At 38.5% G+C, this 60948-nt stretch overlaps 1 protein-coding gene across 4 annotated transcripts; it reads right to left on the bottom strand.

Annotated features, from left to right (window-relative positions):
• Positions 1–1887: 1887 nt before the first annotated feature.
• LOC129024843 (membrane-bound transcription factor site-2 protease) lies at positions 1888–47715 on the bottom strand. Of its 4 annotated transcripts, XM_063660428.1 has the most exons (12): positions 47463–47680; positions 43950–44098; positions 41855–42074; positions 35645–35748; positions 33758–33885; positions 18656–18774; positions 17562–17742; positions 9182–9276; positions 8601–8796; positions 7206–7328; positions 6328–6403; positions 1888–4872 (listed from the first exon to the last, which is right to left on the bottom strand). In XM_063660428.1, exons 1-12 carry the CDS (start codon positions 47535–47537, stop codon positions 4650–4652), a joined length of 1689 nt encoding a protein of 562 aa, XP_063516498.1. In that variant the 5' UTR covers positions 47538–47680; the 3' UTR covers positions 1888–4649. The 4 variants fall into 4 exon arrangements, with proteins under 4 accessions (XP_063516498.1, XP_054328071.1, XP_054328069.1 ...); XM_054472096.2 differs by lacking the exon at positions 7206–7328 and having other exon boundaries at positions 47463–47715; XM_054472094.2 differs by lacking the exons at positions 1888–4872; positions 6328–6403; positions 7206–7328; ... (2 more) ...; positions 17562–17742; positions 18656–18774 and adding an exon at positions 27685–30784 and having other exon boundaries at positions 47463–47715.
• Positions 47716–60948: the final 13233 nt, after the last annotated feature.

The following is a 60948-nucleotide window of genomic DNA, read 5'->3' as shown; positions in this document are numbered from 1 at the left end:
AATATACAAGAAATTTCTATGGATCAAACAGAAAAAGTTAGCACACACAATAGAAAACTGGACAAAGGATATCAATAAGCAAGTGGCAGAATGAAAAATCCAAAGGGCTAAACAAGTATATGAATGTGCAACTCTATTAATAATCTAAGAAATGCAAATTAAAATGAAATGCTATTTTTTTTGAAATGTCATTTTAAACCCAACAGATTTGTCCAGAACATGGAGGCAAGGGTGTGGGCAAACATGGAACCCTCATGCCTTGCCAATAAGAGGGTCAGTTACAAAAAGACATTTTTGGAGGGCAATCTAGCAGTGCTAAGGGAAACCAAGTATGTGTTTCCATACTCCAAATAAAGGGGGGCTCTTTGATAAAGGGCAGCAGGAAGCCTTATAACATTACACATACATTGTGTTTACTTTGTAATTAAAGACAATATACACGATCTTTATTTTTCTCATTTCACTTTGGATGGACAAAAATACCACCATAGACTGTCACTAGTCTACAAACCAGAACGTGTTTTAGAAATGAAGAAATTCTTAATATTCTTAGGTCTAATTCTTTTAGAGTTCCATATCTTTAAGAGAATTGGCTTTAGAATGCTTGATTAGATTAATAGGATGCTAAATTTAAGATAAAGTGAGAGTTCAATTTTATGCTGTGGAGAGCCAATTACAGGGTTCTACTCTTAGATCCTTCTAGGTTTTCCCTCCTCTACAGTGTCAGGAGCATGTCAGTAGAAAAGTTTGAGAAGCATTCAGTTAACAAGAAGGGACAATTATTGACTATCCATCAATCTTTAGCTAAATAAAGCTAACATATATGGGTGTTTTTTTCCTCCCTTTAATGGAAAATTAAATTATACAATATAACCTGCTTTGTAATTAGCCATTTTTTTCCTACCTCCACCCCGAGTATAACTTACTGTAGCACTGAGTTCTGAAACAGAGGGGTTTCCTTTCATTGAATTCATATGTCATGGTCTGATAAAATATACAATGGATTATTCAAATTAGTATGACCCCAACAGCAAGAGTAGCTTGCAAATGCACTGATTAAAAAGGCTTATTGTCTCAAAGAAAGTATATTTACATGCTTAAAAATAACTGTTATTCAACTCTATTACGTTGCTGAAAACCATTCCAGAGTTAAAATAGTTGTGAAATAACTAAAACACATTTTCCCCTCCCAGTCTTTTATCACATGCACATTTACTTAAAAAGTTAGATTATACGAAAGCATATGCACACTGTTTGATCGGACATTAAGAGAAAAATAGTTTACATGGAATTAAATACTTCAAAGTTAACACATAAAGAGAGAATTTGATAGTATTTAATTATATCTCAATAAAGCTGTTAAAAAAGTGGCTTAATCAGTCATCTAGTCTTGTGGCTCTTAACTGTAGTATAACGGAATCAGAGGCAAGAAGTAGTGGAATGAGGCTAACCAATCAAAAACTGGGCTATATTCCTAGCCTATTTTATCTGGACCTTATTACCAGAGAGAGAGAGAGAGAGAGAGTATGGGAGGAAGCACTAGGGCAAAGGTCAAGAAGAACCAAATGCCATAGTTAGAACATTCTCTTTCAAGAATTCCTAACTGACAGCAGACTTTTCTGTCAGACACAGTAATGAAAGGAAACATGATAGTCCTCTTTCTTTATCCATAAACCAGCCATTTCCAAGACAGTAGCGAGTGCACAGGAGCCTCATTTAAAAGACTTATTTTCAAGGCCTGCAACGACTTTCAGGTATAGATTATACGAATGAAAACTGAAGGCTGGTTCTAGAATCAAGAATTTAAAAATGATTAAGATCTTGCTTTATGTAATAGGAACAATTTTGATAGAAAAGAGTTCAAAAAAGACAACACATAGACGATGATAAACATAAAATGCTGGTACACATTTATTCTTTTATTGCTAAACATCAAATGCCGGCAATTACGATATCTTCAAGTTAAAGCTTAAGAGTGAATTACAGGACAGTCAGAAGATTTATAGAAAAAAACACCTGTGCACCATTAGTATGTGAACATTCAATAAATACCATAGGACAAAGTGATGACTGAGAGCCACAATATCTATGAAGCACATGTTTACAATTTGCTGTTAGAACAGACAATGACCTGTAAGAGCGATTATCAAAAGGTCAAGTTTAACTGCATGTCTTTTCAAACTGAGATGCTGAAAAGAATATATACATTCTTTACAGATTGTAGGTGATTAAAAAAACTCTCAAAAATGTAAACAATGCAGAGTAGGAACACTGAGAATAAAGTTTTACTGTTGAACAAAGTGACAACACAGAAAGAACACTTTCTTCAATCCTCAAAATAATCCATTTTTCCAATCACTCTACAGAAACCATAGTGGATTCTTTCCATGAAGATGATAATATGCCAGGGACACAAAGACCTTCCAAGTTATTTTTTTATGTGAACATATATTTACAGTAAATATTCAATAATACTTTTTACAGCTTACTTAAATAGAAACATGCTTTTTCTAATCCATAAATAACACTAATCATTATCCATTCAACTGCATTTATTAAGTACTTATGTCTCATGCACTGTGCCAGGGATGCAAAGATGAATATGATATGGTCCTTGCTGTAGAAGTGCCCACAACCAAGCTAAAGAAGAAAACACGTAACATTTTCTTTCTTACATAATGAGGCCAGTTTTATACAATTGGTACTGATCTGCTCTTTCCTAGTAAAGTGGTTCCCAAACCCTGATCCTATGGGTCAACAGATCAAAATGTTTAACAGCTGAAATAAAATGAGATTTGGGTTTCGTTTTTTTACTCAGAAAAATAAATTAATGAGTAAGATTTCCTCTATTAAAATTTGTTCTCGGTTTTTAAAAAACTGACTTGCACATATACAACCTTTTCATTAGTAAATTGCTTAGTTCATGCAATCAAATTAATTATATAAGTATTTCATGGCATTCTCCAAGCTCTACTATTTGAACAAGTCTGAGCATTACTATGCTAATGTACTCTGATCCCAAATGACTGTCTACCTAAAAATAGAACAAATGCTGTATTTTCTGGAATAAACCAATAATTCGTATGGTTTTAGTACTGGTATTAACTGATGACCCAAGTCATTAATAAAATGTTAAAATTATATTCAACATCTAATTTCTGTTAAGGCAAATTTGTAATACAATCTAAAAAGTTTCTTAAAAATGATTAAAAAGTTTTAGTGCTTACAGAGCAACTCAATAATCTGAAAAAGGTAACTCCATGGAATACATCACTCAGTAAAGAAGTTGGATAGATGGCTATTAATGAGTTATTGCCCTTAATCACTTCTGAGTATACGAGAGAAGCATGTATTTTCCATCAAAGAAACAGCAAGCTCATATACTTCTAGGACCAACAGCTTCACACTGGCCTGCTGACTTCCCAAATTTCCCAGGGCTGCATCTCCACTCCAAAAGACCTCGAAGCAGGTGTGGCTCTTCTGGGCTCAAGAGTCAGTTCCCAAACTCTGGAAAATCCACATTTGTACTCACGTATAGCCATTCTCACTATACTACCAAGTCTTCTGTGGACCCAGAGAGGTAGCTTAGGAGAGAGACGGAAAACAAGGACTAGGTACTTAATAACCTGACACAGAAAAACATGGGAGCCGCTGGTGAGGACAGAGTATGGCTCAGAGTTTAAGGTCATTGCTTCTTGGAGACAGGAACCCAGGAGCTAGGCCCCAGATGGCCTCAGCAGCACAAGAGAAAATGTTTACCCTGGATGGGTTCCAAGCTTCAAAGCTGTATAGAGAATGGGAAGCAGGACTGCTGAAGATCCTCTAGGGTGTCTTCTGATCTGTCAGGAGACCCGGCCTAGTTCCGAGGTTCAACCCCAACTGCCTCCCTCAGCTCACATGCTGCTGGTGTGTGATGCTTCCTGCAGCTCACTGTGGATGTCAACGCTAGTGCTGCTTTATGAGGGGGCAGAGACACCTTATCAAAGATGCAATTCTTGTGGGGCAAAACATGTCTCATGATATCATAGCCCCTACTTCCTGTTTTGTTCATTTATTTGGTATCATTTGACAAAGATTTTTCCCTTTCACGTCAGCAGATTCTTCTATAGAATTTTACTAATTGTAATCAGACCTCAGCTTTCAGAGCACAAAATAATACACCATTAAATTTTAAAATACTTTTCAAACAAGACAAAGGACAAGAGATACCGGCCAAGACAATGGTCATCCTTCCACTTGGCCAAAGTCTGGTCTCCTTCAAATTTTCATTAATGATGCTTTTGTAAGAAGTTTTTCCCAATTAATTTCACCCAGTTCTGCTCTCCTTTATACTATTTCAACACAATATGTAATCACACGAAACAGTATTACATGAATTTGCACTTGCTGAGATATTATTCCACAAGCATCTGGGTACATTCAGTCCTAAATTAGAATATAGTCAGGGACTATGCCTTTCATTTCTTCTGCTTATCTTCTACCACAGAGTTTGGGTACTCTGGATATGGGAGGAGCTTAGGGTTGTTGGCTAAGATGTAATTTTAAGGAAACACTTTATATTTCATACCAAGTAAGAATTTCAATGGCAATGGATATTACCACATAGCTGTATACTGTAACTCAGGGATTCTGTCAGATGAGTGCAAACATTACCGTGCTGTAACCATCCAGAGTCCCAGGGTCACATTGGCAGCCAAAAGTACACTGCCACCCAGCAAGATGAAAAACCCTATTAGATCTTTGACATCATTGTCTCCAATCACTGAGGTAAGGGTGGCATCCAGGAAAGAGTTTAGAATCCATTGTCCATCCAAAGCAAAGCAGGGTACTGCATTAACAATAGCCAGAGCCCCTGAGAGGGAAATCAGGTACCTGGGTTAAAATCAGTTAAGGAACCAACTGTGAGAGGTCTGAGTAGAAACCATATTTCTACGAGTCAGAAGATATTTTACTGTGACTGAATTTGAGATTGCACTTGACTTCTCTACTTTCTTTAAATCTCTGCCATTCCTTCTTAGATCTCTACTACTTAAAACAAATGAGTTTATATTATTTCAAAGTTCAAAAACCTTGACTAGAAAAATAAAGGCCAAACACTTTAAGCCAATCTATAATGAACTCGTAGGAAGACTAAGTCTTTCTAATCCTTTAATGATAAAACAGGGAAAGGAATGTGGAAGGAATAAGAAATAAGGGGAAAATTACTCTTTGGGCCTTACAAAGTATTACTTTATATTAGGAAACAAAGATTTTGGTCCTTGAAGTCTACCTTATTTTACTACCCTCTATAAGGTTATAGCATAAGTCTCTTTGTGACAAAGCTGCAGAGTCTATAAAGTACAATCTTTTTTGTTGTTGTTGTTGTTGAGATGGAGTCTAGCTCTGTTGCCCAGGCTGGAGTGCAGTGGAGCGATCTTGGCTCACTGCAACCTCCGCCTCCTGTGTTCAAGCGATTCTCCTGTCTCAACCTCCTGAGTAGCTGGGACTACAGGTGCATGCCAAGACGCCCGGCTAACTTTTGTGTTTTTAGTAGAGATGGGGTTTCGCCATATTGGTCAGGCTGGTCTTGAACTCCTGATCTCAGGTGATCCACCTGCCTCGGCCTCCCAAAGTGCTGGATTACAGGTGTGAGCCACCATGTCTGGCCACAATCTTGATTATACACATTTTTTTTTTTTTAATAACTGCTCATTTGTTTTCCATTTCTTTTTTTAATTTAAATAATTGAGGAAAGACATTAAAAAATTTAAAAGCGACAAAAATAAAGAACTCTTCCACAACTTTCCAGTAATTCAATTCTGCATCTTTTATGTGCAAAATTCATCTTTTATGTGCAATCATAATATGCGAAAGACCACGTAAGATTTGGCCCTCTGAATTGCTATCTTAGTAGTTGAAACCAGCTCGATATTTCTTGTGCATTCCTCCCTGGGATTTACATAATTCCTGGTTATGCAATTACATTCTCTATTTGGTCAGAACTAACAGGCTCAGATGTGGCAGAATTCATTACCTCAGTAGTAACTGAAGCTTCCATCCTTTATAAACTTACTAAAATGTTTTAGACTTGTAAATTCAATTCTCAATTTGTATTCTGGGTTCTTTCCCTTCTACATCTAAACCTTTCTCACTCTGATTAATCTTTCTCCTCTGACTTCTTCCCTCCTGGGTACAATCTGATCTTTTTCATCTTTCAAGACTCTTTTTCAGTTGTTAGCAATTAAGTGATACTTGTGAGGTCTATATTTGTAATGCTGTATTCAAGGTAAAATTGATCAAGATCCAAGTAACACACTTTTAAAACATGTTTCACACCAGAAAGGATACTTGACAAATGTCTCCACAACCACTGGCAGATCTATGCTTAGAAAGTTAAAACGTGGGATAAAACTGGTGATGCTCACTGAAAAAGAAAAATAAGGAATAATAAATATTATTCATACCAGAGAAGCAACAGCATTATGAATTCTACCATATGGTTAAAAATTGGGCTAGCAGATTAAACTGATTGAGAAAGCCCTTCCTAAACATATGCAGGCCATATACCTCATATATAAAAGCAATCAATACTTCTAGAACATCTAATAAAAACAGCAGAATGAAAAAATACGTCCCAGTGTGTACTTATATTTTGAAGCGAGAGTAAGAAATTTACATTAAGGGTCCTTACCCTTTCAAAGAGGTATAACCTTAAAATTACATTTACTCCTACTATTATGCTACTTAACCTCTTTCAGGTCTTTTTTTTTTTTCTTCATGGCTAAACCAAGGATTAAGATGAGGGGATTTAAAGTCTCATCTACTCTGTGGATTCCATAATCCTGTCTTTGTTCAAAACATTTTAAAACTATCCTGTATTAGTCAGAACTCACAGTACACATTTCTGAATTACCCCCACTAGGGACATTTATTCATTTATTGAGGTTTTATTTCATAGTTGCAGTCTACAGTAATTTAGTGTCAAACTAATAGATAAGAAAAATGACCTCGGTTGTATCTCAGGATATGACTATGGAGCAATGAGAGAGTCTTTTAAAGAGTGACATAGGCTGGGCGCGGTGTCTTACGCCTGTAATCCCAGCACTTTGGGAGACCAAGGCGGCCAGATCACCTGAGGTCAGGAGTTTGAGACCAGCCTGACGAATATGGCGAAACCCTGTCTCTACCAAAAATACCAAACATTAGCTGGGCGTGGTCGTGGGCACCTGTAATCCCAGCTACTCTGGAGGCTGAGGCAGGAGAATTGCTTGAACCCGGGAGGCAGAGGCTGCCGTGAGCCGAGATTGTGTCATTGCACTCCAGGCTGGGCAACAAGAGTGAAACTCCGTCTCAAAAAAAAAACAAAGAGTAACATAAAACCCACATATCCATTAACTATGAATGAATAAAGAAAATGTGGTCTATCCATACAAAGGAATATCATTTGGCCTTAAAAAGAATGAAGTACTAATTCATGCTACAACACAGATAAACCTTGAAAACATTAAGCTACATCAAAGAAGCTAGTCATAAAATATTCCATTTATATGAAATGACCAGAACAGGCAAATTTATAGAAACAGAAAGTAGACTGGAGATTGCCGAGGGCTGGGGGTGCTGGGGAGATACAGGGAGTGACTACTTAATGGTTATGGAGTTTCTTTTTGGGGTGATGAAAATATTCTGCAGCTAGCTTGTGGTGATGGTTGCACAATTCAATATATTAAAAACCACTGGGCCAGGCACAGTGCCTCTTGCCTGTAATCCCAGCACTTTTGGAGGCTGAGGAGGGAGAATTGCTTGAGCTCAGGAGTTTGAGACCAGCCTGGGTAACATAGTGAGACTCCGTCTCTACAAAACCCCAAAAATTAGCCCAGCATGGTGGCACATGTCTGTAGTCCCAGCTACTTGGGAGGCTGAGGTGGGAGGATCACTTGAGCCCGAGGTGTGGAGGTTACAGTGAGCCAAGATTGAGCCTCTGCATTCCGGTCTGGGTGACAGAGTGAGAATCTGTCTCAAAACAAAACAAAAACAAACAAACAAAACCCCACTGAATTGTAAACTTTAATGGGTAAATCGCATGGTAAACTATTTAAAAAATCTTGTACAACAAAATGAGTTAGACTACATGATATTTAGCCATAAAGAACTTAGTCCAATGATGCTGCCACTGCTAAAATGATTATGCTGGCCCAGTTTTGAAAGTATATTCATATGAAAGTCATGTGTCACACATAAATTACAGTTACATCCCCATGCATCCTGGCATTCTCTAGGGTATGTTGCTCTTGCCACTGTTTTGGGGAGCTTGGATAAATTTAATAAACTCTCAGAGGACATCGGAGAGATCACCTATTTGACCTGGGCATAAATGGTAGGGAAGGAAAAATGTGTCACTCTCCATAGGCAGGCATGGATTCAGCTCCATCTTACTTTATAAATTCAGATTATCTTCCTACTGCATAATTTTCACTTAATGTTTAAGAACAAGTTAACAAGACTTTGATAAATGTTCAAATTTATAATAAATATATTAATTCAAGGATTTGTAGTGAGTTTCTACCACTGAGACTATATGTGATCTTAATTATTTTCTAAGGGTCTACCACAAAAATACTCACCTGTGTAGTGAAGATGCAGAGGATGTCCTACGTATAACATATCAATTTGAGGTGGGTGTTTTACTTTTATTAAGCGAGTGTGAGTTTCCAAAGAAGGTATTATACAGAAACTTGAACTTGAGCTTTTTTTACAGTCTTTATTGGTTCTGCAAACTTGGGTCGCTTCAACTGCTTTCCGGGCAGGAAGACATGTATGCTATAAATAAAATATTAATCAGTCAATATTAAAAATGATTTATTAAGAAAAACCTAAGTTACATTCCTTCAATATTTTTCATGTCACCTAGCATATCAGGAATGAGGTTCATATAAAAGAAATGCCATTTATGTGCACCTACTATAAAATAGATTCAAGTACCCCATTTGGGTCAAATAAGATATTATCACTATAAATTTTTAAAGATTTTCAGATGAAATATGACATGTGAAATGTAGAGATTTTAATAAAATGATACAAAAGAGCAAAAGAGAGAAGTTTCCATAGCAAAAGAGAGAAGTTTCCATAGATTCCATTTTAGCTCTATATGCTTATTTTGTAGTAATTATATCAGACAAGCAAGACTGCTTCAGGGACAACTTACCAAACGCTTATTAAAATTATTTCTGTAGGAAAAGCACACATCTGTGAGGCTGTGATTGTTACAGCATTCAGTTGAACCATCTAGCCGTTTGTATGCTAAAGAGAAATACACTGTTTATTAGAGTCTCTCATATAAAAATACATTTGTAACAAAAAATGCCTTTAAGACAAAAAGAATAAGTAAAATGGCATATGAATTTAGAAGCAACTATATAATTCAGAGTTCAGCTTGAGGGCTACTTGCTGCAGTTTGATTTTACATTACCAAAAGAGATCCATTCAATTTTAAATCAAGAAGCAGCAGTTACCCTAGGTTAGTTGTCCTCATATAAACTGAGCTACCCATAAAGCCGGAGTTGCAGTGTCTCAGTAGGTTTCACAATAATAAGTCCGGCTGGTCAAGCATAAACATTTAATGAACTACTATTATGTGCCTGAATGCCAATGATCCAACATTACTGCTGAACCCCTGCACTGTGATGCTGGTAAACAGATGGGGCCAGGGGATGCCTAAGACATCCCCATTATATCCAAATACCGATTCTACCCCAGGCTTATTTTGGGGCTCCCCCTAGAGAACCAGAGATGCCCAATTTGACCCACAGATGTGCACATACCTGCCTGTACACCAGTAATCCAGTTACCATTTTTGGAAGACAACAGCAATGGGGCAACTGTTCATTCCATTTATTTATTTAGATAGAGTCTCGCTCTGTCACTCAGGCTGGAGTGCAGTGGCACGATCTCTGCTCACTGTAACCTCCACCTCCTGGGCTCAAGCAATTCTCCTGCCTCAGCCTCCTGAGTAGCTGGGACTACAGGCATGCGCCACTGCACCCAGCTAATTTTTGTATTTTTAGTAGACATGGGATTTCACCATGTTGGCCAGGCTGGTCTAGAACTCCTGACCTCAAGTGATCTGCCCACCTTGGCCTCCCAAAGTGTTGAGATTACAGGCGTGAGTTATTGCACCTGGCTTATTTATTTTTTAAAGTTCTTTAGTAGACTGGTTTATTTGGGAGCAGAATAAGGAATCTAAGTCACTTATAAGGTGGGACAAAAAATGATTTCATGTATTTATTTAGGAATGTTTGCTGCATTCCAACTCATCAAACTGGTAAAGCACAAATTTATGGGTGGCAAGGACCAATTAAATTTGAATCTTGAATATAAACTACCATACTCAGATGTGCTGATGAAAATAGACTCAAGCGCCAAATTATCCCTGTTTCTCAGTACTACAAAAAGCTTTTCTATTACAAGAGTGCCTTCAGGAGCACTTAGCATGAAAATCTTAGTTGATATGCAATGTAATTTTAATTTTATAAAAATTTTGCATTTCAGCCAAAGTTTTTGCTTGCTTGTTTTTAAATAGTTTTTTGTTTTGTTTTACTCTATTGTTTGAGGAAGACATCTTTGTATTGGTTATACTGGATTTCCCCTAGCCATGCACTGTCGCTCTATCTCCTTGGCCAAAACATAGCAAAGAACCAAACAGAGGCAAAGGAAACTAACTGATGATTGGCTGTATGGGTAATTTTGTTCTTTGTTCTGTTTTCTTTCTTTCTTTCTTTCTTTCTTTTTTTTTTTTTTTTTTTTTGAGACAGAGTCTCACTCTGTCACCCAGGCTGGAGTACAGTGGCGTGATCTTGGCTCACTGCAACCTGTGCCTCCCAGTTCAAGTGATTCTCCCGCCTCAGCCTTCTGAGTAGCTGAGATTACAGGCACGTGCCACCATGCCCAGCTAATTTTTTTGTATTTTTAGTAGCAACGGGGTTTCACCATGTTGGCCAGGCTGGTCTTGAACTCCTGGCCTCAAGTGATCCACCCACCTGGGCCTCCCAAAGTGCTGGGATTACAGGCATAAGCCACTGAGCTGGCCTGTTCTGTTTTCTTATCATAACTGAATGGGTATTTAATTTTGAGTGAGGAGCAGTATTTAAAATATTAAAGGAGACCGTGAGCATCTAATGGCACAGACAAATCCTAGCCTATAATCATTTGTCAGCTCTAATGGTAAAGTATAAGGTAAAAAGTTGTTTAGGAATTCTTTAGAAAAATCAATCCAAGCTAAAACCCTCAGTGTTCTCTTTGATCAGATTGCCAAGTCCCATGGATTTTTACCTCCTCCTCATTTTTCTCCGTATCTATTCCCACTTGAGTACAGACTAATTCCTTCTCACTTTTAAACTACCTTATCTCATATGATTCTCTTCCTAAACTGAATTACTGGCAGTTCCTTGACCAGCTTCTATTCTATGGTACTGAGGTCCATGTCCATCTTGGCCTCCTAAAAGTAAACTCACTGTTGACAGCCAGTTCAAGGGCTGATGCTGTGAAACTTGCCTTCATCTTCTCAGTCAAGACTGTTATCATTTCCCAGTATTGCCTATCACTACTTAAAGTTAAACTTGTACTGTAATAATGTGGGTATGGTCTGTTTTTCTGACTCAACTTTGAGCTCCCTGAGGGAAAGGTTTCTCAGTGTCTTATATAAGGTGGATTACTCAATATACACTGAATACATAAATGATGTTCTACCCGATTTGCCTTTACATCAGTAATGATATTAAAATGTTTACAGCTGATGCTTAGTTACTAACTTTTCTTAAGAGGACTGGGTACAATACAGAATTGGAAGTCAGGAATTTATTATCGCTAATGATATGGCATGTTTGGTAATATAAATGCTTAAATGGGCCAAGCAGTTACCAAATAAATGAAGTGGATCATATGCAGAAAAAACAGAAAGTGGTGGGGACTGTGAGGAACTAGAAAATACATGGCCTGTTCTAGGCCTGATCAGCAATCCGATCAAAGAGAACACTGAGGGTTTTAGCTTGGATTGATTTTTCTAAAGAATTCCTAAACAACTTTTTACCTTATACTTTATACCTGTTAGCAGCCAGGCCACTCAATTTGGGGCCCAGAATCGACAGATCTTCCATTTTATCCCAACAGAAACCAGAAATCTGAACCTTTATGTGAAGCCTGTTGAAGTTTAAACATTGGCAGCCAATTAAAAATTTAAAAACACTGGGCAAGCCAAAGCAAATACACCTGCTAAGGCTGGATTTGGCCTGGAGGCTGCCACCAATTTGTGATCTCTGGTTTTTTCTTCCTCTGGCATTTATTCCAAGCAAAACAGAAATCCATAGCTGTGGCCTCCCTGACAAGATTAAGTACCTCCTAACATACTGAATTCTCCAATAAAGAGTTAAATATTTTGTTTGCATGTGAGAAGTAAACTTGATATTTCTCTATTGCTATTTAAAAAAGTTATAGGCTTAAACATAGTTAATTTTAGAATCTTTTCTACTGGGTCACATAAAGAACAAGTTACTCAACCAATTTCTGTGACTTGATTCTTAATCTATAAGATGAGGGGGTGCAACACATAATTTTTACATTCATGTATTTTTATTAATTACGAGAGGCCAATACAATTCTACTTTGGAAGTAATATTCAAGATTGCAATAGGATGTCCCCAGGGGAATTTATGGGTTCAATTTAACTCTAGAAGATTAGAATTGTCCTTTAAATATCCCCAGTATGGGAGACAATCAGAAAAATTTAAGGCCAGAAAAGTTTCATAATGTTACTACAGGGAGAACTTGTATATTTTGAATGTACCCTAAGATGAGCCCGAAGATAGCCACAGAAATAGTCCAGTCTACAAAGAATGGTCTAGACCAGAGGTGACTGTGGAATAAAGCTGGAGAGAAGAGATTTTTTCAGTCTCTAGTTCACAGTGCTTACCACTTTCTATATCTCTAATATGAACTGAACAATTTTCTTACCCTAGCTTATTAAATATATAACACATAGCTAGGGCTCCAACACAGGGAAGCAAGCCTATTTATTCTCACTTCTACTGCTGACTTTATGCCATCATTGCCTAGTAACAAGTAGTAAAATTAAACACACACACACACACACACACACACGAGGCTGGGTGTGGTGGCTCACCCCTGTAATCCCAGCACTTTGGGAGGCTGAGGCAGGAGGATCACCTGAGGTCGGGAGTTTGAGAACAGCCTAGCCAACATGGTGAAACCCTGTCTCTACTAAAAAAAATACAAAAAAATTAGCCAGGCTTGGTGGCACACACCTGTAATCCCAGCTACTCGGGAGGCTGAGGCATGAGAATTGCTTGAACCAGGGAAGCGGAGGTTGCTGTGAGCCGAGATTGCACCACTGCACTCCAGCCTGGGCGACAGAGTGAGACTCCATCTCAAAAAAAAAAAAATATATATATATATATATAAAAATATATATAAAATATATATATAAAAATATATGAAATATATAATATATATTATATAAAATATATATATTATATATAATATATATTCTATAAAATATATATTATATATAAAATATATTATATAATATATAATATATAAAATATATATATTATATATAAAATATATATAATATATAAAATATATATATTATATAAAATATATATATTATATATAAAATATATATAAAATATATATTATATAAAATATATATATTATATATAATATATATAAAATATATATATTATATATAAAATATATATAATATATAAAATATATATATTATATATAAAATATATATAATATATAAAATATATATATTATATATAAAATATATATAATATATAAAATATATATATTATATATATAATATATAAAATATATATTATATATATAAAATATATATAATATATAAAATATATATATTATATATATAAAATATATATTATATATATAAAATATATATAAAATATACATTATAAAATATATATATAAAATATATATATTATATATATACACACATACACACACACACACAGACACACACATATATACTTATATACACACTCTTACTCTTCAATTTAGGATAGCAAAGAAACCTTGGACCATAACTTGATGCTCATAATATCTTTCATTCCTACTTACAATGAAGGATAACAAAGTTACCTACAAACATATAAAAACCATCGATCCATAGCTTTCTTAAATGAAAATCTTAGTTGATATGCAATGTAATTTTAATTTTATAAAAATTTTGTATTTCAGCCAAAGTTTTTGCTTGCTTGTTTTTAAATAGTTTTTTGTTTTACTCTATTGTTTGAGGAAAACAGCTTTGTATTGGTTATACTGGATTTCCCCTAGCCATACACTGTCGCTCTATCTCCTTGGCCAAAACATAGCAAAGAACCAAACAGAGGCAAAGGAAACTAACTGATGATTGGCTGTATGGGTAATTTTGTTCAAATTTGTTCTGTTTTCTTTTCTTTTCTTTTTTTTTTTTGAGACAGAGTCTCACTCTGTCACCCAGGCTGGGGTGAAAGATATCTTTCATTCCTACTTACAATGAAAGATAACAAAGTTACCTAGAAACATATAAAATACCAACAATCCATAGCTTTCTTAAATGTCCACAGCCCCAGGGGCTAAGCCTGCCATCAAAATTAATCTAGTATGTATTTTTTTTTTTTTAAGGCTAGTCAAGTGATGTAGTGGGAATAGAGAAGGAACAAAGAATTCTGTAACTGGTTATGATCAATTAATTGTAACCACAACTGCATTTGGACCAGCCATAGTATGTATTTTAAGTGATATTTACAGACATTAATATTCCTTTAAACTGGCTAGGTATACATACTCCATTTTCAAAAGATTAAATAGAGGCACAGATTTATCAGATATAGTAGTCATGTAAAATAAACATGTATACTGAGACAAAATAGATATTGAAGAATTACTCCTGGGCTTGGACAGCCCAGGGCTTGAAAAAAAAAAAGAATTACTTCTGGATTGATTTTAGTATAAAAAGAGTAATATCTGCTTTACATATTTAAACAAATACCTCCAAAATGTAGCACATGATCCATAACAGTGAAATACTCAAACAGTTAATAAGAAGAGAGTTTCTGAGTATTTCAGGGAAAATTTTTATTTACAGTCTGTCTGACAGGAAAAGGATAAAACCCTAAACATCTGAAAATGGAGATATCCTAAGTAAAACAATCCTACTGAAGAGAACTTTATTTAGCTAGTGTGTCACTTTGGTTTTTGTAATTCAATACACATTACATCAAATTTAGAGAAACCAAAAGAAAAGGATAAAGGACTTAAGAAGTGGGAAATAATGGATCATTTCTTTAAAGAAGAACACATTGTGGATTACACATCAATCTTCTGTCATCTTAAAAGTTTTGGAAGATGGTAAAAGGCTCCTGAGAATGGGGAAAATTTATAAATATTTCAACCTTAAAGAATCAGATTGCTCCACTGAACAATCTTAACACCATTAAAACAGAGAACAATAGATAGTGGATGCAATATGATGCCACAGGAAGTACCAAGCGCTGTTTATGAAGTGTTTTTGCCAAAAAAAACCCAAACAAACAAACAAAAAGGATTCTGAATCTAATCAACACCGTGGACCTAATTAGCAGTTTATAGAAAATTGGAAGACATCTGAACAAGTTTATGACATCATGAGGATAAGATATAACCAGAAAAACCCAGAATTTAGGAAATTCAACAAAACAATTGACTCAGTTTCTTCAACAAAAAAATAACATTTCAAAAACAGGTCAAGGAAAATTGTTACAAATTTTAAAAGTCTTAGAAGACATCCTAACTAATTTAAATCAGCTATAATGAAAAGAATTAGAAACAATTGAATACCAACTAGATATCAGAAATTACTGTTATTTTGTTAGGAATTATAACAGTATTGTGGTCATGTTTAATGAGTCATCATCCGTTAAAGGCAGGCTAAAAGGTTATGGATGAAATGATAGGATGTCTGGGATGTACTTTAAAATACTTCCCCTAAAAGTGGACTGCTTAGATGAAAAAATTGGCAAAATGTTAATAACTGCCGAAGCTGGCAGAAAGATACATGTGGGCTCGTTTATACTATTCTCCATCGTGTCTAAACATTTTTGATAATAAAAAAATTCTTACAAATGGGTTATACATGGAAGAGTAAATTTCAAAAAGTTTTAAAAAAAAATCAGTTCTTACTACTTTGCCTGTGTTGCACACAGTACTTTACTAAAACTATTCTTGATTATTAATCATATTTCCCTACACCAATAGATGTGGACAAGTATCAGGATATTTTTTTACTTAAAGATATAGTCTGCGAGCATAATTTCTATTTTCTAACACCTTCAATTTTGTATAAAGAATTGGGAAGCTGATTTTGTATAAAGAATTGGGAAGCTGATTTTTCAGAGCTGAAATAACTCAAAATAAGTTTGGCAGGATCCGAGAAGAAACTTGCTTCAGCTCTGTCATCTGCTGCACAGAGCAACATATCTGACTTCACAGGGTATTTTTGGAAGCCAAGACAACTTCTTTAGGATGCCTGCCACATAAAATACATAAAATAACTCTACCCCAGATAGATTCAGACATGCCAACATCCACACAGCTACCATTAGAACTGTTTAAGTATTAAGGGAATTTTTAAGAAGTAAGGGAATTTTTTCTAAATCCCAGATGGGGTTTTTTGTTTGCCAAGTTCCTTCTTATTTCTTGTAATCTTTCCTTATTGCATGTCTGTGTTGGGCTAACAGTATATTAATACAGAATGTTTATGCTTTGATTTTTATATATTTAGTTGTTAACTATCGTTGTTTATCTGTTCTGACATAAGCTTATGCAAAGTAGAACTGGTTCTTATTATATTCCCTTTTTCAATTATAAAAGTTTAAAGTACTATAATATATCTACACACACGCATAAAGATAATATTATATTGGGGTATTTGATTATTGGAATTAGTTAATTTGTTATGATTGACCTTGAATGCTGATTTTTTTTTTTTTTGAGACAGAGTCTCTTTCCATGTCCCGATCTCGGCTCATTCCAACCTCCATCTCCCAGGTTCAAGCGATTCTCCTGCCTCAGACTCCTGAGCAGCTGAAATTACAGGCACCAGTCACCATGCCCTGCTAATTTTTGTATTTTTAGTAGAGATGGGGTTTCACTATGTTGGACAGGCTGGTCATGAACTCCTGACCTCAAGTGATCTGCCCGCCTCAGCCTCCCAAAGTGCTGGGATTACAGGCGTGAGCCACTGCGCCCGGCTATGATTTAATAGAAGTGTTTTGAAAGCAGAAAATATTAGAGTCCTAAAAGTCAAATATGATATTATGAAAATAGTTAGAAGTTCAACAATATATAATAAAGAAAACACACATATTAGCATCCAACTTACCAAGAAAAATGTCTATTGGTTTGAACCTATTTACTGATTTGCTTTAAACAGATTAGAACAGAATAAATCTATAGACATGGTCTAAGGATTAGTGAATGGCAGGTACTGGTGCTTGAAGCATTATATTATATTGAGGAAATATACACACCTCTAACTGGGAAACTTAACTGCTGTAAAGTTGATGCACTTATACAGTAACCAATTTGGGGCTCATAGGCGATGGTATCTAAACATTCATTCCAATCTTGCACATTAGTAACAGGACAATCCTGTAGATGGGTGACAAGGTCTCCCACAAAAAGGCCTCTGGGTCCAATGGCAGGAGAGTCCTTGGGAAGAGGGTAAAACCAAATCAGATGATGCATGAAGACAAGCTATAATTAATCTGAGCAAATAATAAAGACACTGAGTTAATTAAGTAGAATATTTTGAATGCAGAAAATAATCCAGCTTTGAATTCAAGACATAGTCCTAGATAATTAAAATAAAACCCAACAATTATAGTTGCTTTTCCCAAATTCTCCAAGATTTTGAATTTTTCACAATTGAAAAAAAGCCGACTTGCTGACTGTTAAGACTAAAATGATAAAATTTTTTCCCAAACTGCCAATTAAAATTTTTTTGGTGAAAGTATCATCAGACTGTCTTGCCTTTCCTATATGCTTAACACATAAAACAATAACACATGTCCTTACATATCCCCAATATGCAGGCAATACCATCAGTACAATGTATATGTAAGCCAATTGCTCACAAAGGTAATTTTCCTCTTTCTAATGTCTGAATAGAAGATTTGATGCCATCATAGCAGTTACTGTCTAAGGGAGTGAAATACAGAGTTGAAGACATTAACTTAAACTCCTATGAAATGTTACGGCTGGACAGCCTAGGTTTCATCTTTCTTACTACTTAGGAGGCGTAAAGACATTTGACTCAAAAGCAGAGATATAAAAATAAACAGAAAAGGTAAATGATGCATTTTACCAATAAACTACAGGTAGAAAATCTTGATACTATTTTCCTAAGTACAGCATCAGGACAAAAACAATTTTCATGAAACTTTAAAAAAACCAATGTGTTTCCCAACATTATTTGTTAGATTTGAAAGGATTACAGTAATTTCTTCAGAAGAAACTAAGCATTTTGTATATGAGGAGATCTTGAATAAAAGTTTCTGAATAGATGCTAGGTATTACATCACAACATCTGATGAAAGAATGCCCTGAGTAATCCATTATTTACCTCAGCAACTTCAGTGATGAGCACCCCGACTCCAGTGTAGTAAAATGGCAAGAGAATTACTGGGAGGAGAACAAGAGCTAAAATACCCAAGAGTGCAAGAACAAAATTATGCCAGATACCTGGAAAGAGAGGAAAAAAAGCAATAAGCTCAACCGGGGGCAGGAATGATATAAATAGCTGGACCTCACAACACTTGGGCATTCTGATAAATTAATAAAGTGATCAGAAGAAGCAATGAGGCAAAAATATCTACTTATTAGTAGAGCAGACAGATGTTCAATTATTAGTTACTTTCATTTTAGATACTGAAATCTAAAATGGGCATGTTAATACCACACTAGGAAGACCACATGCTAACATGATTTGATACTGATAGAACTAATATCTTCCACTAACTATACCCTCTTTTCAGAAAATGTATATATCACTAATTTAAACATATTTGTGATCTTTGAAAGAAACCTCAAATACATTCAAATAAAAAAAATTCTTGCTAAACAGGGGTACAGAAACTCAAATGGTACTTGGAAAAAGGAGGTTGTTTTAAGAATTAAACTATTCCATCCTGGCTAACATGGTGAAACCCCGTCTCTAACAAAAATACAAAAAATTAGCCGGGCATGGTAGCAGGTGCCTGTAGTCCCAGCTACTAGGGAGGCTGAGGCAGGAGAATGGTGTGAACCTGGGAGGCGGAGCTTGCAGTGAGCCAAGATTGCACCGCTGCACTCCAGCCTGGGCGACAGAGCGAGACCCTGTCTAAAAAAAAAAAATAATAAAATAATTAAACTATTATGCAGAACAATATTGGTGGAACAAACCGAGCATGTATTTTACATCACGTCACAGACTATGAAGCAACAAACCATAAGAAAACTGTCGGCCAGGCACGGTGACTCACGCCTGTAATCCCAGCACTTTGGGAGGCCGAGGCGGGCGGATCACGAGGTCAGGAAATCAACACCAGCTTGGCCAACATGGTGAAACCCCGTTTCTACTAAAAATACAAAAAAATTAGCCAGGCATGGTGGCGTGCGTCTGTAGTCCCAGTTACTTGTGAGGCTGAGGCCGGAGAATTGCTTGAACCCGGGAAGCGGAGGCTACAGTGAGCTGAGATCGTGCCACTGCGCTCCAGCCTGGGTGACGTAGCACAGAGCAGGACTCCGTCTCAAAAAAAAAAAAAAAAGAGAAAACCGTCTTTATTATTATTTTTTTAAACCCTAAAATTTAGGTACTCAAATTCATGAATCTTTTCCATTACATATTCAACCTTTGCAGCTGTGCAAAGGAAGACTTTCTCACCCCTAACATTATGTAAGTAATCACTCTTTTTGTGGGGAAGGATGGTTTAGTTTTATTTTTACATTTAAATCTCTTACCATTTGTAATTTATTTTTGTGTATGTGTGTGATTTTTACATTTAAATCTTTTACCATTTGGAATTTATTTTTGTGTATGGTGTGACTGATACATACAACTAATTTTATTCAAATGTTTAGCTAATAATTACTGAGCAGTGCATTCTTTCCCTACTAAATTAAATGCAACTTTTAATTTTCACTACATTTTCATCTATTCTTTGGCTTGCTTCTGGATTTTCCATTCTTTTCCACTATTCCAGTGACAATAAAGCTGTTGCTGGTAGTAATATTTCAGTATTTAGTAAATAAATACTTTCAATTTATTTTGGTTATTCTCCCCTTATCCTTTCTGATAAATTTGAGAATCATTTTGACAACCACCAAATATTATTCAAATTAGGATTTTTTTTTTTTTTTGAGACAGAGTCTTGCTCTGTTGCCCAGTGGCGAGATCTCAGCTCACTGCAACCTCTGCCTCCTGGGTTCAAGTGATTCACCTGCCTCAGCCTCCCGAGTAGCTGGGATTACAGGCACCCACCACCACGCCCGGCTAATTTTTTTGTAGTTTTAGTAGAGACAGGGTTTCAACATATTGGCCAGGCTGGTTTTGAACTCCTGACCTCAAGTGATCCGCCCACCTCGGCCTCCCAAAGTGCTAGGATTACAGGTGTGAGCCACTACGACTGGCCCACATTAGGATTTCTAATGTCACTACAATGACTGCAATAACTAGGGGTAAATCCATAATTTTACATTTCTGACATAGGAACACGACATCTATTTACTGAAATCTTCTACATCTCTCAGTACAGATTTGTAGTTTCTCTATATAGGCCCTGTATACTTCTTTTAAAATGTTAATTTTTTATTTTTTATATGTCACATTACTTTCTGAATGAGATCTTTTCTTCCTATTACATGATCTGTTTCTTTCAGATACACAGGAACACTACATTTATTTTTGTATATTTACTTTGTAATTAACCACCAAACTGAACTTTCCATTTAGGATGTCTTAGTTTTTATTCTCTTGGATTTTCCATTATTTGCTAATAATAATCATTTATCTCCTCCAACATTCATACCTCATCTTTTCCCTCCTGTTTGGTCTTATAGCAATGACTATAACTTCTAGAACACTTTTAAATAGTTGTGATGGAATGCCTTCTTTTGCTTTCTTCATGATTTAAATAAAACAATAGCCAAGAAACAGTAGGACTTAGATGGAATTCAGGATCAATTTTATTCTGGTTTATATACTAAGCAATGAGACTGGGGCAACAGTAGAAAAATCAGAATATGGGTGACTCAGGGTTTAAAAATATCATGGGGCCAGGCACGGTGGCTCATGCCTGTAATCCCAGCATTTTGGGAGGCTGAGGTGGGCAGATCACTTGAGACCAGGAGTTTGAGACCAGCCTGGGTGACAGAGAGATACTCTGTCTCAAAAAAAAAAAACAACAAAAAAACCAAAAAAACAAACAAACAAAAATCATGGGTCAAGGGAGAAGAAAATCTATAGTTGTCATCAAGGCAGCAAGGTACCCATAGACTTGAAGCTGGTGATTATTATTAAGCGGGGGCTAAGGGCTACCCCAATCAAGCCCTACTTACACTTAGTGTGGTTTGCAAATAATAATAATAAAAAAAACACAACTACCTTAATTCTCTAAACACACAGAAATGATTTACAGGTCACCAGATGACTGAATAGGTAAAATAACAACTCAATACTCCTTGAATAACCCACAGTAGTTATAGCTGAAAGAATGTAAACTATCAATTTGGCAAGGCTTACACTGTGTTCTAAGTTTAAATTCCAGCTTACTATAATCACAACATCACTTTTATCACCAATGTTTTTTACTTTGCCCTCAAATAAACTTACAACTGGCTTATACAAATAAGAACAGGGTTTTCAATATTTAAGAAGGATTTAAAAACATTTAAGTATAGAAACAGAATGGTCAAATTTTACTTCCACTATTTATAAAGGAATTTTTAGCAACAAAGCATAGAGAATTTTTTTAAAGCAATCTGCTCTTGACTTGGAACCAGATAGCAGGTATTGTTTAATCCCTCTTCTAAAAATTCTTTATACCATAATTCAAAATTTAAACACCTTCATTTACAGTGTGCTCAGGAAGTATCTCATCTCATCTCTCTTTTTTCCCCACCAAATTTCAGACAGATTTTTAGTGGCTTTTTCTTTTCAAAATCAGTATGTATTTCATTTTTTTTTTTTGTTTAAAGAAATAGCCTCGTGTGGTAGCTCTAGCTCATGCCTGTAATCCCAGCACTTTGGGAGGCCGAGGTGGGTGGATCTCTTGAACCCAGGAGTTTGAGACCAGCCTGGGCAACATGGCAAGACCCGCCTCTCTACAAAAAATACAAAAATTAGCTGGGTGTGGTTGTGCATGCCTGTGGTGCCAGCGACTTGGGAGACTGAGAAGTGGGATGATCACTTGAACCCAGGAGGTCGAGGCTGCAGTGAGCGGTGATTGTACTACTGCCCTCCAGCCTGGGTGACATGGTGATATCCTGTCTCAGAAAAAAAAAAAAAAAGAAAGAAAAAAAGAAAAAAACCTATTACATATGCAACTTATTTTACTTTTGAGACAGAGTTCTCACTCTGTCATCCAGCTGGAGTGCAGTGGTGCAATCTCGGCTCACTGCAACCTCTGCCCCCCAGGCTGAAGCCGTCCTCCCACCTCAGCCTCCTGAGTAGCTGGGACCACAGGTGTGCACCATCATGCTTGGCTAATTTTTTGTATTTTTAGTAGAGACGGAATCTTGCCATGTTGCCCAGGCTGGTCTCAAACTTCTGAGCTCAAGTAACCTGCCCACCTCGGCCTCCCAAAGTGTTGGGATTAAAGGCGTGAGTCACCACACCTGGCCTACATATGCAACTCTTTAAAAGTAGCATTATAAAACTAGATTTATTGGGAGGCTGAGGCGGATGGATCACCTGAAGTCAGGAGTTCGAGACCAGCCTGGCCAACGTGGTGAAACCCCGTCTCTAAAAAAACATAAAAAATTAGCTGGGTGTGGTGGCAGGCGCCTGTAATCCCAGCTACTTCGGAGGCTGAGGCAGGAGAACCGCTTGAACCTGGGAGGTGGAGGTTGCAGTGAGCCAAGATCGTGCCATTGCACTCCAGCCTGGGCAACGAGAGCCAAACTCCATCTCAAAAAAACAAACAAACAAACAAACAAAAAACAAAACAAAACAAAAAACTAGATTTAAATGACACCCTGGACTTTTTACATGGAAGTGGGAAGACATTTTAGAAGCAATGAAATTATATTCCCAAGTTTAAAACCAATAAAGTAGGTAGAGGGTATACATGTATTTCTCTCTCCCTCTAAATACATAATTTATGTACATCCCTAAACTTTGAGGAACACACAGGTTTCCCACGTTGTCTTCCACTTTGATAGCTGCACCACGGTGAGCTCACAGCTCAGCAAACATTTAGCAGGGATACTAAACTCTTCTTCTTAGAGACAATTCCAGATCTTTGAATTTGTCCTGTCTTGAATTCAGAGCAAGATAAGCATCTCCTCCCCACCCCTAACCTTGCCCCCATGCCTGGGAAAGACGGCAGGGCAAAGCTGTTCAGCTGTCTACTAGGCTGACAACTCACAACTGGGAATGAGAAGTTAATGGGCTAGGTGATGTTTGGGATAGCGGGACTAGTTAGCTCTATACCATTTAATAAGCTCTGAAAGAGGTGCATGGACCCAATTATTGGTGGGGATGTATAACCTTCTTTAGTCTTAGTTTTGGACATTAGGTGTCAATTTCAAGGAAAAAGAAGTCTCAGTACATTTTAACCCTAATATGAAATTAATTTAAAAATGTTCAATTGGCTTTTAAAAAATTACTAAAAAATACACGCTGACTATAAAAATTCCAAACAATACAAAAGTAATAAAAAGTCATCTTTCCCAAATACCATTTCTCAACCACCAGCCCCATGACTCACAGTAAACATACCGTTATCATTTTCCATTACTCCAGATTTTCTCTGCCCACATCAGCATGTATGAGTATACATGTGTAATAATTTTAATAATTTATTCAAGAGTACAAAGCAGCAAGTTTTCTAATAACTTTTTCAAGACAGTTTTATAGTTTTTTAAATTTAAATTTAATTTTTTTTTTTTTTTTTTTTTTTGAGACAGTCTCACTGTCGCCCAGGCTAGAGTGCAACGGCGTGATCTCGGCTCACTGAAACCTCCGCCTCCTGGGCTCAAGCAACACTCCTGCCTCAGTGTCCTAAGTAGCTGGGACTACAGGCGCGTGCCACCATGCTCAGCTAGTTTTTTAGTGTGTGTGTTTTTTTTTTCTAGAGACAGGGGTTTCACCATTTTGCTCAGGCTGGTCTTGAACTCCTGAGCTCAAGCCATCCTCCCATCTCCGCCTCCCAAAGTGCTGGGATTACAGGCGTGAGCCACAGCGCCCAGCCGGTTTTATATGTGTGTGTGTGTGTGTGTATATGTTTTTTGTTTTTTGAGACAGAGTCTCGCTCTGTCGCCCAGACTGGAGTGCAGTGGCGCAATCTCGGCTCGCTGCAAGCTCCGCCTCCCGGGTTCACGCCATTCTCCGGCCTTAGCCTCCAGAGTAGCTGGGACTATAGGCGCCCGCCACCACGCCCGGCTAATTTTTTTGTATTTTTAGTGGAGACGGGGGGTTTCACCGTGTTAGCCAGGATGGAGGTCTCCATCTCCTGACCTCGTGATCCGCCCACCTCGGCCTCCCAAAGTGCTGGGATTACAGGCTCACGTGAGCCACCGCACCAGGCCTATATTTTTTAAACTCTTTTTTTCCCCTTAGCATCTTATATCCTATCCTATGGCAGATACGGTTATATGAACCCAGTGGTTCTCTGAAGCCTGCTCCTACCAGCTTGCCAGAGCTAATTGTGTGCATTTCTTCCTAATTCCTCCTTCAGGAAGTGTAGGTTTGCAGCTTGAAACTGACCACGGTGCGAGGATTTACACCACAGAAACCAGCAAATGCTACCATCAGAGCTCCCTACCTTAGCCCTGCAGAGCCAGATGTTAAACATTCACTTAACACGCCACTAGATAACCCCTTCCCCCATACCTAGTCTTCCTTTTTCCTATTGCAGTTTTTCTTATGGGGCGGGGTATGGGCACTACTAGCACCAGCATGTGATGGAGACAACCCTGTCCTGTGGGCTGTAATGTAGCTGTGATGGAGCTGGGTTTAGGTCCACGACACAGAAGCTGCATGTTGGGAATAGCAGAGCTAACAAGACAGAACCTGTGTACCCAAATTACAGAGTTATCCGATCAACACTGAACTACTTATACTTGGAATGTTTTGAAAGTTTATGCCACTTATTTTTAGTTATTAGAGCAGCCAAATACCTAGTTAACACATGTTCCAAGTAATGAATTCACATTGTAAAATGTTCCTTTTTAAATTTTTAAAGTGTTGTAAATTATTAAATTCCAGAAATAGCCAGACAAAGTATGGTCTAGGACTTATCAGGTAAATGATCTTTTCTATTATATACAGATACATCATTTAAAAATACCAATGATATCAAATTATTATACTATATTTTGCTTTTTCGTGTTTTGTTTTGTTTTTTTTTTTTTTTAAAGAGACAGTCTCGCTCTATTGCCCAGGTTGGAGTGCAGTGCTGTGATCACAGCTCATGGCAGCCTTGAACTTCTGAAGTGATCCTCCCACCTCAGCCTCCTAAAATTTGGGATTACAGGTGTGAGCCATCACACCCTATTTGCTTTTAAATTTATATATTTTTGACATTTTTCCATATCTGTTCACACATATCAATCTCATTATATGTGCTACAGAGTAATCCATTTTAATTAACATATCAGCTTATTTATAAGGTATCCTACTATTAATCACTTAGGGTGTTTTAACCTTTTCATATAATACTGCAATACACAGCTTTGCTTATAATGTTAGGCGTCCAGTTAAGTAGGCATCTGCAAGGGTATGAAAAATTACCTAGAAATGGAAATGTTGGGTCAAAAAATATGAACATTAAAGCTGACCTCCAATGAGTTTGCATTATTGAATTAATTTATACTCTCATAATTGACATTTTTCCACTCTCTGAATGACACTGGATGCTATCATAATTTTACTCTTTGCCAGTCTTCTGGGTGAAAAATTAAAGCCCATTTTCTTAAGAGCTACTTATTTCTATCCATTGCCATTTTTTGATTGAGTTGTCTTATTAATTTACTAATTTGTATATGCTATTATTTATAATCTATACAGGGAGGAATTTGATCCTTTGTAACAGGTATTATAATTTTATCTTTCCAGTTTGTTGTTTGATGTGGTTTGTCGTTTTGACTGCATAGATACTTTAAATTTTTGTGTGATCAAATAGTTCCTTGTACTAAGCCTTTTCCACCTCAAGATTATAAAAGATATTCACCTGTGTTTTCTTGTACTGCTTTCATAACTTCCTCAACAAAATTAAAACAAAATTAAAAAAACCTAATCCTTTGATGCACAGGAATTTACTCTGGGGAAGCTAATTTAGGATACCACTATGAATTCCCCCCAACCCCAGCCCAGTTGCTAGTCACAGAAACAAGACATGAACAAATGAATAAAAGCCGGGATACTCAGCAGCACTGACTCCTTGACTATTTGCGTAGTCTCTTATCTCGTCAGGCATGTAGCTAGTACCAGATCACCCCTCTGACTCTGGATTTACCCATGCTGGTTAAGTGGCAATGAGGGTGGTGGAGCACACACATTTCTTCCATCTAAACAATCTCTTGCTCATTAATGATTTGTTTATAAGTACTGCAAACCTCTGGAATCTTTGTTATAAACTTTTACTTTTTCTACAGCAGGGTTTCTTAACAGGGACACTATTGGCATTTATTTTTTTTGAGACGGAGTCTCACTCTGTCACCCAGGCTGGAGTGCAGTGGCATTCTCTCAGCTCACTGCAACCTCCACCTCCTGGGTTCAAGCGATTCTCCTGCCTCAGCTTCCCAAGTAGCTGGAATTACAGGTGCTGTGCCAGCACCCCCAGCTAATTTTTGTATTTTTAAGTAGCTGTGGGGTGGTTTCACCATGTTGGACGGCTGGTCTTGAACTCCTGACCTTAAGTGATCCACCCGCTTCAGCCTCTCACAGTGCTGGGATTACAGGCAGGAGCCCCGCGCCCAGCCCCCCTGACCCTTTTTCTTTTTTTTTCTTTTTGACACAAGGTCTTACTCTGTCACCCACGCTGGAGTGCAGTGGCTCGATCACAGCTCACCGCAGCCTCGACTTCCCCAGCTCCAGGGATCCTCCCATCTCAACCTCCTGAGTAGCTAGGACCACAGGTGTGTGCCCCACACTCAGCTAATTTTTGTATTTTTGGTAGAGACCAGGTTTTGCCATGTTGCCCAGGCTGATGTCCAACTCCTGAGCTCAAACGATCCACCCACCTTGGCCTCCCAAAGTGTTGAGATTACAGGCATGAGCCCCTGCACCTGGCACTATTGGCATTTTGGCCAAATAATTATGTGTTTCGTGGGGCTGTCTGTGCATTGTAGGATGTTTAGTGGCATTTCTGATCTCCCTCCACCGACCAGATGCCAGTAGCACCCTCCCCTTTTTCTTTAGTTCTAGCTTCTGCATTGATATAGGCAAACTACTTTTTTCCTTCTTTAGAAGAGGTATTTTATTTTGCTTTTTCTATTACACAGGATGTACTTAAGTGTTAAAGTCAACATACACACAATATACGCTACAGGCAAAAAAATTACACTAAACAACAGCATCTGGTAGTATTTTGGGGAAAATAAAATGACTAAAATAGGTTTAAACTAGTACTATTAAATCACCTAATATCAATACTACATGACCTAATACAGCTAAAATGCAAGATGTGTTAACATCTAAGAATACAACCAAGATTAAAACAAAGAACACCTATATAACTTTTTTAAGCAGGAAAATACTTCACGTATGCATATAATTGTTCACTCTTTTAAAGTAAATCTTTCCCAAAGTTATCAACCTCCAGAAAAACCATACATAGACTTATTAAGCATATTCCTAAAAGTATAAACATGAACATTTTGAATTTTTTTACAATTTTTAAAAAAAATTGTAAACAATAAATGAACTTCCTATTTCTAAGAATGTGAAAAGTCCCATTTTAAACACAGTTTGTAAGAACCGTCTCTTGATGTGAAGTCTACGAAGTCTATGGCTAATTTTTATAATTTTAAGTAGCTGGGGGGTAGTTTCACCATGTTGGACAGGCTGGTCTTGGAACTCCTGACCTTAAGTGATCCACCCGCCTCAGCCTCTCACAGTGCTGGGATTACAGGCAGGAGCCCGGCGCCCAGCCCCCCGATCCTTTTTCTTTTTTTTGACACAAGGTCTTACTCTGTCACCCACGCCGGAGTGCAGTGGCTCGATCACGGCTCACCGCAGCCTCGACTTCCCCAGCTCCAGGGATCCTCCCATCTCAGCCTCTTGAGTAGCTAGGACCACAGGTGTGCGCCCCACACTCAGCTAATTTTTGTATTTTTGGTAGAGACCGGGTTTTGCCATGTTGCCCAGGCTGATGTTCAATTCCTGAGCTCAAGCGTCCACCCACCTTGGCCTCCCAAAGTGTTGAGATTACAGGCGTGAGCCCCTGCACCTGGCACTATTGGCATTTTAGCCAAATAATTATGTTTCGTGGGGCTGTCTGTGCATTGTAGGATGTTTAGTGGCATTCCTGATCTCCCTCCACCGACCAGATGCCAGTAGCAGCCTCCCCCTTTTCTTTAGTTCTAACTTCTGCATTGATATAGGCAAACTACTTTTTTCCTTCTTTCGAAGAGGTATTTTATTTTGCTTTTTCTATTACACAGGATGTACTTAAGTGTTAAAGTCAACATATACACAATATATTCTACAACTGAGCACTACTTTAACTGAACAGGCAAAGAAATTACACTAAACAACAGCATCTGGTAGTATTTTGGGGAAAATAAAATGACTAAAATAGGTTTAAACTAGTACTATTAAATCACCTAATATCAATACTACATGACCTAATACAGCTAAAATGCAAGATGTGTTAACATCCAAGAATACAACCAAGATTAAAACAAAGAACACTTATATAACTTTTTTAAGCAGGAAAATACTTCACGTATGCATATAATTGTTCACTCTTTTAAAGTAAATCTTTCCCAAAGTTATCAACCTCCAGAAAAACCATACATGGACTTATTAAGCATATTCCTAAAAGTATAAACATGAACATTTTGAATTTTTTAACAAGTTTTTTAAAAACATTGTAAACAATAAATGAACTTCCTATTTCTAAGAATGTGAAAAGTCCCATTTTAAACACAGTTTGTAAGAACCGTCTCTTGATGTGAAGTCTGCGAATTTTTCTCCTGTTGGGACCAAACTTTACAAAAACAGTTACAGAACAAGCTATGGCATCTTAACACTATTATCTTATGTCAAGGTTTACCTTTTTAAAAACGTTTAAATTGTATTTTTACTACTCTAACAAAACACGAACCTTAGATGGGCAGGATTCATTTTTTAAAAACTCTTAGAAACAACATACAAAGCTTTGAGAGGCATATTTATTCCCTACTGCAGTCCTGGAAGATAATTCCCAAGTCTGAGAGGGGTCTTCTCCTTTTCACGGGCTGTTTTTGTTCTTTACATGCGTTAATATGTGGGTTTTCAGGTTGGTTGACTGAGCGAACCTCCTGTTGCAAACATCGAAGGGGCACACGAAGGGCTTATCGCCGGTGTGGATGCGCAAGTGTGTGCGCAAATTGAAATCAAGGGAAAAGCGTTTCCCGCAGCCTTCGAATGTGCACTGAAACGGCTTCTCGCCGGTGTGGACCAGCTGGTGTCGTTTCAGCTTTGAGCTCTCAAGAAAAGCTTTGCCACATTCTGCACATACGTGGACTCTGGGCCCATGGATGTGGAGATGTTTTCTCATGGAGGAGTAATCCCTGAACATCTTTTCGCAGCCGCTATGAGAACAAGGGACTGTTTTGGGAGGTTCTCCTTTGGACCTTTTGGGCTTCACTTTAGTAAATTCTGCCAGCTGTTTAGGATCTGAGAGATCAATGCCTGGTAACCCCTCAGGAGGAAGTTTCTTCCCTTTCAAGTACTCGGAATAATCAGGTGAGTTTTCAGCCTGGCCTTCACCCACTGCCCCTTGGTCATTGTTATCGTTAGGGGACCACATAGTCACGGAAAACTCACCCTCCAGCGTTTTGACCTGCACTTGCTTCTGCTCCCACTTCCTCGTGCCCTCGTTGGAGCTGCTGCCTGCCGGGCTGGCCTCAGTGGTGGTGGCACTCTTGCCGCTGGGCTTTTTGCTGGGCTTTTTGCTGCGGCTCTGGGTTGATGTTGATGCCGCCGAGGCCGACAGAGAGGCCAGGGTCAGCTGGAAGCGCTCGTCTTCAATGCTATCCGGGATGGCCGACTGGTCCTCCAAGTCGTTGCCTAGCTGGTTGTCTGAGCCGCAATAGCCCACCACTTCCTCTTGTGTCTGCACCATAAGCATTTCCTGGTCGTGGTCGCCATAGCCCGTGTTCGTGAAGAGCGGCTGCAGCACGATCAGAGGCGGATGGTTGTGGCCACCGTAGATCCAATTGCCATCGACATTCTCGTACTGGATGCTTTCCGTCGGAATGTCCTCCATAGGAAGGGGCTCCACATTGATGTCGTGGAGCTCCACAATATCTGCTGGGATCTCCAGGTCTCGTGCGATGCAGAAATCTTCGTTGGAGGCCATGGCTGAGAGTTAGTTAGGTTAGCAGCAACCGTAAGACAGTGGGAAAAAGAACGCTGAGGGGAGTGAGGTGGGAGCTGCAGAGAAAGGGGCGAGCTGCAGAGAAAGGGGTGAGCTGCAGAAAAAGGCGCGAGCTGCTGAGAAAGGCGCGAGCCTGAAGAAAGCACGAGCCGGGAAGCGCAGGTGCTTCTGGGATAGCCAGACGCATGCGCCTAGGCAACTGGCGCGTCTGTCGGCCCCAAAAGCACGTGCACGTGTCCGCGTACACACGCACATGCCCACGTATTCACGTGCGCCACCCTGCGGCCCCGCCCAGCTGTTGTTTTTCGACTATTTTGTAAGCAGGCTCTTTACTGATTTTTTATGTATTTAATTTTAGATGATTTTCATGTCTTCCTCTCCTGTCCATCCCATATAACAGTACCTGCCAACAAAGCCTACTCCTTTTATGCTTTTTTCTCATTTAATTGCACTAACACGACATTTAATATCAGTAATAGTTGATAGAATTTGTCTTGTCCTTTAATAGGAATGCGAAGTGTTGTGCTATTATGATGTATGCAGCTATTCCTACTTTTACTAAGGATTTTTTTTTTTTTTTTGAGACGGAGTCTCGCTCTGTCACCCAGGCTGGAGTGCAGTGGCGCGCGATCTCGGCTCACTGCAACCTCCGCCTCCTGGGTTCCACCGATTCTCCTGCTTCAGCCTCCAGAGTAGCTGGGCCAGGCGCAGTAATCCCACACCTGTAATCCCAGCACTTTGGGAGGCCGAGGCAGGAAGGTCACTTGAGGTCAGGAGTTTGAGACCAGCCTACCCAACATGGCGAAACCCCGTCTCTACTAAAAATACAAAAATTAGCCGGGAGTGGTGGCTCGTGCCTGTAATCCTAGCTACTCAGGAGGCTGAGGCAGGAGAATCGCTTCAACCTGGGAGGCAGAGGTTGCAGTGAGCCTAGATCATGCCACTGCACTCCAGCTCGGGCAACACAGCGAGACTCCATTTCAAAAGAAAAAGAAAGGGCATTCTTTATCAACTTTCTTAATTTCTCCCATTGTACTTATTTGCCTGTTTAGATTTTTTTGATTGCCTCTTGGGTTAATTTCAGCTATTTTTATTTTCTTATATTTACACAGGGTTTTGAAATTTTTTTTTGTGGAGATGAGCAAACAACACTTATAATTGTTTTTATTTTCTCTGTTATCAATTGTTATTCCCCAATCTGATTGCTAATTGTCTTTAGATGCTTTTTCTCATTGTTCGACCTTTGATTTTTTTTAACAGCTTCTGGATTTAGCAGATCTAGTTTTGTTTTTTCTAATTTATTATTTTCTGCCTATATCCTTACTAATTACGTCATCATTTCTTAATTATTTTACAGTTCTTTTCTCACTTAAGTTTAATACTCAACTAATCTATTTCCATTTGTAATTGCATAACTGCCTGAGGCAGTGCATTTTTCTTTTAGCAGAACTTTAAACATTATCTCAGTAAAATGATTTCATCATCATAATTTTTTGGTCTAATGAAATCACAGGTTTGAATTAAATTGATCCAAGGTGTGATTAAGATAAATTTCTAAATTTCAGGTAGTTTTTACTTAGTTTGCTAGTCTTCTCTTGGGAATTTACTGCGACTTTAAGTCCCATGGGCACTTGAAAAAATATTGTCATCTGTGTTCATGGTATAGAGTTTGACATACCTATTTTTACCTTAGCCTAACTTTTTTATACTTATCTGCCATATATTAAAACGTGAGTCTTTTTATTACCTTTCTGTTTCTTCTTATACTTTTCCCATTTTTGTTTTGCTTTGATGGTTTGTTACTTGATACAGTAAGATTCACAACTGTTATATTTTCATTGTGGCTTATATTCCTTATTATTGTTAAATGGCCCCCAATGTCTAATATAATGCTTTTGGTCTTATTTTCTGTTCCCATTTGCATGTTCTGCTCATCACTTTACTTTCAATATTTTTGAGTAATTATTTAGACATATTTATTTTATACATCACATATTTGGGACATGTTTTAAATACAAACTAAGGGCATGTTTCTTTCAGTAGGTAAGCTTATTTCAGGTTTATATTTATTGACAAAATAAATGTGTTTTGGTCTTAAATTCATTACCATGGTTTATCTTTTGATATAGCGTCTGTTTTCTTTGATCTGTGTTTCATGCTTTCACTGTGATAACTTGAGAAGTTTATGTGTGTTTTTAGATCTTGTAGTATTTACATTTATAATCTTAAGTGATATACTCAAGCCTCTATTTCTCGATTTATCAAGTTCAGGCAGATGTCCTCTCCACTATGAAGTTGAGGAAATGAGTATTTATATTTCCCGTTTTTGTTTTTCCCACCTTCAAGTTTTTTTTTGTTGTTGTTGTCGTTGTTAGTTTGAGAATTCTAACTCCACACTTGCTTAGCCTCAGTTATTCCATTAAAAGTGATGCAGGGTTGTGATGGATTTGTCTTATGTCAATTTCACTCAGCTGGAACTGTGGTTCCATCTCCAAGGGATTCTGTTTCTCTGATTGAACTCTGATAGTGCTAGAGCTCACTACTCATCCTTTCATAACCCTTTTTTTCCATTCCTGGATACTTTTGATTTATCTCTTAGTCAATTCTTCGTATTCTCCCTTGATTTGATGCAAATTTCATTCTATTTCAGCTGAGTTGACATTCTTCATAGTTTGTGATTTCATGTTGTGGACAAAACAAAGTTTTCCTCTGTTTTTAAATTTTTTAAAATTAATTTATGTTGTTTTTAGTTGGTTTTAAGGAAGCAACTGGAATGTAAATTATTTTACTCCTCTACTTTTGAAGGGGTCTTATAAACTGAAGTTATTAACCAAAAGATAAGATATTGTCATTTGTGATATATTTTCCAAAAAGCACTAACCATAGAAAATCAAAACGAAAACCACAGATGAATATTAAAACAAAATTAAGTCTGTTACCTGCACAAAATATCCTTAGCTGCTGGACTGGCGATATAAGTTGCAAATGAGTGGTGAACAGATCAACAAATGCTCCAGGATAAATAATGAAGAGAAAAATCCCAAAACCATTAAATCGAACTTGTTCCCTAAGAAATCACATAAGAAAATGGAGTTTACTAATACTATTATATTTATCAAATTAATAGTGTACATAATCTTAAAACTTTTCACTGTAATTTGAATTCTTGCTTAAAAAACAGAAAGTCTCTCTGAACAGCCAAAAAATTATATCTATACTATATATAATCTTAATTTCATAATAATGCACAGATTTGGTTATCTGTGAAATTGAATTTTGTAAAATAGGGCATACTGAAATAGACATAACTTCAAAATTTTTAGAAACCAATGTGTTGAGCAAATAATTGAAGTTAGTCACATATATACAGAAATGGCTTTTATGAGAAAATGAAAAACATTTTTATGGTTTACTCTGAACTATTTTCAGAGAAGGACACAGGAGACAATATAATTCAAGTAAATTACCTAATAACTTGTGTTTGTCTTAGCAATTATAAATAATGGTGGAGATTTATCTAGGTGTAGTCCTATCAAGCTAATGTTAAATAAGTATGTTTAAACATGCATAATGCTCAGATTGTCCTTAAGAGAACCAGTTTTTTCAGCAGATTTTGATGTCCATATTAAAAAAAAAGAGAACCATTTTTTATCACTTCATTTTCCAAAAATTAGTATTTAAGTCTCATAAAACCAAACAGCCCCCCTAGAAAAAAGTATCACCTAAATATATTGTGCTGTTGCTTAATACTAAATATATAAGACAACTGTACAGTTCATTTTTTTTTCTTGGCAGTTGGGATTTAAAAAAAAATTACCCAAGTTATTTTTACAAACATACTGTAAATTGTTAAGCTGTTATTAACGATGTGTCTATAGGTAAAATCCTAAAGGCTGCAAAGCATTGAAGGAGATTTAAAAAGAAAAAAAAAAACCCAGCAGCCACCACTTTAAGCCACTATTGTGCACATCTGTGTAACAGTATATGCTCTGTCAAGATGAGGATTTATTGCCAATAAATAGACTCTTGTTCATAAACAACTGGAAAGTAATAAGAAGTGATTATATCTTCTCTGCCAAAACAGAGGTTTTTAACCTTTTCTCTGGTCCACACACCAAAAGGATAAAACACATTCCTATTAGCATGCTTGCTAATTATGGCTGTAATTATCAATGGAGGTAGCAGGGGAGTTATGACTTGGCCTTCTCCCCATCATGATTTTATATGTGTTATAGGCTTCTAAATGCTTAGGTATAGTTACAGTGATACATTTGGGAAGCCAAGACCAAGAACAGGGAGTGATACTCAAAGCTAGTCCCAGGTCTCTTCTTATCTTCCACTTGGGTTTCTAGATAGACTATGATATTTGTTAAACCCAGTGCTTTCAGTTTTCTTGCGCTAGCCAGCAGAGGACATAAGCAGAAGCAGGAAATTATTTCAGCTGATAAGTCAAATAAAGTTTTAAGGTGAGTGGGTTTTGAGTACAGTGGTTATCATTCTCACTCAATGAATAGAAAGACTGGCTTTCAGGACTTGGTAAAAAAACTTTGAGGCATCATGAGGATAACCACACTGGAAAAGGCAAAGGATAGAAAGACCCTGATTACAGATATGTCCATGGTTAACGGAGCATATTCATCAACATATTAATCTTCTCTATAAAAAAAAGAAGCTTCCTCAAAGTAACAAATGATGGCTATGCACTAGGCAATAGCCGCAGAAAGAAAAATAGTGAAGTATCAAATGTAGCAGATTTTAGTAATAAATCCTCCTAAATGAAAAGCTTTTTTTGCATGTAGTGCAAAGAAAAAGGTAAATATCATTACCTAATAGCTGCTATCCCATGTCCAATTTCATGTACAACACCACTAATGAGAACTGCCGCGAAGAAATAGGTCAGTTGATTGACAGGTAAATTTATACCAGGAACCTGTTCATAGACACAATATAACAGCAATTATCAGTGGGGGTGCAGGGGAGTCCCACTTGGGCACTAAGTTACATGATGTTCATTCTGTATTAAACCTTCAAGCTGAATGTTCTGCAAACTAAAAGTAATATGACAATGGTTCACTTCTCCATTTCTATCATAATAAAAAACAAAAACACTATTTCATTTCTCAAACTAGCCAGTTTCTCTGGAACAAGCACACCACCAATCTAAAGAGAATGAGAAACACCAGGTTAAACAGTTGAAACGTTAGCTTCCTGGAGTCTTCACCATGGGAAAGAATGAGGGAGCCCAGCAAAGTGGCAAGGAATGCAGGATGACAGTGAAGTAGGCAGCAGCTGACCCAACCTCAAGGGCTGGATGCCTGATTTGGGAATCCTTGTTAAAATTCCTAGACCTTCCTCTGAATTGTTATTGCAAGGTTCCAAGTACTTGTGTTGATTAATATAGGAACTCCATATTATTAATCAGCGAGTTTCATTTTAATATCCTCAAGTTATAGGTGAGCTGGTAATGAAAGCTGGTCTAATAGGGATCCTGATCAGTGTGGGAGCACTATACCCTTCTATTCCATCAGTTGGTCTACTATGTTGGTCAGAAAAATAGTGTGAAAGAGATACACAAATACATTAAAATTGAAATTTAATGTTGAAATTAAGGCATTTGGAACATACAGACATGTTACAAACATATGAAGCAGGAGTTGTCTTACAATCCTGCTCCTAAAATGTGCAGGTATATATTATTGCATACACAAGGGAAGATAAGAGCTGCACAGCAAATTTTTTTAGATAGCAAAGATATATTCTCATAAGTAATCACTCCCAAGTTATGTCATCTGTTAAAGAGAGACAATAAGTTAGGCTAAGTGGGACACACCAGGCTCAGGAATACCATTTACATACTGAGAATCTATTTCTTACAGTCCAGGAGTTGGAACTAAAAGGTATCCTTCTGGAGGAAATTTCTGCTTTCTTTTATAATTATTATATTAATTATAAAAAATATGTTTAAAGCAAGAAAACTGGAAAATTCAAAGCAAAACAGAAGCCTAAAATTCTGCTCCCCAAACATACATACACATACAAAACCATTCCGAACCATTCTGATGTATGTCCTAGTCTTTTCCTGTACACATAATTTTAAAAACTATACTTTTATTATAAATCTGGTTTTGAAATTTGCCCCTTCACTTAACAGTGTCACAGACATCTTCCTATGAGTATTTTCTATTTCGATATGATTTTTAATAGCTACACTGTGTTCTATGGAATAAACGGGCATTTAATTAAGTTTCTGCTCTTATAAATAATGTGATAAAGATATTTGGACACACACACCTAAATATTTTGGAGGAAGAAATTCTTAGATGAACATACTTGCTAAGGGATTGGGTTCTTGAGGCATATTATGGGTTTGAGGTCCTGTCTCTTTTTTTTTTTTTTGAGACGGAGTCTCGCTCTGTCGCCCAGGCTGGAGTGCAATGGCGCGATCTCGGCTCACTGCAAGCTCCGCCTCCTGGGTTCACGCCGTTCTCCTGCCTCAGCCTCTCCGAGTAGCTGGGACTACAGGCGCCCGCCACCACGCCCGGCTAATTTTTTTTTTTTTTGTATTTTTAGTAGAGACGGAGTTTCACCGTGGTCTCAATCTCCTGACCTCGTGATCTGCCTGCCTCAGCCTCCCAAAGTGCTGGGATTACAAGTGTGAGCCACCGCGCCCGGCTGGTCCTGTCTCTATCTCTTAACTAGCTAAATGACCTTGGGAAAGTTGGCATTATTCCTCCAACATTCCTATTTTCTCATCATTAAAATGGAAATAACCACATTTGCACAAAAGGGTAATTTTGAGGATGAAATGAGCTAATCTTTGTCCAATGTTTAATGTTATGCCTCACAGAGAGGGTAGTAAATGCTATTATTACACAAAATTTAAAAGATTTTGATACATGTCATCAAATTATACTCTAAAAGCAGACCCTTCCATAACCTTGGGCAAGCTGATTTTATTCAAATCTGCCATGTGATTTACATTTCTTTGACCATTTGTAAAGCTGAACTTTCCCCGTACTTCTGACCATTTTTTGGTCCTTCTGCGAGTTGCCTACTGATAACCTGACTTGTTTTCTCCTAAAGTATTCAGCTTTTTCTTACTGATCCGTAAGATCACTTCAAATATCAGCATTGGTCCTTTGTAATACATGACATAAATGTATTCCACAGTTTGTTTGCCTTTTAATTTTACTTTGTTTTTAGTTTTTGATATGTAAAATTTAGGTAGTCAAATCTATTAGTATTCATGGTTTCCTACAACACCAAGAGTGAACCCTAATGTAAACTATGGGTGGTAATGACCTATTCACATTGGTTCATCATTGTAAGGGGGAAATCCCTGTACCTTCTTAATTTTGCTGTGAATGTAAAACTGCTCTAATAAAGTATTTAAAAATAAAAAATAAAGGTGTTACTGTTACATAAAAAATATTCATGGTTTCTACTATTCGCTCTATGTCTTCCTCATTCTGTGCTCATAAAAATGATAACCTGGGTCTTTTCTTTCAAGGCCTTTTATGGTTTCAAGTTTTAATTTTAATTCAATTGGAATTTATTTTTATGGACACAGAGAAATCTCATCTAAAAAGCTTCCTTTAGTAACTGAAGATTCAAACAATGCTGCTTGAATCATTTTCTAAATTCCATTAATTCCAAGTGTCCTTTCTCTAGTTATGAAACTAGTTATAATCATTTTTGTTGTTGTTGTTGTTTTATTTTATTTATATATTTTTTTGAGATGAGTCTCGCTGTGTCGCCCAGGCTGGAGTGCAGTGGCGCAATCTCGGCTCACTGCAAGCTCTGCCTCCTGGGGTTCATGTCATTCTCCTGCTTCAGCCTCCAGAGTAGCTGGGACTACATGCGTCCGCCACCACGGCCGGCTAATTTTTATTTATTTATTTATTTTGTATTTTTAGTAGAGACGGGGTTTCACCATGTTAGCCAGGATGGTCTCGATCTCCTGACCTCGTAGTGCGCCCACCTTGGCCTCCCAAAGTGCTGGGATTTCACTCTTGTTGCCCAGGCTGGAGTGCAATGGTGTGATCTTGGCTCACTGCAACCTCCGCCTCCCAGGTTCAAGCAGTTCTCCTGCCTCAGCCTCCCAAATAGCTGGGACTACAGGCACACGCCACTACACCCGGCTAATTTTGTATTTTTAGTAGGGACGGGGTTTCACCATGTTGCCCAGGCTGTTCTCGAACTCCTGACCTCAGGTGATCCACCCACCTCGGCCTCCCAAAGTGCTGGGACTACAGGTGTAAGCCACCGCGCCCGGCCAAAACTAGTTATAATCATTTTTAATGTGTGCATAATATCTAATTGAATGACAATCCAATAATTTAACCATTCCTCAATTAGATATTTTGATTGCTTTTAATTCTTCATAATAATAAATAATGTTAGGCTAAAGAGCTTAATGAATACTATTTTTTCTGTATTTGAAAGTGTTTCCTTAAGCTAGAGTCCCAGATGTGGAGGTAAAGAGTCAAAGGAAATGGATATGTTTATAATGTTCATTATCTGAAATTCTCTTTACTTGGACCCTATTGAGCAACTTTTTTCAAGAACTTCTATGTCCCTTTTTATATACCTGCTCCATTCCTAAGTTCTCAGACATCTTTCCAGTATTATACTTTTCTCTGACCCCTCTCTAAATTTACATACTTAAGACTGTCATACATACCCTCTATATCACAAAATATCCTGCTTACCTTACCTTTATTTCAAATAAATCAGTAAGCTTGGTCCAATAGGATATTTCTTCCTTCTCTTTATTATTTTCTGCATGTACTAGTGAGTGAGATAAAGTGAGAGTTTGAATATGTGATAATACCAACAGATGGTAGGTCTTATTTGCTGGCAACAGTACACGATTGCCCATCTGTCTCTGCCATGATTCACACAGGGTATCAGAGGTACCAGAATACTGAATACAGAATACTTTCAACAACACAGAGTGCCATGGTTTGGAGAATTAATACTGAACAAGGCTGTCGGGAATTATAGAGTAAACAGAAAGTATGTTACTTAAGCTACAAGAGCTCATGTCAAAGTCAGGATTCATAACATTCTTAAACTTATACATGAATATGCATGGTGGGCTCCAGAGGGCAGCTGACTTCTTAATGGTTCCAAAGCACGGACTCCTAATAGAGCTGACGTTTTTGTGAGTACTATGAATAAACTGAGTGGCAAAGAGAAGAAATAATTTCTTCTCTAAACAACGTTTTGCCATTCTAATTCTAGCAGGCAGATAAGCCAATGATCATATTTTCTCCAACTGGCTTCTTTCCCTCTTACCCTCTTTCTTGGTGAACAAGAACCAATCGTGTAACCTGAGAGTCATCCTAAACTTTTCCTTCTCCCTCCAGCCTCACATTCGATTAATCACCAAGGTCTGAGAATTCCACTCCAAAAGGTTACTTGAATCCATCCCCTTCATTCTCCTTGCCACTAATTTTATATCTTTATCACTTCTAAAATAAATTACTGCTCTTAAATGATCTCCACATCTTCAGTCTAATGACTTTGGTCCATTTTGTACAGACTTGCTACCTACAGGTAAAATATAAACTTCATAACCTAGACCCTACCTGTATCTCCCACCTTATATCCTGCACTATCCTGTTCTCTTGCCTCCAGTCCCACCTATCCTCCCACCATATACCTAGAGGTATAAAACTTTAAGTAAAATTATTTATAGTTCCTTGAAGAATTATTTGTCTCTCTTAAAAGTAGCGCATAGGCTGAGCGCAGTGGCTCATGCCTGTAATCCCAGTCCTTTGGGAGGCCAAGGCGGGTGGATCACCTGAGGTCGGGAGTTCAAGACCAGCCTGATCAACATGGAGAAACCCCGTCTCTACTAAAAGTACAAAATTAGCCAGGCGTGGTGGTGCATGCCTGTAATCCCAGCTACTCAGGAGGCTGAGGCAGGAGAATCGCTCGAACCCGGGAGGCGGAGGTTGTGGTGAGCTGAGATCGCGCCATTGCACTCCAGCCTGGGCAGCAAGAGCAAAACTGCGTCTCAAATAATAATAATAATGATAATAAAATAAAAAATAATAGAGCATAATGTCTATAGGCTGTAAGATCAGTGATGATGGATCTACTAGTTACGAGCTGTGACCACAGGCAAGTGCCTTAACGTGTCTGTGGCTTGATTTTCTCATCTGTAAGGCAGGGAATGTTTGCTGAAGAAATAAATAATTTCTTCTGAGGCCTCACCTGGTAAATCTTTTTAATCTCTAAGAAAGAGCTATGGCCATAGGAGAGATTATTGTTCTCTACAAATGACTTCTAAATCTTCCCAGTGACCCAGCCTAGTAGAGGACACAAAGAGACAAGAAAAAAAAACCCAATCTGTTACTAATCCTTAGTCTACTCCATTAATAAGAACATGATTAAAAACAACATCCATGACTCATGGAAATGGGAACTATAAATGTAAAAATGTGAAATAAAAGTGAGCCAATGTAAAGCCCCCTTCCAAACTTTGGAGACATAAAATGATAAGGTATAGGTCTACACATGAGTTTTAAAGGAGTACAACTCAGCACATTATTCTTCACATTAAGAAATCACAGTGACTATTCAGAAAGGTCTTATATCTTTAACTAAAAGGATATTATTGGTTAGGCTCTGAAGGCCATGAAAAGGAAAGGGAAACACTTTGCATATAATTAGAATGCAATTTACTTATACATTATAGAGATCTTAAATCAGCATGCTTATTCTTTGAAAGTAACAATCATTTAACATCTTAAAAAGACAGTCAGTCACATATCTGTGTAATTGCTGACAGTCTTACACAGAGAACATTTGTTCTCTGTTACCATTAATATTACAACTACTACCAATATTTCAACAATTCCTTGCTGTATTCTTATTAATTTTTTTGTGTAAGCAGGTAATTTGAAAATTATGAGACTTTTAATTTATTTTCATATTTATATTATGGATAGGAGTTACACTAGATCAGAAGTGGTATCTTGCATCTCTATTTCGATAGTTATTTAAAGCAAAAAGACGATACTTACCACAACTTGTAACACCTGTTCATTGTGAAGCGAGGAGGAGGAAGAGGAAGAAGATGAAGAAGAGGAAGAGGAAGAAGAAGAGGAAGAGGAAGAAGAGGAGGAAGAATAAGAAGAGGGAGAGTCAGCCATCATTTGTGCCAAAGTCTGCATCAGCGTTTTTCCAAGGAGAAAAAATGAGCTAAACATGGCAATTACGCCAAACACCATTCCAAAATTGAACCTGTCAAAAGGGAAAAAAATCATGTTAATTTACAATTTCTCTCAATTCATGGACTAGCAAATTCACTGAGCAGCCACACTTCATAGCTTTAAAATAATGGCTAAAAAATTTCAGTAACTCTGCTTCTTTTTCCTACATGAACTTCAAATATTTGACTGAAGTATGAGCACTAGTTTAAGCAGTTCTATAATTTATAATTCTTTTTTTTATTATTTAAGTTTTAGGGTACATGTGCACAATGTGCATAATTCTCTGATAACTTAAGAATCTGAATATCATTCCCGATAAAAAAGTTTGTTTCCTCTCATGCACTTGCTCATTTACATAACATTGTTTTGATCTTGTCCTTATATCGTTATGAAAGCCCTTTTGATGTTATAGACATCCATCCTTTTTCATCTACCTCGTCTATTGTCTGCATTGTATTTCAGCTTTACTTTGTGATAAAATGAGCTTAAATATTAACATGGTATAATTTAATAATAGTTTCTTTTTTCTATTGTTTTAATTATTAGAAGCTACCATTGGATAGTGGAGATAATCTGCCATGTTTTCTAACTTTGATAAGTTGTGCTTTTCAAGGAACTTGTTTATTTCATTAAAACTGTCAAATTTATAGGCACAGAATTTTCTTAATAGTCTTACTATGTTTTTAATGTCTATAGAATCTGTAGTAATGTCCTCTTTTCAATTCCAATTTTTGTTTTTGAGACAGGGTCTCACTCTGTCACCCAAGTTGGAGTGCAGTGGCACGGTCACAGCTCACTGCAGCGTTGACCTCCCAGGGCTCAGGTGATCCTCCCATCTCAGCCTCCCAAGTAGCTGGGACTACAGACCCATACCACCACGCCTGGCTAAGTTTTATATTTTCTGTAGAGATGGGGTTTCGCCATGTTACCCAGGCTGGTCTCGAACTCCTGGGCTGAAGCAATCCGCCCATCTCGGCCTCCTAAAGTGCTGGGATTACAGGCATGGGCCACTGTGCCTGGCCTCAATTCTCATTTTTAATTACTTATGTTTCTTTTTTCTTCATCAGTCATGGTAGGGATTTATCAATTAATATTTTCTATTTATTTATTTATTTATTTGAGACAGGGTCTTGCTGTGTCACACAGGCTGCAGTGCAGTGGTGTGATCTTGGCTCTCTGCAACCTCCGCCTCCCAAGTTCAAGCGATTCTTGTGCCTTAGCCTCCCGGGTAGCTGGGACCACGTGCGCCACCATGCCCGGCTAATTTTTGTATTTCTAGTAGAGACAGGGTTTCACCATGTTGGCCAGGCTGGTCTCGAACTCCTGGCCTCAAGCAATCCACCTGCCTCAGCCTCCCAAAGTGCTGGGATTACAGGTGTGAACCACTGCGCCCGGCCCAATTAATATTTTCAAAGAACTAACTTTTGGCTTTGCTGATTTTCTCTATTGTATATTTTCTATTTCACTGATTTCTGTTCTTTATTATATCCTTCTTTGCACTTTGTATGCTTTGATCTGCTATTGCATTTTCTGCTAACTCTGATGATCTGATTGTTTACATTTAGCTCTAATCCATTTGGGGCTAAGTTTTTAACAAAAAGAAATTTAGACCATGCCACCCCTGACCCTCACATTCTCTCATCTACAGAACCTGCCAGTATCTTGGGTGTCCCAGAGATCATTGTAAAGCCCCTAACCATAAATTGCCATAAATGCCTTGATTTTTAATGTATGCAAGCCACAATGATACAATCCCATAAGGTTATATAAAACCAGAAAGTTTTAATATTGTCAATATTTTAAAACTCAGAAAACTGCAAAGTAATGGAAATAGTTAATTTAACAAGCTGTCTGTCGTGATCACTTAATGATTAACCTAAACCAAACAAAAGAAGATGAAGAATACCATTGGTAAAGCATCCTTGCTTTCCGCCGTCCCCAACTGTAAAAGGCACGATTGAAAACAGCAGTTTGCCATCTTATGTGGAAAGGGGAGATGCTCAATCCGTTGTTTTCCAGCCAGTCTTCATAAGAATGTTTAAAATAGACAGATGACTAAGAGAGAAAGAAAAGTTCTACATCACTCAGTTTTGAAGAACAATTTATAATGTGTAAGAAAATAACACAAAGTATTTTCTAGAGGAAATCAAGATGCTGACTTCCCAAATGTTTATCATCTTAAAGCTTTATGTTTATTCTTCAGAATATTAAAGGTCACAGACCTAACTGGTCTACTGAGATTAGGGTCTGGTAAACTATGGGCCACAGGCCAAATCCGAACTACAGACTGTTTTCACACAACTTGTGAGCTAAGAATAGTTTTCACATTTTTAAGGGATTATAAAAAGACAATAAAAACCAAAAATATGTGACAGAGACCCTGTGTGGCCCAAAAAGCCTAAAATACTTACTACCAAGCACTTTACAAAAAGTTTGCTGACCCCTGCTTAGAACAGTGTTGTCCAATAGAAATATGTGAGCCACAAATGTAAGCCACATATACAACTTTAAATTTTCTAACAGCCAAATTTTAAATATTAATTTTCATATACTTATACCCCAAAATATCCAAGATATTTCAACATGTAATCAACATACACTATTGTTGAGATACTTTACTTTTGGGGGGGTATTAATTCGTTGAATTTCAACATCAACTTTATACTTACAGCACATCTCAGTTTGGACTAGCTCTGATTAAAGGCTCAATAACCACATGTGGCTAATAGCTGCCATATTGGACAGCACTGGTCCAGAAGCCTTGTGTTATAATTAAAAAAAAAAAAAAAACCCTACCAATCCAAGAGAAGGGACAGTTGCGATCAGTGTTTTCTTTCTTCTTCTGAGCAACAACCCTAAGAAATTAGGCCAACCTCGATCATATAAAAAGTAAAAAACTTATCTAAAGCCATCTTGGGCTCAATAATGTCCTTTAAATTCTCTGGGGTTGTGGGGATAGGGGCTTATACACAGCCCCAACAAGAGTTTTACCTTTAGGGAAGTTTGAAGTCCTTTACTAATATAGGATTTTGGATGACATAAGGCTGTGTTATATACCTGACACAGTTACAGTAAGTACAGTAAATATTGTCATATTCATGCCCACCCATGTGAGAAACTTATCTGTCCAAGAAGGAAATCTTAGCCCTATCATAGTCTTAAAAAATGACCATAGTCTGAATATAGGTAGCTGTTTGCTTTGGATCTGTAGTGTTATCTGCTCTCAGTCTTCAGGTAGTTAAATTTTAAGTGTACTTGTTTTCCAAGACTTGGAAAAGGAGTGACACACTTCTCCAACAGATGTCTATGCAGAAATCCTAGAAAAGCCCAGGGTGGATCAGCAGAACAAGCTGGAAGCAGAGAAACTAAAGGTGCAGGCTCCTAAAAGTTGAGGTCTCTCCATTTCCCAGGCAGATACTCCGAGTGGGCGTTAGGTCTTTTGCTCAGAGGATGGTGCATTCTTAAGGAGCTAGGGGTTGTTACTGAAACCAGTGACATCTTGGTCACCTCACACACTTGTGACTAGGGACTGTAAAAGTTCTTTTTATTTTAGATTTTTTTCACATACGCAACATGAAGAAATCATGTGGCTTTGTGTATGTGTCTTACTATGTTGCTCAGGCTGGCGTGGAACTCCTGGCCTCAAGCGATCCTCCCGCCTCTTCCTCCCAAGTAGCTGGGACTACAGGCTGCATGCACCACCATGCCTGGCTCATGTGGCTTTTTCAAACAACAAAATCATTGTGGCCTGTATTGCTTATGACATGTTAACCACTATGCCAAGTACTTTAAATCAGTGCTTTTTCTTTTGAGACAGGGTCTTGCTCTGTCACCCAGGCCAAAGTGCAGTGGCACGATCTTGGTTCACTGTAACCTCTGACTCTCAGACTCAAGTGATCCTCCTACCTCAGCCTCCAGAGTAGCTGGGACTACAGGCATGCACCACCATGGTTGGCTAACTTTTAAATTTTTTGTAGAGATAAAGTCTCATTATATTGCCCAGGCTGGTCTCAAACTCCTGGACTCAGGCAATCCTCCCACCTCAGCCACTCCCAAAGTGCTGGGATTACAGGTGTGAGCCACTGTGACCGGCCACATCAGTGCTTTTCAAACACAAACAGGTGCAGAGGAGTCACCTGGGATCTTGCTAAGATGCAGATTCTGATTCCCTAGGTCAGGGGTGAGGCCTGGGATTCTGCATTTCTAACAAGCTCCCAAATGATGCAAGTGCTACTGGTCCTTGAACCTCAAGTTGAGGAGCGAGACTTTATGTGGATACACTAATGTAATTCTCTCTATAATCTTAGGAGATCCTTACTATTATCTCTATTTAAAGATGAGAAACCAAGGCACAGATAGCAATTTTCCCAAGGTCACATTGGCTAGAAGCCCAGCCCTGGATCTAAGGCTACGCTATATAACCTCCTGCACTCTACAAGTTTAAATGATAGAAGGAAAAGTCTCATTTCATTTTATTGTTAAAGCTAAAACACGCAATACTATGGTTTTCTATTTTAAATGGTATTCATAACATGAAGATTTTGCTATTCATAACTGGAATTTTTATTAAACATTTGAGAATTTATATGATCTTATTCCACATATATAGTTACTCTTCCCCATCCCCACCCCCCAATACTCAATTCCAAAAGCTTGCCTGAAGCATGTGGTCAGATGACTCTTCCTGATTTTTTGCTACCCTTCTCAAATAACTGGAAAATGGACCGTGCACCCAGGGTATCTGGTTAGTGTGAAGAAGTGGGGTGCAGGGTGTAAATCAGAATTCAAGTAGTCAGAAACTGGTTATGTAAATCCTTGCTGTTTGAGTGTGCTACTTTGAAGTACACGCTGTGATCTGGCAGCATGAGTAGCACTTGGGAACTGGTTAGAAATGCAGAATTTTAGGCCTTGCCGCAGACCTGCTGAATCGGAATCTGCATTTTGACCGCAAATCAGATGATCATATGCATTTAAAAATTTGAGACTACTGATTTAAATCACGACTTGATTTAGATTCATTCCAATATCTGAGTCTCTAGAGCGTCTTGACCTTAAAAACAATAAGGGAAAGCACTGTCTTTACTAAGCAGACGTTTTCTTTTCCTCCCTGCTGCACCGCAGCTGCTGGGTCTGGCAGGGCCCCGGCCCTCCCGATCCCACCACTGGCGCCTCCCGGGCAGGACCCGAAGGCTGAAGGGCCTGCACTGCCCCGCACTGCGACAGTGGCAGCCGCGCAGGCCGCCACACCCCTCCCGCGGCCGGCAATGTTTTATTTACTCCACCGGGCCGATCCACCACGCGGACTGTCGCACGTGGGCACCGTCCAGCCCGGGAGGCGCCAGGCAGGGGAAGAGAAAAGAAGGCCTTGCGCTCCGGCCATGGGCACCGCGGGCTTGGACCTTAGGCCCAAGGCCCTCACCTTCAGCACCAAGTCGGTCAGGTAGACGACAGTCCAGCCACCCACCACCACCACCACCAGCGACACCGGAATCATGGCGGCGGCGGCGGCAGAGGAGGGAAGGCGAGCCCCGGCGTCCTCCTCCCTGCACCGCCAACAGCTGACTGCGCGCGCCTTACAGCCCCAGCATCCGCTCAGGAACCAAGCTACCGCCGGCTCCTTCCTTGCGGTGGCACGGTTTCCCACCGGACTCTTCCAGTGGGGACATACAGGAGGATTTGCTAGTACCGGAAATGGCGCGGGGGCTTATTTTTGCGGGCGCTCGGGCGCTGCCGTCCTGGCAGTAGTTAGAACTTGGCGTCTAGTCTTGTAGCGATTTCTTAGGCTTTGGCCCTCCCTGCTGTCTACTCTCCATGCTCGCCAGTTCTGGTCAGGGGTTTGCTGTTTCTTTTAACCCATGAGGATTTGGGGTCGTCTAAAGTAATCGTCTCTCCTTCCCCGACCCTGTCATAGATATCCAGATTTAATTATGTTTATCCTTTTTACTGAAGTGTAAATTTACATGTAATGAAATCATACATACAGAGCTCAATTGTCCATTTCTGTGAGTTTTGATAAATACATATATATCCGTGTACCCTAATCAAAATAGAGAAAATTTCCCTCTCAGGAATTTCCTTCTTGCGTCCCTTCCTAGTCAATAGCCCTTCCCTCTGTTCTGATTATTTTTAACTTTATGTAAATAGAATGCAATAAGTACTCTTTGTGTCTGGCTTGTATCGTTCAACATGCTTTTTGAAATTTATCCATGTTGATTAAATTAGGCTTTTTTCAACCTTTTATAATATTTGAGATGGTGCTATGGTTAAAAATCAGAACTCTGAACACCTACACATTTTAATGTTGATGTATACCTGATTATATATTGAACTAGAGCAGCAGTTCTTAACCTTACCTGCACTTTAGGATCACCAAGGTCTTTTAAAATTCCCGATGCCTGTTCTGTATCCTCGACCAATTAAATCAGATGCTCAGTGGGACCCAAGCATTTATACTTTTTAAGCTCCTCAAGTCATTGCACTGTACAGCCAAGGTTGAGAACCACTGAACTAGATAATCTCTAAGAGGAAAGAAAACTATTTATTGGGTTTTTTTTACGTTCTATTTATATGCATCTTTAAAAGTTATTTGTTTCAGCTTTTCTGGAAAAGCATCATTAGCTATAATAATGCTAATACCAAAATATTGAGAACATAATACTATCTCAAGAACAAGTATCCCAAATAAAAATGTATCCTCAACCCCCTTCCAAGTAAAAATATACAATAATACCAGAAACCTATATTACAAATATTGCTACTAATTTGCCTCATTCTCCCTGCTTTTCCTAAAGTTTTACTCACTTAGGGACATGTTTCTCCAGCTTCAAGACAGCTTATGACTGTTTTACATATCTTTGCCTATTTGTGTGTGTATGTGTTGTTATAAATGATTTCAGTTTTCTTTGGACATAGCTGGGTGTAAATTATAAAAGTTTGTATTCAAGCACCCTGTTACTCCACAGTTTTCCATATACAAGTATCCCAAAAGACTTAGTGCTGTTTTAAGCTTTAATAATTTCTGAAGTATTAATGCTACAAACCTGCAAAAAGTCACTTGAAGGTTTATTTAAATTTCTTATATGCTTATTTTATTTTGTGAATTTTGAACATTTTTAAATTTTTTAGTCTCTTTAACAGAAGATGGCAAACATTGACTGAAACAAAAAATTAAAACACATTTACTGTTCAAAAATTCACAAACCAAATAGGCAGTTAAATAATTTTATAGTTAATACAGTTAAATAATTTTACTTTCAAATAATGTATGAGTTCATATAATTTATACTCCTGAAGTTATTAAAAGCTTAACACTATACTGAGACTTTTTTTTTTCTTTTTTGAGACGTAGTCTCACTCTTGTCGCCCAGGCTGGAGTGCAGTTGCACGATCTTGGCTCACTGCAACCTCCGTCTTCCGGGCTCAAGCAATTCTCCTGCCTCAGCCTCCTGAGTAGCTGGGATTATGGGCACATACCACCACTCCCAGCCAATTTTTGTATTTTTAGTAGAGACAAGGTGTCACCATGTTGGCCAGGCTGGTCTCGACCTCTTGATCTCAGGTGATCTGCCAGCCTCCGCCTCACAAAGTACTGGCATTACAGGTGTGAGCCACCACGCCTGGCCATATACTGAGACTATGGATACACTATTGTGTTTGTTCTGACCTTTGTCTGTTCTTATATAATGACTCTATAGTTTTTAACAATATTCTTCTCTGGGAGCAGAATATTAACTTAAGAACCGAAATGTCTTCTCTTTGGTTAGCCTGCAGCCTTGTCTGGACCACTTACTGGGACAAGTACCAGCAACCATGTGGCTATCTGATAGCCCAAAGTACACAGGAAATGCGTTGGTTGTTCTTTTCTGTTTCCAGCCTAAAAATTTAGTTATTCAACTGACTTGGTGTTTTCATCAGGGACTCAGCAGTCAAAACAAAGCACTGAATTGAATCCTGCTGGCTGCTGAAATTTAGCAGTAGTGGAAGCCAGCTGGTGGCAGCAGAAGAGACAAGATAGAGGATGCAAGGTGGCAGCAAAAAATGCCTGAATTCTAGAAGATCAAGGTATTCTTCCTTGGAATAAATTTGTGACTTAATTTACAAATTGTTTCAGGTTTCTGTGAAGTGTGTATTTTAAATTAAGGACACATAACCAAGATTTAATTTATGTCATTTGTATGTGTATTATTTTTAGAGGGGCACGGAATATACATATATTGGCTGAATGCAAAGCACCTGCATGTTAAAAGTCAATATTTGGCTGAAGCAGAATATCACCATCATATAATAAACTTCAGCGATAAAAAATACATGAAATATAAAAATTAAAAATTAAATGTTTATATTAGTTTTATTGAAAATATTACTATTCAGTTAGTCATTACACAATGTATGCATATTTCAAAATAACATGTTGTACATGATAAATATGTACAATTTTTATTTTTCAATTATAAAGTATTGCTATTTAAATTTTTAAAGTTTGACATGGCATTCAGAAACGTATTTCTCATCAATGTGAGCTGATAGTTTGCTTCTGGGATCATTATAGTCTACATTTATGGCATTAACTTGCAGCAGTCAGTATAATCTAGCTTATGCTTTGGAAACCAACCCTAAAATTCAAGTGGCTTAAAACAACAAAGATTTATTTTTTGTGTGTGCTAGTTGGCAGGACATGCAGGTAGGAGGGTAGCAGGCTGATGGAGACTCCACCATTTTATCATGTCCACATCACAAGATGACGCTTAGGGTTCACCAAGGCAGGGAAAGAAGTGGACTAGGGAGTCTACCACTGGCAGTGAAATGCTATAGCTCAGATAGTCACATATTACTTCTATTCATGTTTCATTATCAAAACTAGTCAAGTAGCTGTGCCTAACTGAAAAGGGCAGGGAAAGTGTAATCCCTTGTATACCTGGAAGTAGAGAAGAACATGCCTGGAAGTAAACAGTTGTGAACCCAAAAGTATCTGAGACAGGTCTCAATTAACTTAGAAAGTTTGTTTTGTCAAGGTTAAGGTCGCACCTGTGACACAGCCTCAGGAGGTCCTCACGACGCGTGCCTAAGGTGGTCGGGCACAGCGTGGTTTTATATATTTTAGGGAGACATGAAATATCAATCAATATGTGTAAGATGTACATTGGTTTGGTCCGGAAAGGCGGGAGAACTCGAAGTGGTGGCTTCTAGGTCATAGGTAGATAAGAGACTAAAGGCTGCATTCTCTGGGGTCTTTGATCAGTCTTTTGCTGAATACACGATTTACACGCTGAGGGGTAGAGAAATAGTTACTTATGCCTTAGTCTGATTCAGTGACTGCATTTTTACATAAACAAAGGAAGCAATCCAGCCAGGTGGGGTGGCTCATGGCTGTAATCCTAGCACTTTTGGGAGGCCGAGGCAGGTGGATCACCTGAGGTCAGGAGTTTGAGACCAGGCTGGCCAACATGGCAAAACACCATCTCTACTAAAAATACAAAAATTAGCCGGGCTTGGTGGCAGGTGCCTATAATCCCAGCTACTCGGGAGGCTGAGGCAGGAGAATCGCTTGAACCTGGCATGGGGGTGGGATGGGAGGCGGAGGTTGCAGTGAGCCAAGATCACACCACTTCACTCCAGCCTGGGCAAAAGAGCAAAACTCCATCTTAAAACAAAACACAAAAAACAAAAACAAAGGAAGCAATCAGATAAACATTTGTCTTAGGTGAGTCGCAGAATGACTTTTAGTTCTGTCTTTTTTGTCCTGCACCTATGAAGATAAGCTATCAATTTACATTACCAAGGTAAAATTCAACAGAACTGTTTTAGGGAAATTCCTTGTGGGCCAGTTATGAGGGAGGTATGTAGCTTTTTAAAAATCATCTATGTAGCTATCTTATTTAGGACCAAAATGGGAGGCAGGTTTGCCTGATGCATTTCCCAGCTTGACTTTTCCCTTTGGCTTAGTGATTTTGGGGTCCCAAGATTTATTTTCCTTTCACACAGTTTTTGTTTTGTTTTGTTTTGTTTTTGTTTTTGTTTGTGTTTTTGAGACAGTGTCTTGCTTTGTTGCCCAGGCTGGAGTGCAGTGGCACTATCACAACTCACTTCAGCCTCAACCTTCTGGGCAAGTGATCCTCCCAGCTCAGCTTCCGAAGTAGCTGGGACCACAGGTGCATGCCAGCATGTCTGGCTAATTTTTTAAAAATGTTTTTGTAGAGATGAGGGCCTCGCTTTGTTGCCCAGGCTGGTCTCAAACTCCTCGACTCAAGCAGTCCTCCCACCTTGGCCTCCCAAAGTACTGGGATTTACAGGTGTGAGCCACTGTGCCTGACCTTAATGCCAGTGTTATGTACCACATAAATAGATGTTCACTTTCACCTTAAGAGCAGGATTTTTGAGTTTTTCCTGCTTGTGAAATTTTAAGGTGGCAAAGCTAAAATTCTGCTTTAAATTTACCCTTGCAAGATGTGAAAAATTTCCTAGTAATACTTTTTCTTGTAAGACTTATGGCCTAAGTGGAATTAAGAAACACAAAATTAAATATAGTTGTTTATTTTAGGGTTTGTTGCTGCAGCATAACATAGCAAAAGCTGAGCAATGCTAGTTGTTAATAATTGGTTCTCTATGTCAATAGTATTAAAAATTATAATTATTGCAGCATTTTACTCTTCAGTACTGAGTATACTGAACCAATGAATAACATTTTTTAATTCAAGTGATAAATATAAACGTAGAAAGCTCATAAAGAAAAATTTCACTCCAAGTTATTCTTAGAATGTTTATGTATATTCAAAAGTAAATATTAAAGTATTTTCAATTCATCCAAGTGGCACACCTTATTCATATTACAGACATTGTTTCACTAATTAAATATGATAGTACCTACTCAATCATATGATAACTGGTTGTGCAACTTTTCAGGGATGCCAGAAATGATGTCAAAGTAGGCATCTGGCTAATTGGATTTCTAAAGGCAAGGCTGAGGGGGAAACTAAACCCCAGATCCCAAGGCCAGGTCTTTTAGACCATGCTGGGTTAAATAATACCAAAGTTTAGAGTCACCAAAGTTTAGATGCACCAACGTTTAGAGTCAAATAATAGAGATGCACTAAACTTTGGTGCATCCCTATTATTTAACTCAGCATGGTCTAAAATTGGTCAATACCCTTAGCATTCTCTTGAATAATATCAGGACCTTTGGAAGCTTTAATGATCATTACCCCACTCCCGACTTTTGTGTCATTGTTTTCTGGTATTTTGGTTCTCTGTTGATGTTATTTAAGCACATAAAAAGATATTTTTGTTGTTTATTAGAGGCAGTATTTCTTTAGATAACTGGATGCTTCTTTTTTTTTTTCTCACCATGCCTGGTAACATTTTAGGCCTTTCTTTTGGGACAATTTGTCTTTTTCCGGAAGTGTATCTTTTAGGAATTTCTTTGGAGAGTCTCAGTTTGTGGAAAACACTTGAGTTTTATCTGAAAAATATCTTGATTTCCCTCTTATTTTGAGATGATAGTTTCACAGAGTATGTACTTCTAGGCTGACAGTTGTTTTTACTCAGCACTTTGAGAATGGTACTTATTTTTTGGCTTCCGCTGTTACTGTTAAGTCCGTCATCAATCCACCAATCACTTCTTTTAGGCAATCTGTCCTCTTTCTAATGTTCTAAATTTGACTTTGATGTGTCTAGGTGTGGATTTCTTTTTATTCTTTCTGATTGGAATTGTTGGTATTTGAGTCACAGTCCAGGCAGGAAAAAGAAACCATGCTAGGTATTTTAAAACATTTTTTGTATTTTATATAAAATTTTTATATGGAGGATTTTGTAAGGGAATTAGCTACACATATGTCAAAAGGTTGAAAGAGGAACAAAGGTGAGGTAGCCCAGAGATTAGAAAATACAGAAAGTAGCTATCACATCTCTAGGGCTCAAGGAATCAAAGAGAGTAAGTTGCATTACCAGAATCTAGAAGGGAAGAGGAGGGACCACCATCTCCTCAATGGTTGGGCTACTGGGGCTGAATGGTTGGAGGAAGTGCTATTGCTGAGAGCTTAGAGCCAGAAGGAAAAGACCAAAAAAGAGACAGGAAGAACCACTGCTATTCCCCTTTCCTACCTTATGATGAGTGACCAGTGCCTATTATTGGTGAAACCTTGGGGGAAGCCAGCCACTAACAGAGCCTGGAAAAGTGCTTTGAAGACATCCCATCCTAGCATTATTTTGCAGGAAATAGAAGGATGGATGTGGAGTTGAAAGCTAGGTAAATAACCAGTACAGTTTAGCTTCTGAATTTTAGGATTTGTTGTCTGCATCATGTATGGTAAATTCTCTGCCATTTTCTTTTTCTTTCTCAGAGACAGGGTCTCACATTGTCACCCAGGCTGGAGTGGTGCAATCATAGCTCATTGTAGCCTCAAACTCCTGGGTTCAAGCAATCCTCCTGCCTTGGCTTCCTGAATAGCTAGAAGTACAGACACATGCCACCATGCCTGGCTAATTTTTAAAAAATTAATTAAATTTTTTTTTTTAGAGACAGGGTCTTGCTATGTTGCCCAGGCTGGTCTCAAGTGATCCTCCTGCCTTGGCCTCCCAAAGTACTGGGATTACAGATGTGAGCCACCTTGCCCAGCTGTCATTCTCTTTGAATATTCTCTTGCTTGTTCTTTAATTTCATTTTGAAAGTCGAATTGTATATAATAGCTTCTCTATTTTCTGTGTCTTTTGCCCTCTCTTTGGAATTTCCACGTCTTTCCCTTGCTGCATTCTGAGTAATTTCTTGAAATCTATCTTTCAGTTTCTTAATTCTCACTTCAACTGTGTCTGATCTGCTGTTTTAACCAGGCTATTGATTTCTTTCTTTTTCTTTTTTTTTTTTTTTTTGAGACAGAGTCTCACTCTGTCACCCAGGCTGGAGTGCAGTAGCGTGATCTTGGTTCACTGCAACCTCTGCCTCCCTGGTTCAAGCAATTCTCCTGTCTCAGCCTCCCGAGTAGTTGGGACTACAGGCTTGTGCCACCACACCCGGCTAAATTTTTGTATTTTTAGTAGAGATGGCATTTCGCCATGTTGGCCAGGCTGGTCTCAAACTCCTGACCTCAAGTGATCTGCCTGCCTCGGCCTCCCAAAGTGCTGGGATTACAGGCATGAGCCACCATGCCCAGCCACCAGGCTATTGATTTCTAATTTCAACTATTTTAGTTTTCATTTCTAGAAATTATATTTGGTTTCATTTCACTTGATCTTAGCCAAAATGCTGAGAAGCAATATTGTTTTCATTTCAGAAATGATTTGCTATTTTTAAAAACCCTCTTGTTCCTCAGTCGTATTTTCGATTCTACATATTAAACATCTTATTATATATTGTGTATCTGATAATTCCAGTATCTGTAGTATCTGCAGGTATGGTCCTTTGTTTCTGCTGTCACTCATAGTGACTTATGTTTTTTTCTTTTCCATTGTGAACTTATGTTTATTGGACCTTCATGTGGTTGTGCAAGCACTTGATGCCTGGGCTTAAAGTAAGTTCCTCCAGAGATGATGATTGTTTGCTTCTGCCAAATACTTAGGGGCCTCACTAACCTGAGGTCACTTAAAGTAAATCATTCATGTGGGCTTTCTTTTTAGGTCACAGTTTTAGGTTCAGGATCAGAAGCATGGTGTCCAGTTGTGACAAGCTGCTTCTGAAATGGCTCCTCATGATCCTTGCTTCTTGTTATTCATGCCTTATGTAATCCACGCTCTGTGTGTGTGGGCTGGACCAAGTGATATGCTTCTAACAAATAGAATATGGCAAAAGTGATAGGCTATTACTTCTGTGATTCGGTTATAAAAGACTGTGAGTTCTGTCTTGCTCTCTCTCTCTCTCTCTCTGGCTTTCCTCGCTTGCTCTGATGAAGCGAGCTACTATGTCGTGAGCTGTTCTCTAGAGAGGCCCATGTGGCAAGGACCTGAAGGCAGCCTCTGGCCAACAGCCAGTGACGAACTGAGGCCCCCAGACCAATAGCCTGTGATAAACTGAATCCTGCTCACAACCACATGAATGAACTCAGAGGCAGGTCCTTCGCCAGTTGAGCCTTGAGATGACTGCCACTGCAGCCAACACCTTGACTTCCACCTTGTGAGAGGCCCTGAGCCAGAAGACCCAGCTATGCTGTGTGGATTCCTGACCCACAGAAATGGTGAGATCATAAATGTTGTTATTTCAAGCCACTAAGTTTTGGGAGTAATTTGTTATTCAACAGTGGATAATTAATACACCAATTGACAGTGGCAATAATCCCACTCTATTCTGTATAGGTTTAGCCATATCTGCATCACTGTTTCCAGTTATGGCCATTATTCCTTAAGAGGAATACTGAGACAAACCAGAAGGTACCCAAAAGAAGCCTGTTGAGGTGGGGAGGGGTGGTAAAAAATCTGGGAAATATGTCATATGAAGAACAGGTGAATGAATTGGGTTTGTTCTGGTTCACCCTCTGAGGGTCCAGTTTCTGAGTCTCTGGGCTTTATCTTCTGTCCCCAAAGATGGCCTGTTTCGCAGCAGCTCTGGAGCACCTAAGATCAGCAGATGACGTCAGGGAAGCCACCAGCTTTAGAGCTCTCTTACCTCTCTGGATTTGTGTTTTTTTCATTTTGTATTTTTTTTTTTAACCTCTGAGGATTTCCCTTACTTTCTACTATAGCAAGTATGCGTTTGTGAAATATTTTAAATATGTTATTCTATATTTTGGGTATTTTTGTACTAGGAGGGTTTTTTTCAGGGTAGCTAATAGGCTATATTGCTGGGAATGAAAGTCTCTATGAACTTGTTTTTTAAAAATTGTGGTAAAATTTACATAACATAAAAATTTGCATTTTAACCATTTTTAGGTGTACAATTCAGTGGCATGTATATATATTTACAACATTGTATAACAGTTACCGTTATATATTTCCATAACTTTTTCATCTTCCCAAATAGAAATTTTTTACCCATTAAACAATAACTCCCCATTTTGCTTCCTCCTACCTGATAACTTCCTATGGACCTGTTTTAAATGGAAAAGTCATTGCAGATCTTTGAGAATATATTTGCAGAACCCCAGATATTCTCAGACCCTAAATTGAGAAAAAATGGTCAAAGACCGTACATTTTTATTTTTTGAGACAAGGCCTCTGGCATCTAGGTTGGAGTGCAATGGCATGGTTATAGCTCACTGCAGCCTTGACCTCCAAGGCTCAAGTGATCCTCCTGCCTCAGCCTCCCAAGTAGCTGGGACCACAGGTGCACACCATGATGCGTGGCTAATTTTTAAACTTTTCGTAGAGATGGGGTCTCACTGTGTTGCACAGGCTGGTCTAAAACTCCTAGCCTCAAGCAATCCTCCCACCCTAGCCTCCCAGAGTGCTGGGATTACAGACATGAGCCACTGTGCCTGGCCCAAAGATTATACATTTAACATTGTAGAATTATACCAGGAAAGTGCTGTTGATTACTGATGTGCTCTGGGCCCCATAACCAGTGCCTTTTAAAGTTGAAAAGTGCTGCCAATATTCATATTTAAGAAATTGCAATATGTTTCTTCTACCATTCTCCAGATGCCATGCTGCTTCCTAATTTTACCTTTACAATTTTCAGCAAAAAACAAATTCATAAAAAAACCCATCCTGCAGGAAATACCTGGTATAGGCTAGTAGATATTGCTAAGAAGGGTAAGACAAAAGCTTACTACTACATTTTAGGTGAGGGGTCTGTCAATTGTTTTTACTGGTACATAGTCACTAAAAAGAAATAACTACTCAGTGGTATCTTTTCTCTAGGAAAGTTCAATTAACTTTATAACTGAGGATATGTGAGAGAACAAGATACGTTACTGGCTGAGCATTCTTTCATTCTCTCCCCATAACTATCTAGTAAAGAGAATTTTGTCTTTGCTATTCTATTCTGTATCTTTTATGCTGCAGAATTGGGAAAATGAGATGGACTTAGAAAGAGATGGACCTGAAAGGGGGTGGCTAAGAGGAAAAGATTTAGTAAAAAGCCAAGTCAAGCCTGGGATTAAAATTAAAAGAAAGGAGAGATGAGAGAAAAAGTATTTGCTGGATGCCACAGTGAATTTTGGGGTTGGTCAGTGAGGGGTACTGTAGCAAAATTGGGGAGGAGAAAAAAGCTGGCTTTAGGATGGGTGTTGTCAGTTATGATTTGGATGGCCTTTGATGTTCTTTGTTGTTTTCACTTTTTTCTTTTCATTTGAGATGTTGCTCATGTACAGTCAGGTGCACAATCTTAAGGGCTGAGCTTAATGAATTTTTATGTGTCTACACCTGTGTCACCACCACCCAGCTCAAAATACAGAATATACCAGCACCTCACATGTCTTCTTCCTCATCCCCTTCCCAGTCAACCATCTGCCCCCCAACCAAGAAATAATCACTTTTCTGGTTTCTAGCATCATAGATTAGTTTTTGTCTGTTTTTTAACCTCATAAAAATGGAATAATATGCCAGGCACGGTGGCTCACACCTGTAATCCCAGCACTTTGGGAGGCCGAGGCAGGCAGATTACTTGAGGTCAGGAGTTCAAGACCAGCCTGGCCGACATGGTGAAACCCCATCTCTACTAAAAATACAAAAATTAGCCAGGCATGGTGGTGTGCACCTGTAGCCCCAGCTACTTGGGAGGCTGAGGCAGGAGAATCAGTTGAACCCAGGAGGCGGAGGTTGTAGTGAGCTGAGATCGCACCACTGCACTCCAGCCTGGGCAACAGAGCGAGACTCCATCTAAAAAAAAAAGAAAAAAGAAAAAAGGAATGATACAGTATGCACTCTTTTGTGTCTAATTTCTTAAGTTTTTTTTTTTTTTTTTTTTTTTTTTTTTTTCTGAGACACGGTCTCACTCTGTTGCCCAGGCTGGAGTGCAGTGGTATGAACATGGCTCACTGCAGCCTCAACCTCCTAGGAACAAGTGATCCTCCCACCTTAGCCTCCTGAGTAGCTGGGACCACATGCATGTGCTACCACACCCAGCTAATTATTTTATTTTTTGTAGAGGTGGAGTCTCACCATGTTGCCCGGGCTCATCTTGAACTGGGCTCAAGCAATCTTCCCGCCTCAGCCTCCCAAAGTGCTGGGATTACAGGCATGAGCTGCTGCACCTGGCTTTAGTTTGATTTCTTTCACTCAACATTACATCTATAAGATTGATCGATACTGTTTTACATAGCAAAATAAGTTTTTAAAATCACATGTAGTATTTCATAAATTATTCATCTGTTCTATAGTTGATGGATATTTGTGTGTTGTAGCATTTGGTTATTATGAATACAAGTGCTATGAACATTCTTGTCTATATGTGCTGGTGGATGGATGTAAAGCACTCATTTATGTTGAGTGTCTATTCAGGTGTGGAATTACTGGGTCATAGAGTGGACATATCTGTATCTTTAGTATTTCCTGTCAGGCAATTTTCTAAAGTGGACATATCAGTGTACACTCCCACCAGCAATGTGAGAGAGTTCCAGTTGCGCTTATCCTTACCTGGACTGGACATTTTCAGTCCCTTAATTTTAGTCACTTTTAATGTTTTTGCAGGGGCACAAGCAGAGATTAGAAATCCTTTTATATTATTTTAGCTGTTAAGTCCTGCTTTAGCATAAAGGATTCTATACATAAAGTGGGTGCATGAAGCTTTGGAACTTATTTAGGAAATCCTGAGGATTTGGAAGTGTTCACATTTAGTTCAGCTGAGTTGGGACTTTTTTTGCACCCCACCTCCTTTTTTTTTTTTTTTTTGAGATGGAGTTTCACTCTTGTTGCCCAGGCTGGAGTGCAATGGTGCGATCTCAGCTCACTGCAACCTCCGCCTCCCGGGTTCAAGCGATTCTCCTGCCTCAGCCTCCCAAGTAGCTGGGATTACAGGCACGTGCCACCACGCCCAGCTAATTTGGTATTTTTTAGTAGAGACAGGGTTTCTCCATGTTGGTCAGGCTGGTCTCGAACTCCCGACCTCAGGTGATCTGCTCACCTTGGCCTCCCAAAGTGCTGGGATTATAGGTGTGGGCCACCATGCCCAGCCCCCACCTTCTTTTTTTAGAGGCAGGGCCTTGTTCTGTCACCCATCTGTCACCCAGGGTGAAGTGCAGCGGCATGATCATGGCTCACTGCAGCCTCAAACTCCTGGGCTCGAAGGATCCTCTCACCTCAGCCTCCTGAGTAGTGAAGACTACAGGCATATGCCACCATCATGCCTAATTTTCAATTTTCAATTTTTTTACAGAGATGGGGTCTCACTATGTTGCCCAGGCTGGTCTTGAACTCCTGGCCTCAAGTGATCCTCCTGCTTCAGCCTGCTGAATAGCTGGGATTACAAGTGTGTGACACAATGCCTGGCTCTCTCTGTGTTTTTGAAGGTGAAACTTTATTCTGTAAAGATAGAAGCATGGCTCCTAAAAGAAAGATGATTCTGCAGAGACTGTCTAAAGTTGGAAAAGCTACCAGAAGACTAAGTGAATGCCTCTTATTGTTGGCTAGTTGTTAAATAACTGTGCATCAAAATCACCTGGAAGGTTTGTTAAGCCATGGCTTGCCAGCCCCACTCTCAGAATTTCTGATTCAGTAGGTCTGGAGTTGAGCTAAAGAATCTGCGTTTCTAAAAACTTTCTAGGTAATGCCACTCCTGCTGGTCCCAGGACAGCACTGTGAAAGCCACTGAACTCACCTATTGCAATAGTCTCAGTTAGAGGCAATATTGAAGGAGGTGAGAAGTAGTTGGATTTGGGAGCTCTTTGGAGGGGTAGAGCCAATAAAACTTGTTTTTAAACATTGTGATCCTAGAGTGTTCCTTAGGTAGATTTATTTATTTCCTTCTTTCCTTCCTTCCTTCCTTCTTTCTTTCTTTTTTTCTTTTCTTTCTTTTTTTTTTTTTTTCTTCTGAGACAGGGTCTTGC

This window comes from Pongo pygmaeus, chromosome X, assembly GCF_028885625.2.
Source record: "Pongo pygmaeus isolate AG05252 chromosome X, NHGRI_mPonPyg2-v2.0_pri, whole genome shotgun sequence".
Lineage (NCBI taxonomy): Eukaryota > Metazoa > Chordata > Mammalia > Primates > Hominidae > Pongo > Pongo pygmaeus.
The sequence above is the reverse complement of the archived record's forward strand: the minus strand, read 5'-3'. Positions and strand labels throughout refer to the sequence as shown.

Coding starts and splice junctions, on each gene's coding strand:
- LOC129024843 (XM_054472093.2), bottom strand. CDS start 47,537: ATGATTCCGGTGTCGCTGGTGGTGGTGGTGGTGGGTGGCTGGACTGTC. Junction 44,099..47,462: donor TGACCGACTTGGTGCTGAAG/GTGAGGGCCTTG, acceptor TTTCTCTCTTAG/TCATCTGTCTATTTTAAACA. Junction 30,803..33,757: donor GCTAAGGATATTTTGTGCAG/GTAACAGACTTA, acceptor ACTAACTCTCAG/CCATGGCCTCCAACGAAGAT.